This window comes from Bufo gargarizans, chromosome 2, assembly GCF_014858855.1.
Source record: "Bufo gargarizans isolate SCDJY-AF-19 chromosome 2, ASM1485885v1, whole genome shotgun sequence".
Taxonomy (NCBI): Eukaryota; Metazoa; Chordata; class Amphibia; order Anura; family Bufonidae; genus Bufo; species Bufo gargarizans.
The window spans coordinates 341,138,891-341,210,979 of record NC_058081.1 but is presented as its reverse complement, the minus strand read 5'-3'; the positions used below and the strand labels follow the sequence as shown (position 1 = coordinate 341,210,979).

At 41.5% G+C, this 72,089-nt stretch overlaps 1 protein-coding gene across 1 annotated transcript; it reads right to left on the bottom strand.

Moving 5' to 3' along the window:
• Positions 1–31,914: 31,914 nt before the first annotated feature.
• On the bottom strand, positions 31,915–63,270 carry LOC122925969 (homeobox protein EMX1-like). Its single transcript, XM_044277362.1, has 3 exons — positions 62,760–63,270; positions 33,347–33,531; positions 31,915–32,800 (listed from the first exon to the last, which is right to left on the bottom strand). Exons 1-3 carry the CDS (start codon positions 63,046–63,048, stop codon positions 32,633–32,635), a joined length of 642 nt encoding a protein of 213 aa, XP_044133297.1. The 5' UTR covers positions 63,049–63,270; the 3' UTR covers positions 31,915–32,632.
• Positions 63,271–72,089: the final 8,819 nt, after the last annotated feature.

The window sequence follows — 72,089 nt, the reverse complement described above, 5'->3', positions numbered from 1 at the left end:
TTGGGCCTATATATATGGCTCCAGGTAATCACTGTGTTGTTTGGTGATATGGTGTGTACCACACTCGACATGGACCAGAGGAAGCAAAGGAAAGAGCTGTCTCAAGAGATCAGAAAGAAAATTATAGACAAGCATGTTAAAGGTAAAGGCTATAAGACCATCTCCAAGCAACTAGATGTTCCTGTGAGTACAGTTGCACATATTATTCATAAGTTTAAGATCCATGGGACTGTAGCCAACCTCCCTGGACGTGGCCGCAGGAGGAAAATTGATGACAAATCTAAGAGACGGATAATCCGAATGGTAACAAAAGAGCCTAGAAAGACTTCTAAAGAGATTCAAGGTGAACTTCATGCTCAAGGAACATCAGTGTCAGATCGCACCATCCGTCGTTGTTTGAGCCAAAGTGGACTACATGGGAGACGACCAAGGAGGACACCATTGTTGAAAACGAATCATAAAAAAGCAAGACTGGAATATGCCAAACTACATGTTGACAAGCCACAAAGCTTCTGGGAGAATGTCCTGTGGACAGATGAGACAAAAATCGAAGTTTTTGCCAAGGCACATCAGCTGTATGTTCACAGACGAAAAAATGAAGCATATCAAGAAAAGAACACTGTCCCTACTGTGAAACATGGAGGAGGCTCTGTTATGTTCTGGGGCTGCTTTGCTGCGTCTGGCACAGGGTGTCTTGAATCTGTGCAGGGTACAATGAAATCTCAAGACTATCAAGGAATTCTAGAGAGAAATGTACTAGCCAGTGTCAGAAAGCTTGGTCTCAGTCGCAGGTCATGGGTCTTGCAACAGGACAATGACCCAAAACACACCGCTAAAAACACCCAAGAATGGCTAAGAGGAAAAAATTGGACTATTCTAAAGTGGCCTTCTATGAGCCCTGACCTCAATCCTATTGAGCATCTTTGGAAGGAGCTGAAACATGCAGTCTGGAAAAGGCACCCTTCAAACCGGACACAACTGGAGCAGTTTGCTCATGAGGAGTGGGCCAAAATACCTGCTGAGAGGTGCAGATGTCTCATTGACAGTTACAGGAAGCGTTTGATTGCAGTGATTGCCTCAAAAGGTTGCGCAACAAAATATTAAGTTAGGGGTACCATCATTTTTGTCCATGCCTGTTTCATGAGTTTATTTTTTTACATAATTCTGTTGAAGCATGGTTGAAAAACAATGTCTGACTTTCATTGGTTAACATTTATAGAATTTTAATTTATTATTACTTTTGTCAGATTAAAGTTATTTCTGTGACCATTGTGACTTTTTCTTTCATTGACCAAAGGGTACCAACAATTTTGTCCACGTCTGTATAAAGCTGAGTGTATGTATGTGTGTATGCCCGCTGAAGGAATCCGCACCGTCTCATTTGCAATCACGAAATTCGGCACACAGGTACATCAGGTGTCTGGGAAGGTTTTAGACCAGGTCTCCGCTCTCTAGCACTTATGTTTCCTGAGATACTCCCAAAAAATGCAAATATGGTACCATCACATGACCTATATTAGCCAATAGAAGCCTGCTGGTCTTTCTCTTTATAGCCCAACTGCCATACACACGGTCACATGTCCCTTATCAGCCAATAGAAGCTCGCAGGCCCTTAGTCTCCACATACAGTTTTACTCCAGGTTTCCATAACAACACAGCCATTTTTCTTCACTGCTGCAGGTCAGCTTTAAAGGGACAGGGCACTGTGGATGACACTGTGCAGGGAGTGCAGTGCTGTGGAGGTCACAGTTCAGGGGGCAGGTAGGGTGGCCATTCAGGCCACCCTCAAAAGACAGATTTAAAAACCCTGCCCACTAAGCCACGCCACCTGTCTGGTTAGGCCACACCCCTTCCCACTCCACCATCGGCGGGGATTGAAAAAATGAAGGTAAAAATCTACTTCTGTCAGCTGCAGAGGTGGGAGGGACGGTGACTTGCTCCCTTCAGCTCACGCTCAGCCAGCACAGTGCTGTTGTCTGAGAGTGAGCTGTTCAAAAGGACATCCCTGCGTCCATCCAGGCCCTGCACAGGACAGAGGACAGGGAGTCTGAAAGCCGAATGGTCTGGTCTAAAACCGGACCTCTGGCTATCCTAGGGGCAGGTTGCTGTGGTGGTCACAGTCAAGGGGACGGCCCGCTATGAAGGTCAGTATTAAGGGGCAGATTGCTGTAAAGGTCACTGTTAAGAGGGCGAGATGCTGTGGAAGTCACTGTTAAAGGGGCGGGCACTGTGGGGGTCTCTGTCAAGGGGGCAGGGACGGTGGAGGTCACAGTTAAGAGGACGGTCCACTATGGAGGTCAGTGCTAAGGGGCTGCGGTGTTGTGGAAGTCACATTTTAAGGGAACGGAGCTCTGTGGAGGTCACTGTTAAAGGGTAGGGGTTATTGTGGAAATGAATGTTAACAAGACGGGGTACTGTGGAGGTCACTAATAAAGGGGCGGCCGCTGTGGAGGTCACTGTTAAAGGGGAGGGCGCTGTGGATGTTACTTTTATAAGGGCAGGCTGCTGTGGAGGTCACTGTTAAAGGGGAGGGCGCTGTGGATGTTACTTTTATAAGGGCAGGCTGCTGTGGAGGTCACTGTTAAGGGATCAGGGCACAGTGGAACTCACTGTTAAGGGAGCAGGGTACTGTGGCAGTCACTGTTAAAGGGGCAGTTGCTGTGGAGGTTAAGAGGGCTGGGAATGGTGGAGGTAAGTTAAGGGGACTGTAACCTATGGTCCGTGTTAAGGGGTGTGTGCTGTGGAGGTCACTGTCAAGGGGTGGGGTGCTGTGGAACTCACTGTTAAAGGGGCAGGTTGCTTTAAAGGTCACAATTAAGGGGTGGGGGCTGTGGAGGTCACTGTTAAGGGGGCAGGGGGCTGTAGATGTCACTGTTATAGTGGATACTGTCTATATCTTTTAACAACACACAAACATTAAATAAAATAGATTACATATACCCGTGCAAAGCCAGGTACTTCAGCTAGTAGGTATATATTAGTAACAAATAAAGAAAGATACCTCATCACAATTACAATCTCTAGGGTACAATTTAATTGTAGTACCTGACTGCATTAAAGTGAATTGTAGGTTTCCTTGCCATTTTATATGTATATTAAAACAAAATGTATTTTAGGATAAATGGAGGGTTATATATTTAACCACCCATACGCCTTTTTACGGTGGTCACTAAGGGCCTTAGGCTGGGTCCCCTGTGCAGTCTGAGAGCCGCGTTCCTGCTCTAACTGGAGTGCTGATCCGGACTGTTTAGCGCTTTACATGCCACAGGCAATGGCGCCCACTGCATATAAATCAGTGACAGAGGGATCGCACTTCCTTTGTCTCCCATCGGCACCCAACAAATGCGATTGCGGGGTGCCAGTGTGTGTAAAGGCTGGCTGGGGTCTGCTATAAGCCCCAAGCCAGCATTGAGTGTTTTCCAGCAGGCTGTGCCAGTCTGGCAAAGCCTGCTGGTCAATATCAGTATAGCATTGACATTAAAATGTAATGCACTATAGGGATAGAGCATTGTATTTTAAAAGCAATCAAAATGTTTTTCTGTTATACTCCCCTTGTGGGACTATTAAGTGGTAAAAAAGTAAATAAACACATTTAGTACATAAACAAAAATTCCAGTAAAAATTTCCACTGAAAATACACTTTTCAATGAAAAAATGCAAAAAAAAATCTCCCCCATATGTTTGGTATCACCACGTCTGTAACAACTGGAACTACATATCATGTAAATTACCCCTAAAGTGTGACAGAATTGCAAATTTTTTCTTAGTTGCCACCGAAAAAACGTAATAACAAGCAATCAAGAAACGTAATTTACTCTAAACGATACCAATGTAAACTACAAGTCGTCAAGCAAAAATCAAGCCCTCATACAACTCCATAGAAAAAAATATATAATTATGGGTTTTAGGAAGCAGCATTACAAAAAGGTTTTATTACACAAAAGTAGTAAAAAAATATATATGTATTTGTATTACTGTAGTCGTACTGACGCTTGAGTTTTGTTGTTTGTGTTTAGTTTTCTCTTGATTTGAAACTGTAGTGTCTTGATTCCAGTTTAGATCTGCTCAGTTGGGTTTTCTCGTCTCTGGATCGTGGTGCCCACCTGCTGTTTGTGTCAGGGTCAGAAATGCCGATTAGGGTTTTCAACAAGGATCTTTAGTGAAGGACAGAGGTGTTTGGTGTCAGGGCCAGTGCTCAGGGATAGATCTAGGGAAAAATTCAGGAAAAGATAGAGTCTGGGTTAGTTATCGTCTGCTTGTTAAGTGGTCTAGTCACCATATCATCCTCATCATCTGCTCAAGTCAGTCATTGTTGAGTAGATTTTTCCATGTTTTCTTGTTACTTGGTACTGTTGTGATACGTGCCTCATAATGTCCATGCAACTGTTTGGTTGTTACACAGTTCCGTTCCTACTGTAAGCCCTGAAGGGGTAGCTGAGTTCTGGAAGACATTTTTAGCACCCAGGAAAGGCAACTACTATAGGTGAAGTCCAGTTCTGATGTTTAGTGTCCAGCCGACATCATTACCCATGACCCCCATTAGACACTGGTTGGACTTTTTTTGAGACCCATAGTTGCTACATGGTGCATGTGGGCCTGGAAACCAGTTACTTCGAAAGGGTTGCTCCAGCGACAGCGACAACCCCAAGCAGCTAATTACCATGGTACCCACTCCTGTCGATTCTGGCAAGCAGCCAGGTAATTTTAGTATGACATGGTAACCATTTAAATGAATGCTCAGCCATATAATACATGTTCTGCTCAAGTCTGCCAGAACAGTAGATACTTCTACAAAGCAGCTCTCTGTTCTGACTTAGCGCTCGTTCACACAAACGTTTTTTGCGTTCCGTATACGATCCATATACGGAACCATTCATTTTAATGAAGAAAAAGCGGAAGGTACTCCGTATGCATTCCGTTTCCGTATTTAAATTTTTCTGTTCCGTTCAAAGATAGAACATGTCCTATTATGGTCCGCAAATCATGTTCCGTGGCTCTATTCAAGACAATGGGTCCGCCAAAAAAACGGAACACAGACGGAATGTACTCCGTATGCCTTCTGTATACGTTTCATTTTTGTAGAACCATCTATTGAAAATTTTATGCCCAGCCCAATTTTTTCTATGCAATTACTGTATACTTGTATATGCCATACGGAACAGAAACACGGAACGGAAACACGACGGAAACAAAAAACAGAACAACGGATCTGTGAAAAACAGACCGCAAAACACTGAAAAATCATATGGTCGTGTGAAAAAGGCCTTAATTAGCTTTTGTTGTAGATCTGTGCTGGAGATTCAAAATTACTGAAATCTCTGATCTGCATTAAAAAGGTTCTGGTATTACAGTGGCCCATATTTACTGAAAAGTAGTGGGGGCCTAGCTTTATGGCAACCAGTCAGGTGTTAGTTCTCATTTCTGAAATGCATTGAGCAACTAAGACACTCGTACTAGGAGCTTTGAAATAGCAAGACCGTACTAGGAGCTTTCACTACATTCATATCAATAGATTGCCTGTGGTACAAACATGTTGATAGCACCAAAAATAGTCTTTGCAACGTAGTCCAATGTAAGAGGCAGACTACATAATAGTGTGCTAGTCTTTGTCCTATGTGGAAGTGACACCTTGCTGACTTGACCTGGCTTCACTCTCATAAAAAAATTAAAGAACAAGGTCACAACAAGACATACTGAAAGCAGCGCTGCCATGCAAGTTGGTGTGATTTTCAAATGGAGCAGCCACACTTTAGGGAGCAAACCTGCAAAACCATGTGGCCATTGTCCGGCATTAGGCTACATTCACACGAACGTATTTTGCTTCCGTGTCCGTTACGTATTCTTTGCGGATTGGATGAGCACCCATTCATTTCAATGGGTCCGCAAAAAATGCGGACGGCACACTCTGTCCACATCCGTATGTCCGTTCCGTAGTCCTGCAAAAAATATAGAGCATGTCCTATTCTTGTCCATTTTGCGGACAAGGATAGGCATTTTTACAATTGATCCGCAAAAAAACACGGATTTTGAGCCGCAAAAATAACATCATATATTTATTTTCTGGGTCAGTACAATTACAGTGATACCAAATACATATAGTTTTTTTTACATTTTACAACTTTTTTGCAATAAAACCACCTTTTTTTAAAGAAAAAAATGTTTTTGCATTGCCGCTTCCCAAGACCCATAACTTTTTTATTTTTCTTTATATGGAGATGTGTGAGGGCTTGATTTTTTGGGGACGACTTGTATTGTTCATTGGTATTTTGGCTTTTTGATCGCTTGTTATTAAGTTTTTTCAGTGGCAACTAAGAAAAAATGAGCAACTCTGTGTTTTTTTTTTTTTTACGGCATTCTACGACTATAACGGACAGCTTTTTGATTGCTTTTAAAATGCAATGCACTATTCCTATAGTGCATTGCATTTTAATGGCAATGCTATTCTGACATTGAACAGCAGGCTGTGACAGAGAGGCGCAGCCTGCTGGAAATTACTCAAGGCTGGTCTGGGGCCTACATCAGACCCCAAGCAGCCTTCACACACATCTGCACCTCGTAATCGCATTTGCGGGGTGCCGATAGGAGACAGAGGGAGTTTGCTCCCTCTGTCAGCACTTCACATGCAGCGGGTGCCATTGCTCGCGGCATGTAAAGTGTTCAACAGCCTGGATCGGCACTCCTGCCAGTCCGGGCTGTTAGAGCAGGGCCATTGCTCTCAACACTTATACTAGGCCCCTGTAAAAAAAGCAGCGGCCCAGGCTAAGGCCCCTTAGTGACCGCCGTAAAAAGGCGTATGAGTGGTCACTAAGGGGTTAAACATTAAATCAACTAACACTCAATGTTTGGCAACACATTTGAAAACTACAGCAACTTGCATAACATGACAGTGCAGCTTGATCTTTATGCCATTCTACTGTAAGGCCTTATTCACACGCCCCATTATGACATCAATGACAAGACAGTGTCCATTCAGGAAGATGTCCATGAAGGATCTTTGTTAGATCCACGTGTCCATTTTTTGCCTTCCATGTTATCCATATTCCACAGACACTGCTCAGCTGAAAATTAATTTCCAGGGCATTTCCTAGCAGCAATCCATGAAACATGGATGGTATCCATGTTGTGTCCATGTTTTTTTATGGACCCATATGCAGTACCCCAGACCTGGGGGTAACTGAAATTGCTGTTATTGTATTATGTAATGTATTTTCATGTGTTTATGCATTTATTCCAGCAGAGGAAGTCATGTTTGACAGGAACAGGGTTAACCACTATTTCTTCCCTCTTGGTAGGATTGGGCTGGTCCTACTTCCTGCCAGGACTGGGACTTCCAGTCTAGCTGTGTAGTGTCCCACTAGGTAGGGGTGGGCACTACACAAGGGTCAATTGGTGTGCGCGTTACTCCTACTCACAAGGAACAGAAATGTTATATTTAATTGTGCATTTAATGTATGTTCTAATGTGTTTTTATATGCAATGTACCCCTGTATGATGCAATAGCAGGCCTAGTTGGGTGTAGTTAGACATCCCAGACACTAGAGGGAGATAGGGAGCCCCTAGTATAAATGTCCAGGCCCAGACAGGGAGAGGGGAGTGCAGAGTCAGGAGTCTGAGAAGACAGAGGTTAGAAAGCCTGCTCCTGAAATGCAGCTTGATAGCCCTGGCTGCTAGCTATGACCAGGAGGCTAGTGAGGAGATCCAGCCTGCCTGAAGCCAAGAGAGCCTTAGTTAGCTCTGAAGTCACCCCAGTAGCAGGACACAACCTCCTGGGAGAAACCCACAGTCATCCACCTAACAAGTAAGGAAGATCCAGGGAAAGATAAGTAACCCTGATGGGCAGATGCAAATAGAAAGGAAAGCAAGGATTTAATTAATACCAGAGGAATATATAATTACCAAGGATTTAAGCCACCCTTTAGGCATCCGGGCCTTGGGATAGAAAGCCAGACAGGAGTTCTAGAAAGAACAGTGTACACTATTTCTGAGGAAAGGTACAACCTGCTGCTGAGTGCTTGTGAAGTTTACCCTCTGCGTATCTTGCATGAATATTACCTGCCATTGTGTGAATAAGCCTACTTGTGGAACTGTGATTTGAAAGACTGTGTTACCACATGCTGTACAAAGTTGGACTGTTCAGTAAAGTAACGTTTGGTTCACTATTCTACCTGTGTACCTCCATCATTCCAACTACCAACCGGTGTGCCACCGTCAAAGGCACTGGCGTCACGAATCCAACAGGGACCTTGCCCCAGGCACTCAAAATACCCGTAACATCCAGGGCACCTCATCCACCATCAGGCCTGGTCACTACATACAGAGTGTGCCCCAGAGGAACCGTGTCTACCTCTCCTTCACTGCCACGCGCCTGCCCAGGGTTCTCCAATACAGTGAGTAACCCTCAATTGCCCATAACCGTGACCTCACTTCGCTATACCCTGCAGGTCTGGCGTGTTGCAGCTGGAGCTGGAGAGAGGAGAGAACAGGAGAGTTCCTGTGTGGATATTGGGAGAGTGAGGAAGCACATGCAGAGCTTCCACTCCCAGGAACTGTATATGATACCCCTGTGGGGGAAACTCAAGAAGTAAAGAATTCTTCTCCTGAGAGAACAACTTAATCCTATCTTGAGAGACAAGACAGTAGAGTAATCACCAGAATACGGCTTTACATACACTGCTGCAAGGTGAACGACAACAGCTCAGACACCACCACCTACTCTAACTATTGCTAGGCCAGACTAAAATTAAGCCTGTAATGCTGTGAACACCTAAATCCACAAGTGCTTGCTAGTGCCAACCTACTGCTATCCAATCAGGCACTATACCTCCTCATCTTATGACAGAGAAACTGCACTGTGCATTTAATACTGCTGGATGTGTCACAAGATATATATTACACTAAGTAAAGAAAGACTATTATACGTTCACTTCCGACCTGATTTTTCAATCAACACATTCATTGCACCACTCCCCAAAGAGCAACGGCCTGAAGGAGTACACCGTGACACATCATCTCATTAGGGCCACTACCACTCCCATCCTCTGCACAGGCTCCTCAGGGGCTGAACGCACATAGACTATAATAGGCATGAGGCAGACTCGGACTGGCCTACAGGGGGATAGGTGAATACCCTGGTAGGCCCTGGGCCAATGTAGGACTCTAGTCCCCTACCCTCTGCACAACTGACTACACTGACTTACTACATACAGATGGGCAGCATACAATATCTTAGCTAGCCCATGTCCATATGTAAAACTGGCTAGATTATTTAACAAACTACGTAGTCTATTATTATGGATGCACTGGGTGGCTGAGATTACTTCTAGGCACAAAGACAGGCCAGCCAGTATCCTCCCTTACCAGGGGCCCCAATCATCATAAATCTGACTCCGTGTGCATTTAGTGTCCATATGTCCGCATGGCCGTTCCACAAAAAAATAGGATATGTCCTATTATTGTCCGCGTTATGGACAAGGATAGGACTGCTCTATTAAGGACCGGCCTTTCTGTTCTGCAAAATGCAGAATGCACACGGCCGGTACCCATGTTTCTTAGATCAGCAATTTGCGGACCGCAAAACATACAAAGATTGTGTGCATGAACCCTGAGTGTGTGAAAGTGGCCTTGGGCCACATGTACACGAGTGTGGGTGAAAGCACATAAGATCTGCACAAATTTCAGTGCGGATTTATGTGTGTTTCTGAACCATAGCCACACCAAAATCTTCATTTTCTAATTATGGATTTTGGTGCAGATTAGATGTGGTTTTGCTGCAGATCTTATCCTTCACTGGAAAAGGGTGAAGTCCGCAGCTAAAACTGCAAAAATCTGGTCAATTTCCGCACGGAAGCAATTTGCAAACTGTACATCAGATTTGTGTATTCTCGTACACTTTGCTGGTACTGTATTAGGCCTCATGCACACGACTGTATGCGGCTCGGATGTGGACCAAAACAATTTTTGTGTGCATGAGGCCTTTGTAGGCGAAACCTTGGGATCTAGTGATCACCAGTCAGTGTGGTTTAATATAAGAACAGTGAAAGAGTCCCACCACACAAAAACAAAAGTTTTAGATTTTAGAAAAACAGACTTTTCAAAAATGAAATTAGTCATAAATGAGTCCTTATCAGACTGGAACGGATTACATGGAGTCCAGGAGAAATGGGACTACTTAAAAGGTGCATTATTGAAGGCAACAGAAAATTGCATTAGGCTTGTCAGTAAAAGCAAAAAAAGGAAGAGACCACTGTGGTACTCAGCAGAAGTGGCCCAAATCATTAAAAATAAAAAGCTAGCATTTTGTAATTATAAAAAAACCCAGAGCAATGAAGATAAGGAAATCTACAAGATTAGGCAGAAAGAGGCCAAGCAAGTTATAAGAACTTCTAAAGCGCAGGCAGAAGAAAAACTAGCTCAGTCTATGAAAAAAGGGGATAAGACATTCTTCAGATATATAAATGATAAAAGGAAATTAAAACAAGGAATAACTAAATTAAAAACAAAGGACGGAAGGTATGTAGAAGAGAATAAAGGGCTAGCCGACTGCCTGAATGAATACTTCAGTTCAGTTTTTACAAAAGAAAAAGAAGGAGAAGGACCTCCACTAGAAAGGATGACTAATAAATCGTTTGATGCATGTGTCTTTACAGAGGAAGATGTTCTAAGTCAGCTGTCTAAAGTGAAGACAAATAAGTCACAGGGGCCTGATGAGATACACCCAAAATTATTAAAAGAGCTTAGTGGTGAGCTGGCAAAACCGTTAACAGATTTATTTAACCAATCATTAGTAACAGGAGTCGTCCCGGAAGATTGGAAATTGGCAAATGTCGTGTCCATTCACAAGAAAGGTAGTAGGGAGGAATCGAGCAACTATAGACCAGTGAGTCTGATTAATGGAAACCCTATTAAAGGATAGGATTGTGGAACATCTAAAATCCCATGGATTGCAAGATGAAAAACAACATGGGTTTACTTCAGGGAGATCATGTCAAACAAATCTTATAGATTTTTTTGACTGGGTGACTGAAATAATAGACGGTGGAGGTGCAGTAGACATCGCATATCTAGATTTTAGTAAGGCTTTTGACACTGTCCCACATAGAAGACTTATCAATAAACTGCAGTCATTGAGCATGGACTCCCATATTGTTGAGTGGATTAGGCAGTGGCTGAGTAACAGACAACAGAGGGTTGTAGTCAATGGAGAACATTCAAAACAAGGTCATCTTACCAGTGGGGTTCCACAGGGATCTGTACTGGGACCAATTTTGTTTAATATCTTCATAAGTGATATTGCAAAAGGCCTCGATGGTAAGGTTTGTCTTTTTGCTGATGACACAAAGATATGTAACAGGGTTGATGTTCCTGGAGGGAAACACCAAATGGAAAAGGATTTAGGAAAACTAGAAGAATGGTCAGAACTCTGGCAACTGAAATTTAATGTGGATAAGTGCAAGATAATGCACCTGGGGCGTAAAAACCCAAGGGCAGAATATAGAATATTTGACACAGTCCTGACCTCAGTATCTGAGGAAAGGGATTTAGGAGTAATTATTTCAGAAGACTTAAAGGTGGGAAGACAATGTAATAGAGCAGCACGAAATGCCAGCAGAATGCTTGGATGTATAGGGAGAGGTATAAGCAGTAGAAAGAGGGAGGTGCTTATGCCGCTGTACAGAACACTGGTGAGACCTCACTTGGAGTATTGTGCGCAGTACTGGAGGCCATATCTCCAGAAGGATATAGATACTCTAGAGAGAGTTCAGAGAAGAGCTACTAAACTAGTACATGGATTGCAGGATAAAACTTACCAGGAAAGGTTAAAAGACCTTAACATGTATAGCTTGGAAGAAAGAAGAGACAGAGGGGATATGATAGAAACTTTTAAATACATAAAGGGAATCAACTCGGTAAAGGAGGAGAGAATATTTAAAAGAAGAAAAACTACCACAGGAGGACACAGTTTTAAATTAGAGGGGGAAAGGTTTAAAAGTAATATCAGGAAGTATTACTTTACTGAGAGAGTAGTGGATGCATGGAATAGCCTTCCTGCACAAGTGGCAGCTGCAAATACAGTGAAGGAGTTTAAGCAGGCATGGGATAGGCATAAGGCCATCCTTCATATAAGATAGGGCCAGGGGCTATTCATAGTATTCAGTATATTGGGCAGACTAGATGGGCCAAATGGTTCTTATCTGCCGACACATTCTATGTTTCTATGTTTCTATGTTTATGCGGCAGTTTTCTGCACGTGGGTTCAGGGATTTATGTACGTTTTTTGCAGCATATCCGCACCAAAATCCACAATGTCTAACAGTTTTTTGGTGCGGATTATATGTGGTTTTGCCTCCGATCTCACCCTTCCCTTGAAAAGGGTGAAATCCACAGCTAAAACCACAAACATAATTGACAAGGTGCAGGTTTTGAAATCTGCAATGCAGGTCAATTTCCGCACGGAAAAATCTGCAAAGTGTACATAAGATTTGTGCAATCTCATACCCTTTGCTGGAACTGTATGCTGCGTTTTTTCTGCACAAGAATCCGCTGGGGCGAAAAATGCACATGTTTCGCAACATGTGCACGAGGTCCTAGTGTTTTTTTTTTTTTTTTTTTACTTTATGCATATTTTTCACAAAGTAATCCAGACCATCCAGAGTACAGCAGGACAATGGTTACATTATCAGGGTATTAATAAATCACGTCTTCTATTTTTGTAACTGGGTCTTGAAGACAAGTAACACTTTTTCACTTTCTCTGAGCAGACAAAGAGTTAACGCCGTTAAGGTGGACACAGTCCTCCCAAATGAATTAGCAGCAATTGGAGGAGCTTCCACCCCAAAGACAGATTGTTGAAATACTTGGTAATGTAGGAAGAGTCAGTCTTTGAAGTTAAGAAAAAAGGATATATGTATAATTTGTTTTCCCGAGGGGACGCAAGACTGCATTTTCCTCTTGTCAGCGAGCTGTGGACAGATTAAAACGAATTGTCACTCTGGACAGCCCGAGCAGGATTAGCAGACACCACCTTAGTGCAGTGAAGGGCTCGGGCATGTGTCATAACCAGACAAGTTACAGAGACATAAAAAAGAGAATAAAATTATTATATTGCTTCAGGTCAGCACAGACACATTTTTTACTTTCTGACTTTTTATGTTAAAAGCATTCTGGGGGAAGGGGTAATTGTCTCTGCTCTCAAGAACAAAGAGCAGGTCAGATTCTCTGAACTGAACCATCAAGTTTTCTCGGTGCGTAAAGACAAGATGAATGAAGAGAAAGTTCACACACTGTATTATCTGATAAAATGTCTTGCAGTGATACCACCAAGATAGCAAGGATGGTATAGATTTCCTGTGATAATCAGTAAAGGTAGGTTTACATGGACTGATGGAGAAGAGACGATTGTCGGGAAGGAAGCGTTTCTACCCGATAATTGTCTGCTCGTGAGTGGAGGTCATCTATCTTCATACAGATTCAGTAGGGGTCATTTACAGAGACTGGTTTTACGCCTTTTATGATGAGGCGCGCACCGCGTCATAAACTACTCTAGCCCCTGGAGTAGTTTTACACGTTCCTCGGGTGAACAGGGGTACCTTTACACAAGCAGAGTTTCGTGACAAGCATTCCTACTGTGGTTCATCCCCGACCACATTGTGATTAGATGCAATATGACAATGTAGTCTTCATGTCGCACAGCACATTAGCACTAGTGATAGGCCTCATTCATATTTCCATTTTTCACGGATGTGTGCTCTTGACATTATCCACAAACAGCACACGTACGCATTGATTTCAACGTGTTTGTTCACGCATCTAAGTTTTTATCATGGAGACTTGCACTACTTTGATCTCTGATGTGGACAAAACACACCCATTGAAGTCTATGGGTACGTGAAAAAGCATTGACACAACATGGATGTGTTTTACAGACAATTAGTAGGAGAGGCTCTGGAAAATCATTTTTAGCTGAGCAGTGTACGTGGAATATGGATGATACAAGGAGGAGACAATAACACATTTGTCAATTAAAGACGTCACTACGGAATCAAACCAAAGAACATAAAGTAGTGATCAATTGTTATATTAAAACATAACTTTTACTAATACATTAAAACAAGATAGGCCCTTGATCAATGAATCATACAAAATAATGAGACCAAAGGCAGCGGTAGTAAAGACCAAATGAGCATGGCGGTACACAAACCAAAAAATAAAAGGTAAAGGTAAAAGCAATCTATTGCCCGTGGCTAACATCATGCCCCGTATGTGAGGTCGAGGAGCTTTATCTAGTACTCCCTTCCCCATTTGTTTATGCACATAACGGACTATCATAGGGGTGTGTTATAACTGGTATCACCCGATCGCCCATTCTATACTTTTAAAATCCTAGTTAAACTTCCCCTGATGATTTTTCAAATATGAAACGTGCATGTAGGGAGCGGGACTAGATTAGAGCCAACCAGGGCCAGTATACAGGGAAAGGTTCCTGATGGGGTCGCCCTTTTAAGAACGAGTGCCCTGTGGGTAGGCTGCTCCTATTATTTAGCAATTAGGGTCAGCCAAGGATTATACCACAGGGTCACAATAGGGCTTACACTGACCCGGCCACCTTCAGCAGCCAATGGTCCGACTGGAGCAATACTACTCCGTTTTCATCAGGACACAGACTGCACCCTGGATTTTGACGACTAAGTGGTAGGACTACTGTTATCAATCCTATGTGCCGCCGTGCACCTTTACCTTATGATACAAGGAGGGGAAAAAACTGACACACGGATCCTTCATAGACATCGTCACGGATGAAACACAGACAGATTTTCCACGGATATCAAATGGACATGGAAATGTGAACGAGGCTAAAGGGTATATTCATACATGGTAGATTTTTGTGCAGACTTGCATACATTTCGGTGACTAAACTAAAATGACCTTTCATCTGAATTTTTTATTATTTTTTATGGCAAGCATATGGAGGAAAAATGAATAATTAACATTTCAGAGTTCTGGCTTAAAAAGTTGCAAAATAGGGAGTTTGGCCTGGTTTGCGACATTTTGTGTCTGGTCTCTTACCCCCCTTTTGTGCTTGCTTTGCTGGCGGTAGATGCGTCTAATTTATCAGCATGGCTTCATGAGGGATCGGTCATGGCAAACTAATTTAATCGGTTTCTATGAGGAGGTAAGTTGTAGACTTGACAGCGGCGAATCAATGGATGTCGTATATCTGGACTTCTCCAAAGCATTTGACACTGTACCACATAAATTAAACTGACATAGAAAAGGACCTAGAAATTTTAGCTAGGCAGGCACCTCCTAAACGGCTGATAACTCCGCCCTCCGTGCGCCTCTGCCCGCCCGTTTACTCCCCTCCCCTGTCCCTTTCCACTGCGGCTGTGCGGTACAAATCGTAGCGGGCGCATGCGCAATAGGTATTGCGATGCCCTGCCAGGAGCGGGCATCGCATTGCGCATGCGCCCGCTACGATTTGGACCGCACAGCCGCAGTGGAAAGGGACAGGGGAGGGGAGTAAACGGGCGGGCAGAGGCGCACGGAGGGCGGAGTTATCAGCCATTTAGGAGGTGCCTGCCTGGGGCTCCGAGGATTGAGAGACCGCCCTGGGCACTTGAGAGGGCTCAGAAGATAATCTTATAAGTTCGTTTTCTGCAAATTGAAAAGTCCGTTTTCTACCACAAAGGTACCGTTTTTATGTTCTGGCTGGATCACATAACCCTATTTTAACGGTCTAACATGCTAAAATGTGGTGACAGACTCCCTTTAATTGTGTAGAAGTAAGGTCCTGCAGCGACACACAGCATTATAAATCATTAAAATGCCATGCAATCCTATGAAACCAGCACAGTCCATAACATGAAATCACACACAGAGAAGGATTTCCACACAGGACATGTTTGTCTGAAAGAGGTCTTAGGTTTAAAGATGCACCAAATTTATCCAACATCATGCAATGTTTCATTGCTTGTCGTCATACAGCAGCACTGTTTCAGAGTAGCAGAGTGCTGTTTAGACACCACAATCTGCTGCCCAAATAATTTACCTGCCTGCAGTAACGACAGTTTCACCTGATGAACAAAAGTTTTGCTAGTTCATTAGGTGATCTTTGGCACCTTTAGACGAGCTTTCGCAAGAACGTTCGTTCCCAATAACCTGCCTAAATATCGGGCTGCGTAAATCCACCTTTATTTGTATACTGGGGTTGTTGTTGGGGGTTTTATATTGATGACTTATCCTCAGGATAGGTCATCAGCTTCCGATGGGCAGGGGTCCAACACCCAGCACCACTGGCAATCAGCTGTTTGAAGAGGAGGTGGCGTTTTATGCGAGCGCTGCTTCATTACACTGCCCGTCGTCTTGGAAGCAAGAGCAATTACAAGTACTAAATGGATCAATTACTTGTAATTATACTATACTACCACTGCAAGGGAGACGACGTGTAGTGTAATAAAGAGGAAGGGGCCCTCTTCAAGCGCTGATCAGTTATTGATGACTGTAAGGCCCCTTTCACACGAGCGAGTATTCCACGCGTGAGTTGAACGCATTGCACCCGCACTGAATCCTGACCCATTCATTTCTATGGGGCTGTTCACATGAGTGGTGATTTTCACGCATCACTTATGCGTTGCGTGAAAATCGCAGCATGCTCCTCTTTGTGCGTTGCGGTGCGATAATCCACGCAACGCAGGCCCAATAGAAGTGAATGGGGTTGCATGAAAATCAAGTGCGGATGCGGTGCGATTTTCACGCATGGGTTCTAGGTGACAGTCTATTCACTGTATTATTTTCCCTTATAACATGGTTATAGGGAAAATAATAGCATTCTGACTACAGAATGCATAGTATAATAGTGCTGGAAGGGTTAAAAAAATTAAAAAGTTAACTCACCTTATCCTCTTGTTCGCGTAGTTCGTTCCCGGTCTGTTCTTTGCTAGCTGTGGGCTTGGGCTAAAGGACCTTTGATGACGTCAGATCACATGCTCCATTACCACGGTGATGGACCATGTGATTGGAGCATGTGATCTGACGTCATCAAAGGTCCTTTAGCCCAAGCCCACAGCTAGCAAAGAACAGACCGGGAACGAACTACGCGAACAAGAGGATAAGGTGAGTTAACTTTTTTATTTTATTAACCCTTCCAGCACTATTATACTATGCATTCTGTAGTCAGAATGCTATTATTTTCCCTTATAACCATGTTATAAGGGAAAATAATACAATCTTCAGAACATCAATCCCAAGCCCGAACTTCTGTGAAGAAGTTCGGGTTTGGGTACCAAACATGCGCGATTTTTCTCACGCGCGTGCAAAACGCATGACAATGTTTTGCACTCGCGCGGGAAAATTGCGCATTTTCCCGCAACGCACCCGGCTCTTATCCGGGCAAAAAAACTGACGCCCGTGTGAAAGAGGCCTAAAAGGATGTGGGACTAAGGCCCCTTTCACACAGGCGAGTATTGCGCGCGGATGCGTGAGTTGAACGCATTGCACCCGCACTGAATCCCGACCCATTCATTTCTATGGGGCTGTTCACATGAGCGGTGATTTTCACGCATCACTTATGCGTTGCGTGAAAATCGCAGCATGCTCTATTTTGTGTGTTTTTCACGTAACACAGGCCCCATAGAAATGAATGGGGTGTCGTGAAAATCGCAAGCATCCGCAAGCAAGTGGAGATGCGGTGCAATTTTCACGCACGGTTGTTAGGAGACGATCGGGATGGAGACCTGATCATGATTATTTTCCCTTATAACATGGTTATAAGGGAAAATAATAGCATTCTGAATACAGAATGCATAGTAAAATAGCGCTGGAGGGGTTAAAAAAATAATAATAATAATTTAACTCACCTTAATCCACTTGATCGCGCAGCCCGGCATCTCTTCTGTCTGTCTTCTGTGCTGTGTGGAGGAACAGGACCTGTGGTGACGACACTCCGGTCATCACATGATCCATCACCATGGTAAAAGATCATGTGTTGGATCATGTGATGACCGGAGTGACGTCACCACAGGTCCTGTTCCTCCACACAGCAAAAATGAAGACAGAAGGAGATGCCGGCTTCGTGATCAAGTGGACTAAGGTGAGTTAAATTTTTATTTTTTATTTTTTAACACCTCCAGCGCTATTTTACTATGCATTCTGTATTCAGAATGCTATTATTTTCCCTTATAACCATGTTATAAGGGAAAATAATACAATCTACAGAACACCGATCCCAAGCCCGAACTTCTGTGAAGAAGTTCGGGTTTGGGTACCAAACATGCTTGATTTTTCTCACGCGCGTGCAAAACGCATTGCAATGTTTTTCACTCGCGCAGAAAAATTGCGCATGTTTCCGCAACGCACCCACACATTTTCCCGCAACGCCTGTCTGAAAGAGGCCTAACTCTGCCTCCCTATTAGCGCTCTGCTAACGTTTTCTCGGCATCGTTTAACTTTCTCAGGACCGCCGCATGCAGGACTGCGCACACAGGAGCACGCGTTCACAGGATCGGACGGTAAACCAGTGGATCTACAGCCTGCCAGCGGCTCATTGGCTGGCAGGCTGTAGATGCGATTTTTTTTTAACCCTTGAAAGGTATATCAGACGCTGTTTTGTTAACAGCGTCTAATATACCTGCTACCTGCTCCTCTGGTGGTCCCTTTTGCTTGGATCGACCACCAGAGGAGACAGGCAGCTCTGTAATAAGTAGCACCAAGCGCCACACTACACTACACCCCCCCGTCACTTATTAACCCCTTATTAACCCCTGATCACCCCGTGTCATTGATCACCCCCCTGTAAGGCTCCATTCAGATGTCCGTATGTGTTTTGCGGATCCGCGGATCCGCAAAACACAGACACTGCGGATCTGCAAAACACAGACACCGGCAATGTGCTTTCCACATTTTGCGGATCCGCACATTGCCAGAACTATATAGAAAATGCCTTTTCTTGTCCGCAATTGCGGACAAGAATAGGACATGTTCTATAGGCTCTACAAAAAACGCAGTGTTCGCCCGATCAGGCCTGATCTTGTGCGCACACTTGCGTTCAGTCCGCCCCACCGCAGTGACAGAATTTTTTTTTTCTGATCACTGCAAAAACACAGTAAAATCGCTGCGGTGCTATAAAGATCACTTTTGAGGGGCATGGTAAGTTTATAGAAGATTTTTTTGGGCACAGGTTAGCGGAAATGTATTTATTTATTTATTTATTTTTTCTCATATTCCACTAACTTGTGACAAAAAATAAAATCTCACATGAACTCACCATACCCCTCACGGAATCCAAATGCGTAAAAATTTTTAGACATTTATATTCCACACTTCTTCGCACGCTTTTTTTTTCTTACAAAATCATTTTCTGCTATCTTGTGCCAAAAAAAAAATATTCTAGGAACTCGCCATGCCCCTCACATAATACCTTGGGGTGTCTTCTTTCCAAAATGGGGTCACATGTGGGGTATTTATACTGCCCTGGTATTTTAGGGGCCCTAAAGCGTGAGAAGAAGTCTGGAATCCAAATGCCTAAAAATGCACTCCTAAAAGGTACTCATTGGAATTTGGGCCCCTTTGCGCACCTAGGCTGCAAAAAAGTGTCACACATGTGGTATCGCTGTACTCAGGAGAATTAGGGCAATGTGTTTTGTGGTGTATTTTTACATATACCCATACTTGGTGTGAGAAATATCTCTGTAAATGACAACTTTAATAAATTTTTTTACAAAGTTGTCAATTTACAGAGATATTTCTCTCACCCAGCATGGGTATATGTAAAAATACACCCCAAAACACATTGCCCTACTTCTCCTGAGCATGGCGATACCACATGTGTGACACTTTTTTGCAGCCTGGGTGCGTAAAGGGGCCAAAAGTCCAACGAGTACCTTTTAGGCTTTACAGGGTTGCTCACAATTTAGCCCCGCCCAAAATGCCAGAACAGTAAACACACCCCACAAATGACCCCATTTCGGAAAGTAGACACACCAAGGTATTTGATGAGGGGCATATAGAGTCCATGAAAGATTGAACTTTTTGTCCCAAGTTAGGCTCCTTTCACACTAGCGTTCGCTGGTCCGCTCGTGAGCTCCGTTTGAAGGAGCTCACGAGCGGACCCGAACGCCTCCGTCCAGCCCTGATGCAGTCTGAATGGAGCGGATCCGCTCAGACTGCATCAGTCTGGCGGCGTTCAGCCTCCGCTCCGCTCGCCTCCGCACGGACAGGCGGACAGCTGAACGCTGCTTGCAGCGTTCGGGTGTCCGCCTGGCCGTGCGGAGGCGAGCGGATCCGTTCAGACTTACAATATAAGTCAATGGGAACGGATCCGCTTGAAGATGTCACCCTGTGGCTCAATCTTCAAGCGGATCCGTCCCCCATTGACTTTACATTGAAAGTCTGAACGGATCCGCTCAGGCTGCTTTCACACTTAGATTTTTTTCTAAGTTATTAATGCAGACGGATCCGTACTGAACGGAGCCTCCGTCTGCATTAATATGATCGGATCCGTTCAGAACGGATCCGATCAAACGCTAGTGTGAAAGTAGCCTTAGCGGAAAGGGAGACTTTGTGAGAAAAAATAAAAAAAAACATTTCCGCTAACTTGTGCCAAAAAAAAAAAAACTTCTATGAACTCGCCATGCCCCTCACGGAATACCTTGGGGGTCTTCTTTCCAAAATGGGGTCACAATGCCCGGGCAGTATAAATACCCCACAAGTGACCCCATTTTGGAAAGAAGACACCCCAAGGTATTCCGTGAGGGGTATGGTGAGTTCATGTAAAATTTTATTTTTTGTCACAAGTTAGTGGAATATGAGACTTTGTAAGAAAAAAATTATAATAATTTTCCGCTAACTTGTGACAAAAAATAAAAACTTCCATGAACTCACTATACCCATCAGCGAATACCTTAGGGTGTCTACTTTCCGAAATGGGTTCATTTGTGGGGTGTTTCTACTGTCTGGGCATTGTAGAACCTCAGGAAACATGACAGGTGCTCAGAAAGTCAAAGTACGTAAATTCACATTTTTGCACCATAGTTTGTAAACGCTATAACTTTTGCCCAAACCAATAAATATACACTTATTGCATTTTTTTGTAGAACAATAAATTTAGAGAAAAATTTATATAGAAATGTAGTAGTAGTATAGAAATTTCGGTCAATTTCGAATAATATAAAAAAAAAGTAAAAATGTCAGCAGCAATGAAATACCACCAAATGAAAGCTCTATTAGTGAGAAGAAAAGGAGGCAAAATTCATTTGGGCGGTAAGTTGTATGATCGAGCAATAAACCGTGAAAGTAGTGTAGTGCAGAATTGTAAAACGTGGTCTGGTCATTAAGGGGGTTTAAGCTAGGGGGGCTGAAGTGGTTAACCATCAAGTTTAGCTCGGCTACATCTGTATATCTATACCAATATGCTGCTGATGATGATAATATATATTTATATAAATATATTTATATAAATATGAAGCTGCATCTACACACTATAACACACTATAAAATAACACACCCTCTAAATATTACTATACCCACACAAACACACACCAGCTGTCTCTCCCCCCACCTAGTACCAACCATCCCTACTGTAATATGGGGTAGAAAAAAATATGATCTGTCCTATTTTTTTCACTGACAACGGTTTGCGGACCCATTCAAGTCAATGGGTCCGTGAAAAAACACGGATGCACACAAGATTGTCGTCCGCATCAGTTTTTTTCCTATCATTTGCATGGCAAACTAAACTTAGATTTTTTTTATTTCCTTCATGTTTGGAGATCCTCCAAAAATAAAGGAAGTCACACGGAAACAAAAACTGACACGGATCACGGAACAACGGAACCCCTTTTTGCGGACCGCAAAAAAAAATACTGTCGTGTGCATGAGGCCTAAGGCCTCATGCACACGACCGTTGTGTGCATCCGTGGCCGTTGTGCCGTTTTCCGTTTTTTTTCGCGGACCCATTGACTTTCAATGGGTCTGTGGAAAAATCGGAAAATGCACCGTTTTGCAGCCGAGGCCGTGATCCGTGTATCCTGTCCGTCAAAAAAATATGACCTGTCCTATTTTTTTGACGGACAACGGTTCACGGACCCATTCAAGTCAATGGGTCCGTGAAAGAACACGGATGCACACAAGATTGGCATCCGTGTCCGTGATCCGTGGCCGTAGGTTGCTTTCATAGAGACGGATCCGAAGATCCGTCTGCATAAAAGCTTTTTCAGAACTAAGTTTTCACTTTGTGAAAACTCATATCCGACAGTATATTCTAACACAGAGGCGTTCCCATGGTGATGGGGACGCTTCTAGTTAGAATACACTACAAACTGTGTACAAGACTGCCCCCTGCTGCCTGGCAGCACCCGATCTCTTACAGGGGGCCGTGATCAGCACAATTAACCCCTTCAGGTGCGGCACCTGAAGGGGTTAATTGTACTATCATATCCCCCTGTAAGAGATCAGGGCTGCCAGGCAGCAGGGGGCAGACCCCCCCTCCCCAGTTTGAATATCATTGCTGGCCAGTGCGGCCCCCCCCCTCCCTCTATTGTAATAATAGCTTGGTGGCCAGTGTGCGGCCCCCCGCCCCCCCCTTCCTCCCTCTATTGTAATAAATCGTTGGTGGCACAGTGTGCGCCCCCCATCGGCCCCCCTCCCTATTATAGCATTACCAACATTGGTGGCCAGTGTGCGGCCTCCCATCTCCCCCCCCCCCCCCCGATCATTGGTGGCAGCGGAGTTCCGATCGGAGTCCCAGTTTAATCGCTGGGCCTCCGATCGGTAACCATGGCAACCAGGACGCTACTGCAGTCCTGGTTGCCATGGTTACTTAGCAATAGTACAATAGTAGAAGATTCATAGTTACCTGCTGGCTGCTGCGATGTTCGTGTCCGGCCGGGAGCTCCACCTACTGGTAAGTGACAGGTCTGTGCGGCACATTGCTAAATGAACTGTCACTTACCAGTAGGAGGAGCTCCCGGCCGGTCACAGACATCGCAGCAGCCAGCAGGTAAGTATGAATCTTCTACTATTGTACTATTGCTAAGTAACCATGGCAACCAGGGCTGCAGTAGCTTCCTGGTTGCCATGGTTACCGATCGGAGCCCCAGCGATTAAACTGGGACTCCGATCGGAACTCCGCTGCCACCAATGATCGGGGGGGGAGATGGGAGGCCGCACACTGGCCACCAATGTTGTTACTGCTATAGAGGGAGGGGGGGCCGATGGGGGGTGCACACTGTGCCACCAACGATTTATTACAATAGAGGGAGGGGCCGCACTGGCCACCAATGATATTCAAACTGGGGAGGGGGGGTCTGCCCCCTGCTGCCTGGCAGCCCTGATCTCTTACAGGGGGATATGATAATACAATTAACCCCTTCAGGTGCGGCACCTAAGGAGTTAATTGTGCTGATCACGGCCCCCTGTAAGAGATCGGGTGCTGCCAGGCAGCAGGGGGCAGTCATGTACACAGTTTGTAGTATATTCTAACTAGAAGCGTCCCCATCACCATGGGAACGCCTCTGTGTTAGAATATACTGTCGGAAATGAGTTTTCACGATGTAACTCATATCCGACAGTATATTCTAACATAGAGGCGTTCCTATGGTGATGGGGACGCTTCAAGTTAAAATATACCATCGGATTGGAGAAAACTCAGATCAGATGGTATAAAAGGGACTCCAGACTTTACACTGAAAGTCAATGGGGACGGATCCGTTTGAAATGGCACCATATTGTGTCAACATCAAACGGATCCGTCCCCATTGACTTGCATTGTAATTCAGGACGGATCCGCTTGGCTCCGCACGGCCAGGCGGACACCAAAACGACTTTTTTTTCATGTCCGTGGATCCTCCAAAAATCAAGGAAGACCCACGGACGAAAAAACGGTCACGGATCACGGACCTACAGACCCCGTTTTTGCGGACCGTGAAAAAAAACTGTTGTGTGCATGAGGCCTTAGGGAAAGGATTACTCAGCCAAGGATTATGCTCATTTTCCAGGGGTTGTTCATTGTCCCAGGGGATTGCTCATTGCCCAGGGGATGACTCTGTGCAGGGGCCGCTCACCTAAAATGCCAAGTGCTCCACTGTCGGGTAAGGCCTCGTGCACACGAACGTGTGCGCCCCGTGGCCATGCTGCAATGCACGAACACCCACCATGGGGCAGCCGCAGCGGATTGCTGACCAATTCACTTTAATGGGTCTGCGATCTGGCTGTTCCGCAAAAAGATAGGACATGTTCTATCTTTTTGCAGAACGGAAGTACGGGACGAAACCTCACAGAAGCACTTCAGTAGGGTTCTGTTCTGTGCTTCCGTTCTGCACCATTCCGCATCTCCAAATTTGCGGACCCATTGAAGTGAATGGGTCCGCATCCGTGATGCAAATGCGGTCCGTGATGCAAATGCGGTCCGCAGTGCGGCCACGGAGCGCACACGTTCATGTGCAATAAGCCTTATTTAAACCCAGTGGGGCACGCTCCCGAGCAGACTTGCATGCAGCCGTGCGAGCAATCCTGCAGGCAGTGCAAGTGGGCTAGCGTGGTGATTTGACATCACTGAGCCAGCCTGTTGGACGGCAGTCCCCAGCACGCAGAGGATCTTTTGATCTTCTGCATTTGAAGTGCCCGCAGCTGGAGACATTTGTCCAGTTGGCTGGGCTGCTCCCATCCCCAGCAGGGGGACAAATACAAAACCCCTGCGCCACTCCCTCCTTTTCAACTTTTTGCCAATTTCTTTCTTTCCCTGTGACATGAAAAGTGGGTGAGGGTTGGCATAAAGAACATGCCGCTACTCAATAGATTTACAGAAATTGGTGCAACTCTACTCTTATGCAACTTTAAATAAATTTGCTGCATCTTGTATCTTCAGATTAAGGCTGGCATTTGAATTGTCAATCTTAATAAATTTGCCCCTAAGTGTAGCATTTTTTTCCCATTTGTTCAGACTTATCTACACACAATGAGAGGGGATATAAACTTTATGCATGTCCAAAGAAGGACAACTGGTGAACTCGTCATCAAGGGTCACTGATGCCCATGCAATGCAATCTCATCTGGTCTGATCCCACAGAAGAGCTGCTGTACCGTACGCTGCTTGCTGTGGATGGGGCTGCACAGCTGCTCACCTGTCCATGCCAAAAACGCCTACAATTAAGGCCTCTTGCACACGAACGTATTTTCATTCCGTGTCTGTTCCGTTTTTTTTGTCGCGGCCGATATTGGGAACCATTTATTTCAATGGGTCCGCAAATAAAATGGAAGGTACTCCATGTGCATTCCGTTTCCGTATTTCCGTTACACCAAAAAAAGAAAATATCCTATTATTGTCTGCATTACGGACAAGGATAGGACAGTTTTATCAGGGGCCAGCTGTTCTGTTCCGCAAAATACGTAATGAACACGGATGTCATCTGTATTTTTTGTGGATCTGTTTTTTTACGGACCGCAAAATACATACGGTTGTGTGCAAGAGGCCTAACACATGAGCATCAGAACCATGGTGCAATGGAAGAAGGTGGCCTGGTCTGATGAATATTTTTTTTTTTTTTTTTTACATCATGTGAACAGCTGGGTGCATTGTTTACCCGGGGAAAAGATGGCACCAGGAGGCATTATAGGGAGTAGGCAAGCTGACTAAGGCAGTGTGATGCTGCGGGCAATGTTCTGCTGTCTCCCATGTGGATGTTACTTTGACATTTATCAAAACTAAATATTGTTGCAAGTACACCCTTTCGTTCCCACAGTATTCCCTAATGGCGGTGGACTCACAGAAGGATAATGCGTCCTGCCACCCTGACAAAATTGTTCAGGAATGATTTGAAAAAAAAGGTCAATAGATTTACAGAAATTGGTGCAACTCTACTCTTAAGCAACTCCTAATAAATTTGCTGCATCTTGTATCTTGGCCTCCAAATACCCCATATGTAATTTTTATTGAGCATCTCTGGAATGTACTGGCCCCACCTCACATTCCCAATTATTGCCCCAATCCTTAGTCTGTGTCATAGGGCCCATAACCTCTTAATCACATGATGTTCACTCTATGGATCCTCCCCTACTGCTGCGGTCAGCATGGCTCCAGATACCAGTGACAACCTACCAGGACCTTACAGAGACCCTCCCAGCCTGTCTAGCTGCTGTCCATGCTGCACACCGCGGTTACTGGTGGTCATAGTAATGTGACTTTGTAAATAGGTAAGGCATTGTCGGTTTACTACTGCTGTGAGGAGAAGATGTTTAGGCTGCTTTCACACAGAGTTTGATCAGAGCCTACATAGAAATAAGGTATAATGGAACAATTTGCACCTGTTCTGTGTTTCTGACCCACACCTGGTTTTGGCTCACAATCACTGATGGAAATCAGTGATGAAACACTGACCAAACATGGTGAAAGCGGCCTTATAGTAGATTAGTAGAAATGGAATAACAGTGCGACAGCAGTATTGTTCTCTTGACAGGCCCACAGAAGGGCATTGCACTGATCAGTGTGGTGTGTGATTCTCTAATTAAAGGGAATCTGTCACCAGTTTTATGATGTCCTAACTAAGGGCAACATAAACTAGTGACAGGTCTCCTTAGCAAAAGGCTGGGTCACTTTCTTTAATTGACCCAGTGGTTTGGCTAAAATCTTGTATTGACCAGCTCAGCACATGCCGAATGAGTCCCCATATTCATGAGTTTGCGGCTCTCACCCCTACCTGCTACTGATTCATATGGGAAAAAAACTGTCAGAGGCAGGTGGGCAGGGAGAGCTGTGAGTTCATGACTATGAGGACTCATTGGCCTCCGCTGCAGCTGTTAGAACCTAGCAGCAGAAAACTGATGACAGATTCCCTTTAAGTCACTCATCTCCCTTTCCTTTCTGGCTGCAATGAACAGTCTGAGAGAGAAAATCAAGCAAGGCTGTTTGCTGTGCTAAAAGTCAAAAGAAAGGAGTTACTAAAAAAATTATAACCAGAAAATATCCCCCCCTTTTTGAAGAAATACATAGAATTTTCACATATAAGCTGTTAGTATGTGAGACAGAATGTGATGGTAGTGTCCCTCTAATACAGGTCTCAGTTAATATGGCATTGTGTAGATACATGGGCAGATTATTGTTAAGATGATCGCTAACGAGCGTTCATATGAAGACTTGTTAGCGACCATCTGGCAATGTAATACTGCTGCCGATTACCCAATGAACAAGCAAACGGGATCATTTAACATGTTAAAAAATCCTGGTTTGCCGGTGACAGATCGTGTTGCGTAATTGGCGCTCTGCTTTTTGGCAAACAATGAGACAGTATAGGGACAAGCGATGCATTAGCGATTGCTCATCCCTATACTGAAGAGGAGATCGCTGCATGTAATAGCAGCAGTCTTCTATAGTGAGAAGGCGATTGACGGGAGGGAATGCTGATCTCCCAACAATTGCCTTCTCTATCTGCTGTGTCATAGGACCCTTAAAAAGGTGTGCCAGGAGCTCGATATTGATATCCTCAGGATAGGTCTATTGCGGTCAGGGTCCAGCCCAGCACCTCTGCCGATAAGATAATGTTGACCTATACTGGGGATAGGTTATCAATATTCTACTCCCAGACAACCCAATTTAAAACCCATTCAGAACACAATTATTGAGTACAATTTTTTTTATTCCCAATAATTTAGATGTAGCAAACATCTCTTCTGTATGGGGACAAGTGATTGCTACTGTGATTACTTGTCCCTATTCTGATTTTTTTCTTGATAGGAGATCCTTGTTCACACAGAAGCTATGTTGCCCAGAAATGATGAATTTGGTGTCCACCAACGCTTTCACCCAATGGACGAGCATTCGCTCATTCATGAAGTGATCAGTGGCAACTTTACACTGGGCAATTATCGGGAAGGAGCGTTCCTAGTAAATTGCCTCTGGTTCAGTTTGTGTTAAGGGGCCTCTAAGTTATCCTAGTCCAGAAACCTAGAAGTTGTTTTAAATAAAGAGGACCTTTTATCACTCGGTGTCCCTGACTGCTCCTCACACCAACTGCGTTCATATCATTCTGAGGGCTTTTTTGGTACAGATGCATGAGGAATCAGCTAAAATGAGGCCTTGAGCTCTCAATATTACTTGTATGAGTCTCTGTTCACATGTGCATTGTGGATTTCATATATAACAGAAACCTCGACCCATATTTGTATACTTCACACAAGGGATACCGTTGAGTTCGACACTGGTGTCTGTCTTTTTGGCTGGAACAATAGTTCTATTTTTCCCATCAAATATGATAGAATTTTCTCTAGAGGCTTTGACACAGGGTGAGTTGCAAGTTTAGCCAATAGGTGACAATATATGTAACATATTGACCTACAAAATCACCTCAAACCACAGTAAATAACATGGGTCCCTCCCAAATATACTGCAAACTACCTAAACAAATTCCCAATACCGGGAAAAGAGGAAAAATTAACCACTTTATATATATAAAAAAATAAAAATAATCAACATTTTATTAATCAGCTCTGTAACATATATTTTAAAACCACAGTATGCATAATCACCAATGAATAGTGAGAAAATCATCACCTCATAATAGCAAAATAACATCCTACTAATATAGACTGCAGACCCCACAAAAGGATAGTACATCATAATCCAAAGATAAGGGAAGAAACAGATGAAGAGGGAATAAAATGGCCACAAGTCAAAGTTTTGGAACTATGATGAGGACTCAGAAAAGTATTAATAACGTGAGAACAGAGACCCCATATACGGTATATATGATATACTGTGTCAGCACTAGACCCTTTCTAAAATTCATCATGTGTCTACCGTGCTAAGAGATCACTAAGTAGCAAACAATTAAGCATAGAAATAGTGCATCATTATAATGACCAGCACCACACAATACACAAAGAGTACTGCTGTCAGAAGGTGACAAGCCCATTTCAAAAAGCCGTCACCTACCCTTGGAAATGTTTTGAGGGGCTTTTGGCCTAGTAGTCTAGCACACCTCAACACACGTTTCACTTCGATAAGCTGTCAGAAGGTGATGTATTTTATGTAGGGTTTAGTGCTGACACAATTGATGTGGTTAGTATACTATTGTATTGATCTGGGGTCGGTGTTGACCCGTTATTAATATTTTTCTGATTCCTCATAGTGTCTGCACGTTGACGTGTGGTACAGTGGCCATTTCCCTCTCTCTTCATCCGTTCCCACCCTTATCTTTGGATTATGATGTACTATCTGTTTAGGAGGGTGTGTGGTGTATATCAGGAGTATGTTATTTCAGTATTATTAGGTGGGAATTTCTAACTTAGTTCGTTGGTAGTTACCGGTATGTATACTGCGGTTTGAAAATATATGGTACAGAGCTGAATAATAACATTTTGATATTTTTTATAAGTGGGTCATTTTTACTTTTTTCCCTGTATTGGGATTTTGTGTAGGTTTTTTGCAAGGAAAGGTGCTAAAACAATAGTAGATGTTATATTCACCAGTTCAAACCCCTTCTTCTCTAGCACCGCTGCTGCAATCCCCCTGGCCAGCTTTATTTACAAGACTGCATGTGAGCACTGCAGCTAATCACTGTGTCATGGTGGGGAGTGGGGAAAAACCCCACCATACAATGTCAGGTATAAAGGAGAAGCAGCTAGGCCAGGACGTCGGAATCAGAGAGCAGGTCACCTCCTAAAGCGTCCCTAATCCTCACCCTAACTCCCCACCGTATGAGCGGACCTGGATGGTAGGACGGCTCATACCAGGATACCTTTGGCCTTGAGTCGCCCTGATAATCCCTCATATAGGAGCAGGGGAGAGACGACCTGTTCTTTCCAGCATAATCAGCGTCAGTGCAAGGGAGTCTCCCCAGAACTGCTGCCAGCCCCTGGAGCAACACACAGAAACCAGGGAGCCAGCCACCAAACAGCACGGAGAGACCGCACTGAACGCTGCGTCCACCTCATACCCAGTTCACACAAGGTCGCTGCAAGCAAGTATTCCCCAACCAGCAAACAGCCAGTAAACCGAAGGAATGCAGCAAACACACAACACCAGCAACAGAACCACTGAGAAATGGACGAGGAGACACGCAAACACAAGTGACGGTTCACACCTACTGCAACCACTGTCCCAGAGAACCGCACTGTTAACAGCGTCTCAACTTTCACCCTCCCTCCGGGGGAAAGCATACGCGCCAGAAAATGGCAGGCGACACATGCTGGGCCCTCTTCCGAAGGGCCAAGCAAGGAGCCTAGCTGCTTCTCCTTTATACCTGACATTAAATGGTGGGGGGTTTTCCCCACTCCCCACCGTGACAGTATGTTCCATAAGGTGGCCCTCAAGGACTGGGCAGAACACCCAGGCAAGGAGCAAAGCTCTAACACTAAGCAAGGCTGTAGTACCACTGCCCTGAAAAGGGGAAGTGCACGTCCAAACCACAAACTAGACGTTGCCCCTGGCAACCAGTCTGCACGGCAACTGCATCACGGTCAAACAACAATATGACCATGACACACTGGCCTTGGCAGTCTTGTGCCATATACTGCCGAGACAAGTGATTAGCTGCAGAGGTCATGTATGGTATATGGGATGTCAGAACATGATATCATAGCTGCAGAGCTGGGAAAGAGCAGAACGGTGGCACTGGAGCAAAGGGGGCTTAACTTCCTTTATAACTTCTAGCACCTTCTCTGCCTTTTTCCATATTTTAAGCTTGGACAACCCCTTTAATATTGCCCCTACCTGACACTTCCCCATGGCTGCAGTTCAGGGCTGTACAAAGGCCACATTCTAGGCCAGGAAAGACATTGTGGTATAAATTATACAGATACAGAGATGCTTGGTGACCACCATGGAGACCCAGGGGTGAGCTCCAACAACACAGGGAGAAACCTCCAGTCAGATGAGGGGGGGAGTAAAAAAAGAGTGTCCTCCTCACTATTGGCATAGATTGGTGAGGACGGCAGCCAGTTAATTTGTAGGAACCAATCATTTCATGAAAAATCTGAGGGTTTATAGTCAAGACCAATGAATAAACACCAAGCTGTTGACCAATAGGAGAAGCACTATTACATAAAGTGACCAGGCAGAGGTTGCAGCTTATAGGAACACTGTGCCCTTTGTTTTTACAATTGTATATATCTAATGCAATGTCTGTGTGGATGAGGAGCAGTGATACCACATAGTCTACTGGCTTATAGGTCTTTCATGCCTCAAGGGCAGGGAAACTATTACAATAATAGTAAAAAACGTATACTGATCATTAAGAACTCCCTCTTTCCAGTGTTGTCCTTCCGCCTTCTCTGATGAGCTATGTTTTCCAGATTGCTGCAGCCACAAACCTGTATATAGCATGTGATTACTGCAGCCAATCCCTGGCCTCAGCTGTCTTGTGCTGTATACCCCTGAGGCCAGTGATCGGCTGCAGCAGTCATGTGTGGTATGCAGCAGTAAGGAGGATCAAAGCAGCAGCAATGGAATACAGGGGTTTGGGGCGATATGTAGAAGATATTTTTTAAAAATGTTAATGGCTTCCCTGCTTTTTTATTACCCGGGCAACCCCTTTAACTTAGTTGCAATTATGAAAACAGTAGGATTTTAAGATTTTTAAAACATAGTGCCATGAAAAATACCGTAAACAACATTACAAAAAATTCTTAGAAATTATGTTTAACATAAAAACTTAGGGGGTCATTTATCAAACTGGTGTAAAGTAGAACTGGCTTAGTTGCCCATAGCAACCAATCAGATTCCACCTTTCTTTGGAAAATGAAAGGTGGAATCTGATTGGTTGCTATGGACAATTAAGCCAGTTCTACTTTACACCAGTTTGATAAATTAACCCATTCATTTAAATAATAGGTCATTTTCTGATGACTCATTCCCTTTAAAGTTCCTACTGCTATGGATGGAATCTAGTAACATGGATGTAGGTTTGAAATTTTATTAATTTCCATGAAAAGGAGACATGTTGTCACACTTGATAGATAAAAAAGTGCAATTATTGTTTTGACCATGGCTACTAAAATTCACCTTGTAAGCCAAGAACAGACTAACAGCTATAGGGGAAATATGCATTGTAAGGGTGAGGAGATCACGTACTGCTAAAACTGAGAATAGTACAAGTGAGAGAGGTTTCTAACTACAATGTAACCAAACATTTGCTTTTTTAGGCATTGTATTTTAATAGATATTTAGAATGCATTCCTGAGGGATATGTACACGCCTTAATAAATAAACTTGGTAAAACCGTCACATGTTTAATATGAATTTGTCCCCTTATATGGCCACTTCTTCCATGTTTAAATATATATTTACATTTGCTCTATCCAGTACACAATAGGGTTTCCTGAGGTAAAAGTTTTGTCTTATTGCTATACTCTCCTAACACTTCTCAGTCGTGTCCATCTGGTTCAGCTTTCATGGATTGTAAGTGTAGACATATCACTGGATTTCTGCACTGTGGTTACTTTTTTTGGATAGTTTTAGGACAAAAATGATTGGCCAGAAATTCCAGGCAAAATACGTGAAATTACAGACTTTGACCCAAGTGCATTGTCCAGAGTCCATACTACAGGCAGATTCTGGCAGAGGCTGTCTCCTGCAGATGACACCTGATCATGTGACATGATAGTCCGTCTTCATGTGACATACGGTATGCAGTTTATTACACGAGGGATGTCAGTCATCTGATGTGACATCAATGTCCTTGGGACTGCCCTGACATGTTGCCACTCTCCATCTGTTGATATGCTGGCTGCTTTTTCTTTTCTGTTGAGATTCTGGACATTCCTCCTCTAATTTCTGACGTTTGTGTTTTGTCCTCCTATTCTGAAACCACACTTTTACCTATAGAAAGACAAATGGGTTAAAGTCAAAATGTGAATTTGTAGAGGTTGGCATCACAGATGTTAGGCTAATTTCAAACTAGTGCTAAAATCTTCCAAGAAGATACCTATCCTTGTTGGAACCCATTGACTATAATGGGATACGGTGGGGATCTGGCCTGTTTCTGACAGTAGTGCCAGCATTCAGCCAGACAAAAATACTGCTTTCTTATAGTCAATGGGGCCTGGTGGTTCTCCAGCTCTTTCCAACTATGCTGGATATGATCAACTGCAGCAGGCTGTTCCTCCTCCGGAACAGCCTTCCGGAACATTTTACCGCTACTGTCAAACTAACCTAACACGTAACGTAATAAACTTCATGATTGTGAAAGGGAAGCCATTTTAGGTATCATTTTTATGATGTGACAAATATATATATATATATATATATATATATATTCTATCTTAAAAACTATTGCATTTTAGTCTATAATTTCTACATACTGTATACTCTGCATGTGCACAATCCTTGTGTGTCCCATAACATTTTTTGTATTTCATGCTATACCTGGGTCTCTGTGAGGCACAAGCTGTTTGCAAGTTGCTTCCTTTCTGTTCCTACTACGTAGTGGTTCTTCTCAAAGGCTCCTTCAAGTCGCAGAAGTTGTGATGGAGAGAAAGCAGTCCGTATTCTTTTAGGTTTTCGTGAAAAAGGTCCCTGTAGTAAATAGTTTTCTGGGGTATTTTCCTCACCTTTAAGAAAATAAAGAAAAGTTATATGATTACCGTATCTATATGTAGAGTGAGAATGATATTGATTGTGTACATTTCAATGTATATACAGGTGAAACTCGAAAAATGAGAATATCGTGCAAAGTTCATTTATTTCAGTAATACAACTTAAAAGGTGAAACTAACATATGAGAGAGACTCATTACATGCAAAGCAAGATCTTTCAATCCTTTATTTGTTATAATGTGGATGATTATGGCTTACAGCTTATGAAACCCCAAAGTCACAATCTGAGGTCCCCTTTGCTCCGGGGGTATGGATTAATTAGCTGACTAGAGTGCGACACTTTGAGCCTAGAATATTGAACCTTTTCACAAAATTCTAATTTTAAGCTGCATTAATGCAATTCTTTTTCATTTGCATTACTGAAATAAATGGACTTTTGCACGATATTCAAATTTTTCCAGTTTCACTTGTATCTGACATTAACGGGATTGTCCAATTAAAGGACAGGAGACGATTTCAAAACGTATTTTAATATTTATTTTTTATTTTTCTTTATTAATGTAGCTGTATGATGGCTTAATTTTTGAAGGACCAGTTGAATTTTTCAGTGGCACCATTTTGGAGTACATATAATTTATTGATTAACTTTTGGGAAGAAATACTAAAAAAAAACCTCACAATTTCACAATTCCAGCAAGTCTTTCTGCATTTTTTTTCGTTGTCTACCAAGTGAGTTGGTACAAATATACTAGTTTAGTCTATTTTACATCCTAGAACTTCTGCACAATAAAAATACAAAATGGAAAAATGTAATTTTTATGTTGCTGCCATAACTTTTTTTCCTGTCAACATAACCATATAAGATTTAGTTTTTTTTGCAAAATGAGTTGTATTATTTATTGGTACTATTTTGGGATATATATAATCTTTTATTTAGTTCTGATAATTTATTGGGAAGGGGGGTGCAAAAATTTATTTATTTTTTAATATTTTTTATGTCATGCATCATGTGTCTAATATAATATAAGTTATCTTTATTCTACAGGTCATTTCAATTGCAATATGTATTTTTTATGATGAACTATTTGAAAAATTATTATAATGAAAAAGGGGGTTATTTTTTTATGGAGATTTTTTGTTTTTATATAAAAATGCCTTGGAATACTTAGTATTACATTTTACACTGGCTTAATAGGCAGATACTGATGTCCTGGGGTCCTTTATTAGAACCCCTGCTACCATGGTAAACCACTATTGACCCGGGATGGTGTTGGGGAGGGGAAGAGATGAGCTGACAGAAGTAGGACCCTCCTTCTGTCCAACACCTTACATTCTATAATTGTTATTGATTATAACATCTAAGGGATTAAACTGGTGGGAACAGAATTGCGACAGGATCCCTGGTCCTGCTACTGAATACATTGCACCGTGACAGTGCGATCAGAGCACTCTAATGGTACAAAGTAGGTTTTCTGGGCCTGAAAACTAATGCAAAAATACATCACTTTACATCAGTTTGTATTACTTCATTTAAAATATGTTTGAAGACTTAGTGTCCTGAAAATATTGAAAAATAGATGCAAACATTTTATGCATTTAATTGATCAGTTCAGATCATTGATTGACCTTCATCAAGGATTGCTCCTCATTGCAGTTTAATTCAATATTTCATTTTAAGAATTTGTAAATAAAAAAATTTGTATCACTTCATAGTTATGGGAAATTAATAAATAAATCTAACAATTTATATTGCTATTTTAATATTATTTCAGTTTTGTTAAATTACGGTACAACCAGGTTTATTTGTTGTTAACGTTAACATAGCTGTATATATTAATGCAAAATCAAATATAAATTATTTTAATTTATACAGTGGAATTAGGGTGCGGCCACACTTTCAGGTTTCCTGATGCAGCTTTGGAAGCCAAAAACCAAGTATGAATTCAAATAAGAGAAGTCATATCTGTCCTTAAGGCCTCTTTCACATAACCATATGTATTTTTCTGTATTTTGTGGTCCATTTTTCACAGATCCGTTGTTCCTTTTTTGTTTCCGTTGTGTTTCCGTTTCTGTTCCATTTCCGTTAAGCATTTCCGCAAAAAAATCTCTGTATGGTTTCCGCAAAAAACGGATCGCAAATGGAAAGATAAAATTTGTAATCATTACTGTAATATACTGTAATGTTTGCAAACAGTAAACACATGGGCAAAGTGGATATGGATCCGCAAAATACGGATGACATACGGATGTGTTCCATATGCATTCCGTATTTTGTGCAGACCCATTGACTTGAATGGAGTGATGGAACGTTATTTGCGGACAATAATAGGACAAGTTCTATCTTTTAGCGGAACGGATATATGGAAATAAGGAAACAGAATGCACACAGAGTACATTCCGTATTTTTTTTGCAGAACCATTGAAAAGAATGGTTCCGCATACGGACCGCAAATGGAAACCGCAAAAAAAAACGGAACAGAAATGGAAAAAAAATAAGTTTGTGTGAAAGAGGCCTAATACTTTCTCTTATTTCATGATCTACTTGTAATGTTGGCTTTTGAAGCTACATTCAGAAATCTGACCGTGTGGCTGTACCCTTAGGCCCCTTTCACACGAGCGAGTTTTCCGCGTGGGTGCAATGCTTAACGTGAACGCATAACACCCGCACTGAATCCTGACCTATTCCTTTTTAATGGGTCTGTGTACATGAGCGTTTTTTTCACGCATCAGTTCTGCGTTGCGTGAAAAACACAGCATGTTGAATATTCTGCGTTTTTCACACAGACCATAGAAGTGATTGGGGCTTCAGTGAAAAATGCATTGCATCCGGAAGCAAGTGCAGGTGCGATGTGTTTTTCACTGATGGTTGCTAGGAGATGTTGTTTGTAAACTTTCAGTTTTTCATCACGCGCGTGAAAAATGCATCAAAACGCATTGCACCCACGAGGAAAAAACTGAACAATTGAACGCAATTGCAGACAAAACTGGCTGAACGTACTTGCAAAATGGTGCAAGTTTTACTGAATGCACTCTGAACGCATCTGGACCTAATCCGTCACGCTCGTCCGAAAGTGGCCTTAGTAAATTCAAAAATGAGGAGGAGTCATTATCTGGACTTTCTTTCCATTTATACTCCACTCCTGATTTTGGCTTTAAAATCTGCATCAGGAAACCTGACCATATGACCGTACCTTAGTTTTCTCCTTTTTCCTTACTTAAGGATGCCTTCCCAAAATAAAAGAAATGGAAACACAACGGAAACAAAAAACGAAACAGCGAATCCGTTAAAAATGGACTGCAAAATACTGAAAAAGTCGTGTGCAGGAGGCCTTAAAGTAACACACGAACATGTAATAAAATTCCCTGTTAGGGTGCTTTCACACATGGCAGAATTTTATGCCACAGACAAACCCACTGCAAAATTCTAAAATCCTACATGTGGGGGAGCGGAGCTTGAGTGTCAGCAAGTCCGGATGCACTTCCTCTCAGCTATGACCAGCACTATCTTTAAATCACGATTTACTAGAGAAAACAGACTGAAAAAATCCTGGTCACCGGACAACCTCAGGATTTACCCAATACCAAAATTACCGAGGTATGAGAACTTTAAAAACTGCAGCCTAGTGCAGGGTCGGAAGCCGCAGCCTAAATTTGCAGCCGCCGTGGGCGGACATTAAGGCCTCCACATTGGCTTTACACTGAATTTTTCTATAAAATAACAACTTATAACCGCCCAAAAAGACTATAATTGATATCTGGAGCCCCTCTAGTTACATCTAACAACACATTTATTAGACTGGGTGACTCTCGGAAACTGCGGCCTAGATCGCGCCCTAAAGCAGCAGACTATATACAAGGTCGCTGATTGATGACAACTGAAACCATAACCTCCGCATTACGATCTACTATATACAATGCCTCAGCTTTCACTCAGGAGATATGCCTGAGTTACTAATACACATGGCTACATAAAAAAAAAAGGTAAACCTGAGCCATCACTAAACCTTTAACTTCAGTCCTGCCAACAACTCCCAAATCAACTCCTATTCCGTCCACAACAGTGGTAGATAGGCAGGAGAAGAATGAGAAGGCAAACTAGAGCTTCTTCACTAAAACAACCAAAAGAGTCCAACTCTAACAACATTGAAGAAAATATCAGATCTTCACCACCACATATAACATCCCAGCATTCCCCAAGATCCCCTGAATCTACAGATAGTACAGAGATGATGCAGCACTCTACTAGGAACTATACTCACCTATTCTGCTCTGAGACAGATCCTACAAGAAAGAAAACCACCATGCCTCGTATGTCCAAATCATCTATTCTCTCTACAACATCGAGGGAGGACAAAACATATATAACCAGATCTCCACCACAACCAAATAGACAAGCTGGTCACATTTCGAAAACTTTCTAGCCCAGCCAAACAAAAACAAAAACTTCAAACTCTAGATGAAGAGGACCAACTTGAAAATCCCTCTGCTGAAGATTCCTAACCTGATATTTACAATAATGCCTTTGCAGACTTCCAAACTACAGATAAAGAAATGTCAGTGCAAACAATTAAAGACATGTTGGAGGCATTTAGAGAAACTTTGAACAATGACTTAAAAAAAAACATGGCCCCCCTCCAGTCTTCAATACAACAGGTGGAGGAGTCTCTCATACTGAAACCAAAATGGTCTCTTTGGCAACCTCCCACAATGAACTAGTTGATGCCCACAACTCATTAGAAGAGAAAGTGGAGACCCTAAGAGGCAAGGGGGTAGATCTGGAAGACCGCAGCCGCAGAAACAATATTCAATTCAGAGGCATTCCGGAAACCATCACTAATGCAGCATTGCACTAATATATAAAGGACCTGATGAGCATCCTGATCCCAGATATACAGGACTTTGAGCTGGCCATTGATATGGCTCATAGAGTCCCAAAACCTAAAAATATCTCTGCAGAACTCCCTCGAGACACTGTAGCAAGATTTACATTCTTCCATATTAAAAGAAAAGATAGTGTCGGCAATGAGGAAAACACAGCACTTACCTGCCCTGTATGCTGGAATTAAACTCCTCACGACCTTTCCGTGATCACTCTCCAAGAAACACGCAAGTACGCTACCTTTACTCAGGAACTGAGAAACCATAACATCCCATACAGATGGGGATTCCCTGTCAAAATCCTGCTTACACATCAAGGAACTTCTCTTATGGTGTCCTCCCCTGAAGCAGGCATGGATCTCCTGAAGAAATAGAATCTTGGTGTGATACCACCCTCCACACAAAAACAAGGCCCTCCTTCTAAACTTGTGAAGGAATGGACCTGAAGGACTCTATTCTATGTCTTCTCTTGCTTGCCCATTCCTTGAGTGAGTATTCATGGGCTCAGATTAAATTACTGTTTGAATGCTTATGTTGAATTTCTCTCATGTGGGCCACTAAGTATACACTTAGACCCCACTACCAGTTTGGTTCTCAACTCAGAATCTAAAAGAGTACTTATACCACATACACGATGGTAGAGTCTCTCTCTAAAAGTTTTACTTGTAGTTTTAATGTTGTCTTACTGTCTATGGTCATATATTGTGCTATTTCATACTCCTTTGTGATAAGGTCACTAGTATACCACATTAATGCGGACTGGGCTCAATCTCTTACCATGTTTGATTTTATCCACTTGTTTTTGAACATGCCTTTTATTTCCATAGAACTATCTCTAAAAGTTTGGAGGGATACCAAATGCCTGATCCTTATAATATCTATACAACATGACATCTTACGCTTGATCCATCACAATGTGAATTAACATGTTTAGTATGAATGTCAAAGGCCTCAACTCTCCATTCAAGCCTAGCTTAATGTGGAGGGAAATCAAATCTCAAGGAGCAGAGATTGCTTTCTTACAAGAAACTCATATCTCACATAATAACCTCCCTAAGATCCAAAATTCAAACTTCCCTACTATAATTTACTCCACCTGCCCCTGTAAGAAGAGAGGAATATTGATTGCATTTAATAAACCATAGTGCTGTCTATACATGACAAATGGATAGATGAAGGCAGAAGATTCATTATTGTAGTTTGCACTATAAATAACACTCTCTGCACCTTGGCAAACGTGTATTTTCTCCAATCCAGAAAGATCTTTTTATTCCAGAAAATAATTAAGAAAATTTAAAAAAATGAAAAGAGGCTCTCTAATCATAACACCACATAAAGGAGACTTTAACACCACTTTAGATAACACACTAGACACTACAGCCGCTTCTAGATCAACAGAGATGTCTTTCTCCAGAATAGTAAATTCACACAACTTCAACATGCACCTTCAACATGCATCTGAGAGAGACTACACATACTTCTCTCCTCCCCATAAAACCTATTCTAGAATAGATTATTTCCTCATGGGAAAATACATTATAGACAAAGCCAAAAAATCCACTATTGGAAATATCCTCTGGTCTGACCATGGTCCCATAACACTGACAATTGACGAAAGATACTCATCTCATTCAGACTATATTTGGAAAGCAAATGCACATCTCATATCTAACAATAAATATGCTACTAAAATTGAGACAGACCTGAAAGAATATTTTAAACTAAATGACACCCCAGACATTGGCCCATTTACACTATGGAACGCTCATAAAGCATATATTAGAGGTACTTTTATACGATTAGGCTCCTCAATTAAAAAAGCTAGATCCCTGGAAATAGACACTACTATACAAAAAATTAAAGATTTGGAAGTCAAACATAAACAATCTATATCCTTAGAAATCTCCGAACAACTCAATAAAAAAAGACTACACCTAAGTAATCTGCTCCTGCAAAAACACGAAAAAATATATACGACAGTCCAAAATAAGCTACTATTCACTTGGCAATAAAGCATCTTGCCTTCTAGCTAATAGATTAAAATCTCAAGCTAATAAAGCGAAAATAGCTTATATAGAACACCCCATATCCAAACAAAAAAAGTTGCCCCTAGAGATATTGCAATTACATTCAAAGAATACTATAAGTGTCTCTATAACCTAGAGGCAGACCCTGCAACTAATCCTGTCTCCCAGGATAACATTTATGTCTTCTTGAAGAAAGTAGAACTGCCCTTTCTTTCCGCAGAACAGTTAGACAAATTACATTTTCCTATATCAGATACAGAAATAACTAAAGCAATTATGACTGCCCCATTAAACAAATCACCCGGACCTGGTGGTTTGATAAACGAATATTATATGAAATTTGCATATATCTTACAACCACATCTGAAAAAAATCTTCCATAAGACAATAGAGGTGGGGAACTTCCCCAACGAAATGCTACAAGCAACCATTGTTACGAGACCAATTTCTCTCCTTTAATTATTAATTAATAAGATCTGTGGTTTTGAAAAAAATAATAGCATATCAAAAATGTACCTTTCCTAAGTTTACCCTATTGTGGAAAGCATGGATTGATAGCCCATATTACACTGGATAAAAAGACAACCCTAAAAATGTATGGTCAGCAAAGACAGGACTAACGAATATATGTTTGTTGTTGGTATTAGTTTCTCTTTCTCTTTTTGAAGCGGAACTCTGCTTATCCTTGTTCTCCCTTCCCTTTTCTTGCCATTATGTTGCGCGATGGTAGTATTAAACGGATTATACTGTTTTATATGGAACATGAGAATCTGTGAACTAGAGAGGGCACTTTTTGGGATTCAGTTCTTTCATATCTGTAATAAAGTATAGATTCACCTCTTATCTTCATTCCCAAACTGTGCTGTCACATATAAACGACCTTGAGTACATGGACTGTACAATGCGTATTCTTATGGACTAATAAATATAGATAACTTCAGTTAAGGTGCAAGATCTACTGTTGATCTATATACTGGTATACACCTACCGTTATTCTTATGTAATACCTATGTACTAACCATTGCTATTATGTACTGTTTTACCTGATTTTACCGGTTTTAAACTCAAAATAAAATAAAAATTATTGTCTCTCAAAAATCCTACATGTGGAGTTGGATGCAGCACTGGAAACTTCACTAAAGAAACCGTCACCACGAACAAAGAAATAGCCTTCACTTTGACAGAGGTCTTCTGGTGGTAAAATACTTAAAAGCTTGTCATTTGTCAGGAGCTAATGTGCAGAAGGCCAAATGGCAACCAATTAAGAACTGGTCTGCAAAGTATTCAAATAACCCTCAGGTGTTCAGCAACTGGCCTTCAAAGCTTCCCTCCCAGCTACATGAATTATGTCAACCACAAGAAGGAAAACTTAATTGTACAGTTTTCATATGATTGAGAGGAGTAAAGTATGTAATGCATATGGCACACAGTTTATTACTTCTGTTATGTATTTGTTTTATATTTTTGTCACCAGTAAAAGTTTGCAATCTACAGAAATGAGCATAAAGCAATAACGGAAATACTACTCCACAAATGCGTGAAGCACACACACAATGTGCTGTATCATGGAAAAAAAATACTAATTCTGTTGTTTTATTCACTGCCAAATGTAGTCTATTAAATGTCTCATCAATGGGTACATGTTTTGTTGGCCATAAATTGTCAGGTCGAATGGCCAGGAAAAATAAATCAGGTGATGTGGAAGACAGCAAATCTTTTTTCTCATAGAAATGGAAGATGGGTGATCAGTATGCTTGAGCATAGATGGTCAATGGAATTCATATAAAGGGTTTACCAGTACTCAGCTATTACAGTAATATAGGTCAATTAAGATAAGTTAAGTGGGGGCTGACACCCAGCACCCCACTGATCAGCTGTTCAGGGAATCCACCGGTGCAAGAAACTATACAGTGGATGGAGCAGGAAGCAGAAGACTCACCTGTGTTGTTTCTGGCACCAGTGTATGTGTGTGATGTATACATACAAATAACTACTGGAACCATTTGTTCTCAAGACAAAACAATGCCAATACAAAAAGTACTATATCCTATACTACTATACTATAGATCGATCATATTTTGCCACGTAAAAAAAAATGATGTACATAAATGTATAAAGGTCCTTATTCAAGGACTGATATATCAGGCAATTATGGGGAACAAACCAGATGTTCTTGATAATTTCCTTAAGGGAGTATTAGACACCCTGATCATGTAGACGATTGTCAGTAGGGAAGTGTTCCCTCCCGGCAATCTCCTTCTCGCTTGCTGAGGAGACCGCTGCTATTACATGCATCTATCTCCTCAGCAACATGGGGAGAAATGATCGCTAATGCCATCGCTCGTTCCCATACTGTCTAGTGGTTTGCTGGTGGCAGATCGTAATTAGACACCATGATCATTCTCAAAGATCTGGATTGCCCGATAAACGAGCTTGTTCATCATGCAGTCAATGGCAGTATTAGGCCTCATGCACACGACCGTTGTTGTGTTCCGTTGTTCCGTGAACCGTTTCCATTTTTGTTTCCGTGTGTCTTCCTTTAATTTTGGAGGATCACCAGACATGAAGGAAAGTAAAAAAAGTCTAAGTCAAGTTTGCCATGCAAATGATAGGAAAAAAACGGACATGGACGTGCGGACACGGATGAAAATCTTGTGTGTCTCCGTGTTTTTTCACTGACCCATTGACTTGAATAGGTCTGTGAACCGTTTTCCGTGAAAAAAAATAGGACAGTTTATATTTTTTGGACGGACTGGAACCACGGATCACGGACGCGGATGACAAACGGTGCATTAGCCGAGTTCTCAACGGACCCATTGAAAGTCAATGGGTCCGCAGAAAATCACGAAAAACGGAACAACGGACACGGAATGAAACAACGGTCGTGTGCATGAGGCCTTAAACTGCAAGATGATCATCCGGCAGAAAATCTGCCCGTCTTTATGAACCCTTTATCGTCACTGCAGACGAGGGCAATATTTACATGCAGCAATCACCTTCGCTGTGTAGGGGACAAACAATTGATACAGTGACCACTTGTCCCCATAAAAAATCATTGATCCTGGGTACAAAGGGACAATGATTTTTGGTGCCAGCAGAAGAACAAGATCACCTGATAAACAAGCATCTCTTGGTTCTTCGGGTGATTACTACGGATGATCAGTACCTTTTACACAGGGCAATTATCGCGAATGATTGTTTCTACAAACATCCTTCCCAGATAATTGCCCTGATTATCGGTCCATGTAAAAGGACTTTAACTGTAGCTAATTTTAACTGACTTGTGTGTCATGAAATATAGGTGGAGCAATGTATTCCATCTACATGTGTCTTATACGTGCAGAAGTAATAGACATAGACAGGTAGAAATAGCTAATTAGATATAGCTCTGCTTATTGCTATAGATAGATTTAGCAGTCAGGTACAACAGTCAGGTATAGAAAATTTCTCAGACTTCTTCTGGCCATAACATTGACGTATAAATTCTGTAACTACGGCAGAGAAGATAAGCCTACACTATAATAACGTTAAATATGCTTATTATCCTATCATTTGAACTATTAACATTATAAGCAGAGATGAGCGAATTTCATATTTTGAAATTCGTTCACTGTTAAAAGGTGAATTACGTTATGGATTTCGTTACCACGGACCATAATGCAATTCTATGACGGAATGTATAACGGAATGCCTTTAGAGAATGCTGAATAATGGAAAGGGAACTGATCCGTTTTGCCTCTAAAGGCATTCCATTATGCATTCCGTCATAGAATTGTGTTATGGTCCGTGGTAACGGAATCCATAACGCAATTCACCTTTTACTAGTAAACAAAGCGTGAACGAATTTCATAATCTGAAATTCGCTCATCTCGAATTATGTCATAATGAGATTAAATGAGATTTCCAGAATATTATGCACACGGTGCGGAAATTTCCAGCGTATAAATTGACCTGTGGTGTGGATTTTGAAATCCCCAGGATATCCATTGTTTTCTTAGCGTGTCCATTGTTTGTGCCTATTCACACAATCGTATCTGTTTTGCTCTCAGCAAAAATGCAGACCCACAAATTTAAAGTGTCTAAATACAGTAGCATCATGGGAAACAAACTATTGAAAATAAGAAATCCTGGCATTGACTAGCTTGGCATGGAAGGTACTGAAATACACATATGTGTGAACTACAGCGTAAGCAAAAAAGCTGACCCCATACATTTGAACTAAGGGCAGGTTCACATCACCGTTATGGATTCCGTTTTTGTTTTCCATTATAACATGGTTATAATGGAAAATAACGAAGCATTCCATTTTGATCCTTCATAATACAAGTCTATGGCAGCATAACGGATCCGTTCTGATTTCCATTATGCAGGAGTCCAGTCCTGCATAACGGAAACCAGGACGGATCCGTTATGATGCCCATAGACTTGTATTATGGCGGAATGCAAAACAGAAGCCTTAAAAAAGGCATTCCATTTTGCTTTCTGTCATAATAGAAGTCTATGGGAATCTATAGACTTCATCCGTCTGGTTTCCGTATGTTTTGCCGTGTTGCATAACGGGAACCAGACGGATCTGTTATGATTCCCATAGACTTCTATGAAGACGGATAAAAACGGAATGCCTCTTAAAGGCTTCCGTTTTGACTTCCGTCTTATGGATTCCGTTATTTTCCGTTATAACCATGTTATAACTGAAAACAAAAACGGAATCCATAACGGTGATGTGAACCTGCCCTAATATGAATATGTTGGAATATTTATAAGATACATACCCTGAGGGAACCGAATCCCAAAATTCTGAAAGCCTCCCGTAAGAGAAGCAGTCTTCTCCTATTCCATTTTCTCATGGCCTGGACATATAAGGCCTCCTTCACATGAGTGAGTTTTCCACGTGGGTGCAATGCACGAAGTGGACGGATAGCACCCGCACTGAATTCTGACCCATTCATTTCAATGGGTCTCTGTACATGAGCATTGTTTTTCACGCATCATTTCTGCGTCACGGGAGAATCACAGCATGTTCTATATTCTGCGTTTTTCTCACAGCCCTTGCCCCATAGGAGTAAATAGGACTTCAGTGAAAAACGCATTGCATCCGGAAAAAACTGAAACACTGAACGCAAATGCAGACAAAACTGACTGAACTTGCTTGCGAAATGGTGCAGGTTTCACTGAAAGCCCCCTGACACAATCCATATCGTTCATGTGAAAGAGGCCTAATGAGCTAATTTTCCTCTTGTGACAGTTCACAGTGCCGCACCAGAAAGATTTTTATGTTCCGGATTGGCAATGCAATTCAGATGTTCCATGATCCAGATTTTTAGGCTACATTCACATGACTGTATGTGTTTTGTGGTCCGCAAAAAATATAGATAATGTCCTTTTGGCATCCGTATTACATCAGTTTTTTTGCATATCCATTGTAACAATGCCTATCCTTGTATGCAAAAGGGACAAGAATAGGACATGTTCTATATTTTTTGTGGGGGTACGGAACAGACATACGGATGCGGAAAGCACACAGTGTGCTGTCCGCATTTTTTGCGGACCCATTGAAAAGAATGGGTCCTTATCCAATCTGCAAAAAAAACATAATGGACACGGAAACAAATATATTCGTGTGCATTTAGCCTAAGGGCTCATGCACACGACCGTATGTATTTTGTAGTCCGCAAAAAACAGGTCCGCAAAAAATACGGATGATGTCCGTGTGCATTCTGTATTTTGCAGGACGGAAATACGGACATACAGAAACGGAATGCACTCAGAGTAACCTTTTTTTTGTGGACCTTTTGAAATGAATGGTTTCGTATACCGTCCGAAAAAAAAAAGGAACGGACATGGAAAGAAAATACGTTCGTGTGCATGAGCCCTAAGGCTGTGGGTATGAATCTTAGAACTGCTTTAACATATTTATATTATTATTACTGTATCTTATATTTATATTAGGCCTCATGCACACGGCCATTGTGCGGACCCCAATGCACGGGCAATGTCTGTGCGGCGCCCGGGACGGATCGAGACCCATTCAATTTTAATGGGTCCGTGATCCGTCCGCACCGCAAAAAAATAGAACATGTTCTATTTTTTGGCGGTGCGGAGGCACGAACAGGAATTCCACAGAAGCACTCCGTAGTGCCTCCATGGGGGTTCCGTGCCTCTGTTCCGCACCGCAGCTCTGGATTGTGGACCCATTCCAGTGAATGGGTCCGCATACGTGATGCGGGGAGCACACGGGCACAAGTCTTTTGCTTATGCCATAGTTCGCACATATGTGCATTTCAGTACCCTCCATGTCAAGCTGGTCTTCAGCTCCATGCCAGGATTTATTTTCAGTAGCTTGTTTCTTATGTTGCTAGTGTATTTAAAGATGTTATTGTTTACTTCATTATTTGTCCATTTTCATATTGTTCATTAATGACCTGAAACGCGTAAGCGATAAGATTTTATCTTTGTATGTGTTCCAATATTGAATAAAGACTTTATGGATTTTATGGAGTAATACTTCCTGGTCAAATTTTGTGACATTTGGTGTGAAAAGAAGATCACGATATCATATTAGAACACATTTATGTCTCATTTATGATGTGCGACATTTTAAAAAGTTTCTACTCCAGGCAACCCCCTCTGGTGTACTTCTACAGGCGTCCAGCGCATTGCACTTGCACTAAACATAATAAGGCTACTTTCACACTAGCGTTCGTCGGTCCGCTCATGAGCTCCGTTTGAAGGAGCTCACGAGCGGACCCGAACGCCTCCGTCCAGCCCTGATGCAGACTGACTGCATCAGTCTGGCGGTGTTCAGCCTCCGCTCCGCTCGCCTCCGCACGGCCAGGCGGACAGCTGAACGCTGCTTGCAGCGTTCAGCTGTCCGCCTGGCCGCGCGGAGGCGAGCAGATCCGTTCAGACTTACAATGTAAGTCAATGGGAACGGATCCGCTTGAAGATGACACCATATGGCTCAATCTTCAAGCGGATCCGTCCCCCATTGACTTTACATTGAAAGTCTGAACGGATCCGCTCAGGCATCTTGCGTACTTAGAAATTTTTCTAAGTTATTAATGCAGACGGATCCGTACTGAACGGAGCCTCCGTCTGCATTAATATGATCGGATCCGTTCAGAACGGATCCGCTCGAACGCTAGTGTGAAAGTAGCCTAATACTGTGCGTCAAATTTGGCACAACCTTACAAAACAAAGACAGACTTAAAACTGACACCAAAACCACAGCAAGTGATAAATCCCCCCCATAGACTTTACTTTTCTAGTTACGTCTGGCCCTGAGGTACTTTGTAGCGTGCAAGTTACACAGTATAATAACATTTAGACACAAATATTATACGAAAGATCAATATTGTGTTAAACCTGCATCCTGAAAGTAGATTTAATTCACTATAGTCTGGGAGCTGACATGTCCTGTGATCCAATGTGTACACATAACGATCGCCAATAACTCTTCTTTATGCCTTTCATTAATTATTCTTTCTGCACCTAACAAGCATCAGGTTAAACTTCCAGGCAAGGAGGTCATGCTCATTTTTAGGAATTTTGTCTTTGATGTATAATATTTTTATTACTTGTGGATAATTATTTTGCTTTTTGACATGAGGTAATTATTGTTGCGATCTTTCATAATTATTCAGATCCAAACTTGTCAATGGGGACAAAACGTAACTGAACAGAACGGAGTGCTCCAAAATACATTCCATTCCGTTCCGTCCTCATACGGGAGAGCAAACGGCAGCATGCTACGGTTTGCTTTCCGTCTTGGGATGAAGAGCAAGACGGATCCGTCATGACCCACCATGTAAGTCAATGGGGACAGATCTTTTTTCTCTGACACAATCTGACACAATAGAAAACGGATCCGTCCCTCATTGACTGAAAGTGGAGTTCATGACGAATCTGTCTTGGCTATGTTAAAGATAATACAACCAGATCTGTTCATAACCAGCAAAAACACTGGCGTGAAATTCGCATAAGCAATATTTAGGCAAAAAAAAAATCTATATATCCAAATTTCCCTGTTTCTCTTCTGGCCCTTTGTTTACCTGCAATAAAAACAATCTCTGCCCCTCCCCCTGCTCTGCAAAGGGAGTGAATAGAAGTGCCCTGAGTGACATGTCTGCCTGCTGGGAGACTCTGCAGCATGTTTTATGTGTAGGACTACAAGTCCCAGCTGTACAATGACACTGCTGTTCCCCCTACCTGTTCTTGTGCAATGCTTTGCAGAACTCCTCCAGTCTGTCAGCTCTGTTTATGCAGGATGAGGAGGGAAGATCCTGTGTCTCTTCACTGCCTGCAGCTACTCAGGAAAGGCTCCAGCCCTCTCTGCTCCTGAAGAGGTTAAAGTTTCCTGAAGAATCCAGTGACAGAGCAGACGGCAGTGCAGGGGCTTTGGCCAGCACAGTGACCTCTGGTGTACAGACACATGTCTGCTCTCTCAGGCTTGTGCACAAAACATCATCAGAGCAAGGAGAGACGCTGACATCACAAGTCATGTGACCCTCAGTGAAATCTGAGAAAGCAGCAACTGCAGATAAAGTAAGTGCATGGTAAAGCCTTTACATTTGATTCATTAGAAACATACAAAGGACAAATAAATAACTCGGACAACCCCTTTAACTGCTTTATGAACACAGCCTTTAGATCAGGCATCGCAAAATGTGGGCACAGATTAATTTTCTAGAGTAGGGCGATGTGACAATTGGGAAACAACAATATGGAGTAAATATGTCAGTAAATGATGGTCATATGATTAAAAATGTGTAGTTTTTCTTCCTTCACCATATTTTTTTTAAAATAAACTTAAAAAAAAAATACTATTTAGGCCTAGGCATAGGATTTTGGACAAAAAGCAGCAAATTGCATCAAAAGGGCATAAAGAACCTGCTCTGTTAGGATAATAAAATAACGTTTTGCATCTATTACTATAAATCATAAGCATAACATGAGGCTAGATTTACGGTAAAGTTTTGCCACTATGTTCCTAGTACAAGTAGGCAGGGCTAACTCAAGTGGGCAGGCAGGGCCTGAAATACCACAGTGCAGCACAAACTACTGCCTTAGCAGAACCAAATACCACAGTGCAGCACAAACTACTGCCTTAGCAGAACCAAATACCACAGTGCAGCACAAACTACTGCCTTAGCAGAACCAAATACCACAGTGCAGCACAAACTACTGCCTTAGCAGAACCAAATACCACAGTGCAGCACAAACTACTGCCGCCCTCACCACCGTATTCAACTCTTTAACCATCCTGGGGACATTCATACAGTTGAATTCAGGAGGGCTCCTGCGGACACTGGCCAGGTGTATACGTAACTGATGCTCCTAGCATTAATGCTGAGACCATCAAATTGTTATGTACCTGTCCGGCAGCAAGGAGGAGGGACAGGCGGCAACCTGAGCATCAGCCCACCAGGAAATTTCCCTTGTAGGGTTTATGGCCAATCTACCCCTGAAAGTTCAATTTTGGCATGGCATCCATGTCACGAACATACTGAAAAGAATAACTGACTATAGCTTTCAATACAACTGTATAAATGGCAAATGTGTGCAATTATATAGTGATATAACTGCATATGTCTGGGGCATAAGTCCGGACTGTGTGAAATGGTTATCAAATGGCCAAACATAAGGAGTGTGAAGAGAACCTGGTCCTGGAGTAGCCCTCCAGTTCAAGAAGAGGACAGCAGACACAACATTTACATGGTGCCCTCTTTTTCATCTTTTTGCAGATCCACCCATTCCTGGGCCCCTAGCCCTACCTGATGTACACTGTGAATTGGTAGTCCAAGAAACGTATGTGAGCAGAGCTGGCAATCTGAGAGCAGCACTGGACAGGCAGGAAGTTTTTTGGACTATCCGATGAACAGTGTTGACAGCCACCTCAGATGACAGAAGAGTAGCTTGGGAATTGGCAGATCTTTAGCCGAAAAGAGAAAAAGGAGAACACTATGTAAATTCAGATGTATTGTATTAGGTCTCATGCACACGACCTTTGTGTGTTTTGCGGTCTGCAAATCGTGGATCCGCAAAACATGAATGGAGGCCGTGTGCGTTCGCAGAGCGGCATGGACAGCCTTTAATATAACTGCCTATTGTCCGCAAAGCGTGGACAAGTATAGGACAGGTTATATTTTTTTTGCGGACCACGGAACAGAGCAATGGATGCGGACAGCACACGGAGTGCTGTCCGCATCTTTTGCAGCACCGTTGAAGTGAATGGGTCTGCATCCGAGCCGCCAAAACTGCGGCTCGGATGCGGACCAAAACAACGGCCGTGTGCATAAGGCCTTAGTGAGCTGTTTTTCTTAAACATAACTGAATACTATGTTGTATCTATTTTCTCCTAGCTTTGATAACATTGGGGCAGATTTATGAAAATCATCAAAAAAATATTTGTTGTCCATAGCAACCAATCAGAACACTGCTTTCATTTTTGAACAGCAAAATAGGAGATGAAACTTGTGATGTGATTGGTTGCTATGCATAATAAAGACAGTTTATGTCTTAGACAGTTTTGATAAATGAGGCCCATACAGTCCAGTCACATGCTAGTGCTTCGGTTACCTTCAGTGCTCAAGTTAATTTTCAGTCCTGAAGAATATATGAGTAATGGAGGCACGTAACAATTACTTTGCACTGCACTAAAAACAGCCCACCTCAGTTGAAATTGGCATAGAGTACTCAGTGGCACGCCTATCAATCTGTCCCACTGTTTCTCCAGAGAGTCCAGTCTCAAGAGTTTTACAGAGCTTAAAGGGGTTGTTTTCTCAAGTACTCTAGCTACCGTTTTTTTTTTTTTTATTTGCCTAATTTGCAGTTTTCTCTTATCCCCCATGCTTGAATCCTACTTCCTGGTTTGTCAGGTGACTGCTGTCCTGTCAGGCCTTAGGGCAGTGAGATGTGTTCTGACATTAGCAGGACATGTGACACTAACCAGTTCATTTTCACTCCACATATTGGAAATGTTCTGTGTAACTGGATTTATAACAGACACAGCTTGTGCAAAACTCATTTGTTAGAGAAAAATTCCTCCTTATGTCTATCTGTCTATTATCCATATGCCTGTCTGTCGATCCATACATCCATGTATCAATAACTGACATGTAACTAAGGCCTCATGCACACGACAGTTTTGTTTTTTGCGGTCCGCAAATTGCTGATCCGCAAAACATGGAAACCGCCTGTGTGCCTTCCGAAATTTGCGGAACGGAACAGGCGACCCATTGTAGAAAAACGGACAAGAATATAACATGCTATATTTTTTTGTGCGGGGCCGCGAAACGGAGCAACGGATGCGGGCAGCACACGAAGTGTGCAAGCATCCTCGTATTCCGGTAAAGCAGTGGTGATTGTGGCAGCAGCATCTGGTATGGTGGACTGAGTCTGATACTACAGACCCAGATATTCTGTTACATCAGGTAATTATTAACCCCTATAGTTACTGACATAAAGACCCCAGAAAGTGTAGTAAGTGTGGCTGCCATTTTATCATGGTATAGCTGCGTAGCCGCCAACAAACGTGCGGGGAGGAGACTCGAGCTCGCGCACACGTGGTGTTCGGCCGAACAGCACGATGTGCTGAGCATCGCAGTGCTCGAGTCAAAATGGTGTTCGGCCCAACACTATGATGACCCTTTAATACAATACACACATCTCACTCCACCGCACAGGTAATCAAGACTGACTATGAGAGCACTAGTCGTGATAAATCTCCCCTATGGGCGCAAATGGTTACAATGGTAATTATCTCCATTTTTTACTTTAGATATCTCTGCTATGAAACTGTCCATCAAAAGAACACATAGCGGGAAGGTATGGTGTAAACAAAAGTATTTTACGTTTTGAAAAGTGTCTAGAAAAAGAAGCTAAACAGGGTTATAAATTGCAGAAAATTTTCTAAAAATTGAGCTGGTACCCTTAGGGTACTTTCACACTTGCGGCAGAAGATTCCATAAGGCAGTTTCGACGCAAACAGATGCATTTGTGAGATGGATTCGGATTCGGATCCGTCTCACAAATGCATTGCAATACCGGATCCGTCTTTCCGGTTGTCATCCGGAAAAACTGATCCGGTATTTATTTTTTTCTCATTTTTAAAGGTCTGCACATTAATGCATCTCAATGGAAAATAATGCCAGATCCAGCATTCCGGCAAGTGTTGCGGATTTTTGGCCGGAGAGAAAACTGCTGCATGCTGCGGTATTTTCTCCGGCCAAAAAACGTAAGAGGGACTGAACTGATGCATCCTGAACGGATTGCTCTCCATTCAGAATGCATTAGGATAAAACTGATCCGTTTTTTTCCGGTATTGAGCCCCTATGACGGAACTCAATACCGGAAAACAAAAACGCTAATGTGAAAGTAGCCTTACACTTCAATGTTGTATAGACTGTATTATCAGGCAGCTGCTGTTAATGTGGAGGAGGATTGAGCTGTACCTTTAAAAACAGCCAGTAATCATAGGGTTAAAGCTTTACAGATTTATGAAACTGTTTTAAGGAAACACTAGCGCACATTTACTAATCCAGTCTAAAATTAGACAGTGTAAACCTAGGGGGTAATGTATCAGTTATGCAGCACCAGAATTTTGGAGTGATTTAGGCTGTTTTATTTTTGAGGTGGTTGTGCCATGCCCAAAAATTGCATTTACTTAGGCCTCTTGCACACGACCGTATGTATTTTGCGGTCCGCAAAAAATACGGATGACATCTGTGTGCATTCTGTATTTTGCGGAACAGAACAGCTGGCCCCTAATAGAACAGTCCTATCCTTGTCTGTAATGCGGACAATAATAGGACATGTTTAATTTTTTTCCAGAACAAAAATATGGAAATGAAATGCACACGGAGTACCTCCGTGTGCATTCCATTTTCGTATTTCCGTTCTGCAAAAAAGTAGTGCATGTCCTATTATTGTCCGCAAATCACTGTCCGAGGCCCCATTCAAGTCAATGGATCCGCCAAAAAATACGGAACGCACACGGAACACATCCATATGTTATCCGTATTTCATCCGTATTTTGAGGATCCATACTGTAGAAATGCTATGCCCAGCCCATATTGCTCATGTGTTTGGTGATTAATAAGTTACTGTTTCCGTTTCCAATCCGCAAAAAACGGATCGCATACGGAAACCATACGGATATGTTTTGTGGAATAACAGAATGGAAGAGGACTTAAATCAGAGAAAGAAAAACCTCAGATACGGAACAACGGATCTGTGAAAAACGGACCGCAAAACAACAACGGTCGTGTGCATGAGCCCTGAGGGTCAGACAGATGTTTTGTGGGCAGGACTTAATTTTGAACAAGATTTATCATTTCAACTTTTTGACAGAAAAAGTCGCAAGTCACCTAAAAAAATGAGCAACAAAGACTGTTTCATAAATCTGACCCATTTGAACTTTTCGGACATAGCCTGGGAATCTGGTTACGTGACTCAAGTACCGGGTTCTCCCTCTGGGTAGTGATATATCTAGGCAGTAAAATAAGTCATGATGCGAATGGTAGTTGAAAGCGTCATATAAATGCTACGTCTGTTCCTGTGCTGATCATGCTGTTCGGTAAACAGTTAGTGGATTAGCACATACCTCTACCCACAATGCATCATGTGGCCCCGTAGAACAAACCTGAGTCACATGGTGTCATGGATACTTTTCAAACACAATGAAAACACTTCTCAACTCATCGAGCCGTACATTGACCACTTAAACCCTGAGGGGAGTGCGCACTTACTAGCGTCTTATCATTTTATGGTTAAATGAACAGGATTGGACATGCCAGCATGCCACTATAGTACATCATAAACTGCTGCTGTAACCTCACACCGCTCTCCTGAGCAATAACACACCACCGAATTATTAGGGCGGCCATATTCTAGATAGAAAGGGTTATTCCATTACCATTTTCAGAATATATTGTAGAATTGTCCAAATCAAATGTAACAGTCTCTCTGTACTAGGACGGTTTTAGGGGCAGGAAACCTGGACAATTACCAGGGTAGGACATGTAAACCATGAACCCCTTCTATATGGCAGAAATATTTTTACACTAAAATGGCACTGAATTAAAGTTGTTTATGGGCATTATATGGTAGTTTCATTTGGATACTGTATTATCTGATCACTGAATGGCCGTATCGTGTGGGCATTGTATACAAGTAATATTTGGCACTGTATGGCAGTTTCTAGTTATACAAAATGTAGGTAAAAATGATATATGTGTAGAATAAAACATATTTTGAAAATGAAGAGGTCATAGTCAGAAGAGAGATCCTACTTTGCTTCTAGACCACCGTCCCTTCTTTTATAAGACCAGCCCTGTCTCTCAAACCTAGAAGGTAGTCTAAGGCCTCTTTCACACGAACGTAAGGGCTCCGTGCCCGTGCTGCGGTTCGCAATGCATGCGCACCGACCGTGGGGGAGCCGAATGACGCTTTGTATTTAATTCATGTCATGTGTATTACGTACACTATACAAAATATTCAAAGTTTTAAACATCATGAGCACAGCTGTGTCCATATATTAGTCCACAAATAGGTCAACAAATGACCTGTGGCATCATTTCTTATATATCCAATGGAAATTCGTAAAAGAAAAACTCTTGTTTGGTGATTTTGCTTTTCTACTATTTCCATTACTTTCTATCTTTTAATCTGTTCATGGAAACTGATTAAAAATTTAAATTTTTCAGGCTTTGGGGAACTCACTGTTTTAACACTGAAAAAAAAAAATCTGAATATCAAATATATAGTTTAGATTATTGATTCAATTGTAAAAGTCATTGTTTAAGCACTAAGGCACCATGACGTTTTTAGATTTTGATTACCGGTACTTGTTAGTCACATACTCTACAGTACAGAATATCAGCGCAGTCATTATAGCTAAAACTCCACGTTCATGATACCAGGTAACGTGATATCCATGTTCTACAAGGCAAAATCTCATTCATTGCTGCAGATATTTACTGCAAGAGAGATCTTTTGTAGAAGTGTCGACTTTTCATAGATTTAATTTGTGGATGTATGATATATTTTTTAATCTGATGGCCCACATAATCCGTATGTGCATGTGTACTTTCACCTGTATTGTAGAATCCGCTGCTATCCTTGCACCCACAGGTTATATCATCAGTAATGACTATATTTATAGTAAATACAAAATCTGTATACTAAAACTAGTTCCGTATATAGTTAGCTGGTAAATCAGAAGCCACAGTTATACTCGGAAGGTTAGAAAAATTATAAGGCTTCCTTAATGTTTTAGTGACAATTTTTGAGGCTGCTAATAACAAAAAATAATTCATTCATTTTTTTTCACAAGCCGTTTTTGACTTTTGGGCGTTTTCCTAAGACATTCATTTTTCTCTATGGAGAAGTACACCATACCTAGCATGGTACAATTTAAATAAAACAAAATGGACCGCCAAAGACACACCACAAGGGAATTGAAAAAAATGCATGGTGTACTGACTATACCTAGCATGGTACAATTTAAATAAAACAAAATGGGCCCCCGAAGACGCACCACAAGGGAATAAATAAAAAATGCATAGTGTACTGACTATAATAATTTCTGCAAACTTACAGCTCACATCGGGAGGTGTGTTTATGCACAAAAAGTAATCAAAATGCCACCCAAAAAACTATGAGGGAAATTTGTCATGAGGGTAGGAACTGAAATAAGCTTTGTTTTAATCTTCATTGGCGTACTATGCACCAAATTTATCAAATGTTGGACTTTGATAAATTTTGTGCATCTTTAACTAAACCTAACACTTTTATCTAGAAATGCTATCCCAGTATTTTTACACCGATCCCTTACTGGAGGTAGTTTTCAACTTTTAATTTTGCAATCTCTTAGAAAAAAAAGGTGCAATGATAAGTCTGGAGTGAAGCTCATTAACATAGCTAACCACGCCCACTTTCCTACCCACTTTTCAAAACTGCATCGAGGCATCTATAAATGCAAAAAGTCACAAAGGTTTACGAAAACAAGCCTAAAAAGTCCAAAAGACCTATTTTCTTTGACTTTTTAAAGTCAGAATACTGCAGCGCCAGGACGTGATAAATTCCACCCATTGTGTGAAAGCAGCCTTGGTCGTAATTTGGTAAATAGATCCTTTTATTTATTTTTTTAACAAGGTCGTTTCAGAAATTGCTTAAAGTTCCTAATGGAGGTGGGATATAAACTGCTTAAACATCTTACACATTAAATTATAAAAGACTCTGAAAACATAAAACTACGGACGTCTTATGTTACTTCGGAGATTTACAGATGGTTTGGGCTCAGACATATTTGAAATACATTACTGTACATGGATCCCTTCTGAGATCTCAATGTTAAATGACAAAGAGGCTATAAAATATTGGAATCTCGATGCCTGTCGAATGGCATGAAATTCTTTATCTCTATGATGTGAAGGTTTTCATGGCTATCCTTTTTACCCATCTCATCGGATGATTATTTTTATATAGCACCACCAAATTCTGGGGCTCTCTACGCTGTAAAATATATACAGATAATACAATGATAAGACATAATACACAATACATGTCATCAGGGCAAAAAGTGAACACTGTGCAAACCAGATATATATTCCACCAATTCAATAACGCACAGACTAATGTCGATAGGATCTTACAGTGACCCAAGTCTGGTGCATTAGAAGCGTGGGGGAATGGATTTTATAGGCGTAATAATGCCTAAAATGCAACTGCATTATGGATGCCCATACAAATGTTAAGGCCTCATAAACATGATCATGTCCGTATTGGATCTGCCAACCACAGATCCACAAAATACGGATACCTTCCGTGTGTACTCTTGCATTTTTGTTCACTCCTATGACTAGAAATGACCATTCTTGTCTGTAATATGGACAGGAATAGGACATCTATTGTACGGATGGCCGATGGATGACATCCTTGTGCTGTCCGTTTTGTTTTTGTGGGTCCATAGAAATGAATAGGCCCGTGTGCAATCCACAAGAAACAAGGATAGCAAAATACGGTCGCGTCTATCAAGGATAATAGGGGGGAAAAAGATGGTTGTAGAGAAATATGGAATAATTGGTTTACAGACTGGGAGAGGAGAAAATAAATAAATAAATAAATAAAAATAAAATAGCAATAAAATAATGTTTTTGATTACTGCATTTTTTTTATATTGGTCTGTGTTTAAAAAATGTTAAATAAAATATTTTGAAACATAAAAAATACGGTCGCGTGCGTGAAGCCTAACTTAAAAAAATCCCACGGCAATGCAGTTTTTTTCAGCCAAGGCGGAAGTAGATTCAGCAGGAAGGAGTATATGTCCTTCCTTTAGATTTTGCATTCCTTCTGAATCCTCGCCTGACTTTGGCCCAAATAACTGGGTCAAAAACGCCAGTGTTTTTCTGATAAATGTGTGTGTTAATAGACAGAACAGTATAGGTAACATAATAAAACATTATTGGCAATCGCTCCTGGCCAAAAGGCCAAATGTGATATTGAAAGACTATAAGAAGTGCCTAAAATAGTAATAGGCTAATAGTGCCATCTCTTTTCATTCAATATAAAATACCTACTCTGATGGGCTACAATGGGGATTGCAATATGTTAATTGTATTCCATAGCAAGTGATGTCACAACAAGCTTCTGTGATTTCACAAGGTACGGCTTCTAACAATATGATCAATTCTTCTCACACATAATTATGCTTACAGGATGATCCTGATCTTCTGTAATTACATGGAATTAACATGCAAACAGTTGATGACACTTTGCTGGTCCTACCCTCAGAGCGAAAGTAATCATATTATTGTAATGAATCATTCATTCCCTTCTTCATCCACATACATTTTATTTCTGGATTGGTTCTGCTCATAGCACGAAGCAACTGTTTACTATGCCGCCATATTTTAGGTTATTTCTCTACTATTATGCAGTGCATGTGTATATGAACCCAGGGGCGTAGATAAAGGCTCATGGGCCCTGGTCTAAAGGTTCAGCTTGGGCCCCCCCTTCCCTCAGTGTTTTGTGGCTAGGGAAGCACATAGCCTTCATGCTGCCTGCGGCAAAAATGTAAACAGTAGACCGACCCCCCCCCATGCCAAATTCTTGACCCAAGCCCTTCCCGCTAGCCAGAGCTATAACTTGACCAGCATGCACTTTCTATAATACTAGTGTCTTCTTATGTGGCACAAGGGTCTTTGGGCCCCCTCAGGCTCCTGGGCCCGGTAGCGACTGCTACCTCTGCACCCCCTATAGCTATGCCCCTGTATGAACCGATTTGTGACTTTGATGGAATCGTTCAGTAGATGTCTAGCCACTTGGACATTACCCCTCCGTAGAGGCCTTTCACGTATATACAGCAATATGGTTCAGTTTTCCTCTGATGTAGTGCCGAAATAGGGAGGGAAACTGAAGCCAGAACTGACCCCATAGTTTTCTACCTGATCATTGATATTATCCATTGCTTTTGATGCCAAATGTAAGATAGTGACAGACTGTATCTGGGCTCTCAGTCTATGAATGCCGGACTGGTGCACAAACTGCCTATATCTCAGAAAGTTCCGGCTGCTGCGATAAAATAACCGCCCAGACAAGTGGTTTATGTGAGCCCAGCCTACACCTCTATTGACTTTGGCTATACCTATACATATATATTTTGCTAAACAGGAAAAGGCTCAGTGCAGATATCTGGGGCTAAGTTGTATCCATACAAATCAGGGCTCATGCACACAAACGTATTTTCTTTCCGTGTCCTCTCCTCTCTTTTGTGGACCGTATGAGGAACCATTCATTTCAATAGGTCCGCAAAAAAAAAAACAGAAGTTACTCCGTGTGCATTCTGTTTCCGTATGTCTATATGTCCGTTCTGCAAAAAATAGAACATGTCCTATTATTGTCCGCATTACGGACAAGGATAGGACTGTTCTATTAGGGGCCAGCTCTTCCGTTCTGCAAAATACAGAATGCACACAGATGTCATCCGTATTTTTTGCGTATCCGTGTTTTTGGAAACGGCAAAATACATATGGTCGTGTGCATGACCCCTCAAAAATCTCGGTTTTGCCTATTTAATTGAAATAGGCAAAATTCGCAAATTATTCACCCAAAATCCATACTGTATAATGCATGTGGGAGGTCTGAAAATATGGTTTCTATTGCACCATATAATGGGATTTTGCAATGAAATTGAACAAGCGTGTAATCTAGCCCCTAGGCCTGTGAATGGCTAACCTCCGGCACTCCAGCTGTGGTAAAACTACCACTGCCAAGATGCACACTTGCTTGGCTGTTCTCAGAACTCCATAGAAATGAATGGAGCATGCTGGGAGTCGTAGTTTCACCCACAGCTGGAGTGCCAGAGGTTAGCCGTCACAGCCCTAGGGCCTTATATAACCACAGGTCCCCATGTTCTGTCCACTTACCCTTTACTCTAATCATCTACATTGGGGTTACCTACAGAGGGACATGTTACACAAGCAGCCATGATAGATGATATGGAGCACAGCTTGGATTTGGAATGACGAGTCATGAGATATGAAAAGTCTGATGAATAGATATAATGGCCCATTGTGAAATGGCCTAATAGTCTTAATAAAGTGTCAGTCATAATCGCAGCGCTTATACGGGTTTCAATGCCCTGTGATCAGGGAGCTGGTGATAATGGGAGGGGTCACGCATGAAACTCTGTGTTATGAGAGGGTCTACGTAAGGCTAGAAATGGTAGCATTACACATTATTAAAACACCATATTCAACCCTTTTACTTATTTTTCTTGAAAGCGTTCAGGGTTTTCCTGTTGGAGGCTCAGTTTCCAATGTATAAAATAGAAAGTGAAACTCTGACATTTTTCAGATATCATGAATTATTAAACACTTACTAATTAAAATTAGATCTTTCCTGTTCTAATTTTTCCCAAATCATAAAGAATTTTCTTAAATCAATCTCAAATTTTATATCCAACTTATGGTTTTTATGAAAAAGTCCCAATGAGCCTGAGGCAGGAAAACTGCAGCAGTATTTCCTACACTAATAATATAAAAATATTAATATCACCGGTAGACTGGTTAACTTTTGTCAGAGACGGTGACAACCGATCAAAGATTAAGGCATCCGATTAAAAAAAAAAAATGTTTCTATTTTGCATCAGATACACCAGCCACGGGGAGAACATACAAACTCCATGTAGATGTTGTCCTTGGTCAGATTCCAACCTAGGACCCCAGTGAGTGCTACAAGGCACCAGTGCTAACCCCTGAGCCACCGTGCTGCGTATATATATATGTTACTGCACATAGTTCTTTGCTCTTAATTTGATAGATATTAGATAGATAGATAGATAGATAGATAGATAGATAGATAGATAGATATGAGATAGATAGATAGATAGATAGATATGAGATAGATAGATAGATAGATAGATAGATAGATAGATAGATATGAGATAGATAGATAGATAGATAGATAGATAGATAGATAGATAGACAGATAGATAGGAGATGAATAGATATGAGATGGATAGATAGATATGAGATGGATAGATAGATATGAGAGAGATAGATAGATAGATAGATAGATAGATAGATAGATAGATAGATAGATAGATATGAGATAGATAGATAGATAGATAGATATGAGATAGATAGATAGATAGATAGATAGATAGATAGATAGATATGAGATAGATAGATAGATAGATAGATAGATAGATAGATAGGAGATGAATAGATATGAGATGGATAGATAGATATGAGATGGATAGATAGATATGAGATGGATAGATAGAACTATAAAATATGAAGAATGGAATGTTCTAGATTCAGAGTTAACTATTTTCTTGCATACAGTATGTGAGACAGAATATAAAGAAACAATGTTACCACATTGGTCATAGAAAGAGACAATTTTATAGAATGAAGTGAACTTGGACTGCCCAGTGTATGAGGTTAGATCATAACCATTTCTTTTGATAGATATTCATAAAACTTATTATTATTATTATATATTACTAAAATATTTATATTTCAACAGAGTTTGACAAATCCATAAAGTGAGATGAGTAAACTATTGATTAACTGAGCACATACATTTCCTACATTCATATGGGTGACAACCAGCGTTCATTATCTGTGATCTCAACACTAAAATCTATCTATTATCTATCTATCTACCAGTATCTATGGCATATCTATCTATCTATTATCTATCTACATATCTATTATCTATCTTTCTATTATCTATTTATCTACCAGTATCTATGGCATATCTATCTATTATCTAGCTACATATCTATTATCTATCTTTCTATTATCTATTTATCTACCAGTATCTATGGCATATCTATCTATTATCTAGCTACATATCTATTATCTATCTTTCTATTATCTATTTATCTACCAGTATCTATGGCATATCTATCTATTATCTATCTACATATCTATTATCTATCTTTCTATTATCTATTTATCTACCAGTATCTATGGCATATCTATCTATCTATTATCTATCTACATATCTATTATCTATCTATCTTTCTATTATCTATCTATCTATCCCTTGTAACTTTTATTTTATCTATTATCTATTTATCTATCTCATATCTATCTACCAGTATCTATGGCATATCTATCTATCCCTTGTAACTTTTATTTGATCTATTATCTATCTATCCATCCATGTATGTCTCAAATTGTGCTTTGTATCAACATGTGTAAATCTATGGTCAGTTTAATATGGCCTGGAAATGGCTCCTGTTTGACTAGGAATTTATTTAATGTAGAAGAAAATACAAATGCTCCTGTTCTCCCAGTCCATAAGGTTTAGTAATTCTGGTAGAACCAAAGGTCCCAGCATTCTTTTCTGGCCCAGGCTCCTACACATAGCTTCTAAAGGCATAGCCAGTGCCACCAATCATAGCACAGACACATAATAAATCAATGATGAAAATAAATACAAATATCACAAGGTTGTAAGTGTAGAAATATCTACCGCTCCCAGGGTGCAGAGACTTTGTCTACATCGGTCACCTATACCGTCGTGCTGTCACCTGCTATTGTATGCAGAGGTCCATGGAGTCAGTGGACAGGGGGCACTAGCTGCTGCTTGTACGGGATGTGAATTCACATCATAGTTTCAGGTGGAGATTGACTGCACTATACATGAAGTGAAGAACATGTTCCTCTACAGACAGAGAAGAGAACCTCCATGAATCCTGCTACATGGTGTATTGCCTTGGAGTGCCTGTACCCCAGAGAATGGTCTTTTGACATTACTCTACATCAGAACTTTCTCATCTAGAACACTGCTCCGTATCTACAGCTGTGCAGCAGCACTCACCAGGCAGCCGGTGCCGCAGGATCCAAGGGCAGAAGCTGAGGGGGTCCCTGTGCAGGATGCGGTGCTGGTGGATCCCCAAGCCGTGTCCATAAGGGTTGACAGGCGGCTCCGGGAAGACCAGATCTGGGGCCCCAAGGAGGCGGATCCCGGGCCGGAGCGGGCCAGGAGGAAGCCCGTGTCCTGCTTCTGGGTACTTTAGGGCAGTGGGTCTGAGAGGTTCCTCTGGACTTCGGTCTGGACCCACTAAAGCTTCAATGGAGAAGCCTTTCCTGGCCGGAGGTAGGAACATGGTGCTGCCCCTGGGGCAGGTTACAAGGGGCAGGCAGAGACGGGCATTACCCAGTGCCAGTAGAAGTAGAATCCTGGGCCAGTTCCTAGAGCGTACCAGCTCTCATCAGTTCTCCCAATATCCTGGATGTGAGGTCTACTCTGCTCCTGACGTCCTCCAGGATCTAGAACATCTTCTGGACAACTGTGTGCTGCAGCCAGGTATGGGTCTAGCATCAGGGACTGCTAGAAGAAGAAGGCAGGGAGAGGGATGTGCACGGATCTCACTTATCTCCTCCTCTGTATCTGCCCTCAGCCCCAGTCACACCCATGGAACAGGAGCTGGGAGGTGCCACCAACACATGTCACCCATGCTGGAAATCTACCACCTGCTACAGGTGCTGGGCACTCATCATATGCCTCCACAGTATTATTCCTAGCAGCACTGGGGCATCACAATAGCCATACAGTCACATAATGCTGGATCCATATCAGGTTTTATATGATACATTAGTGAATATAAATGTAATATTCCAATGTCCGAGGCTTTATGTGTAACACAGACAACGAATTATATATTTCAGGTAAATTACACTAAAAAGAAACCTGAGATTAAGAGCTCCGCTAACCATGTGACAAAAGAAAATCATCGAAAATATTATAAATATTATAAAATGATAGATACTAGCTAGATAAATATAGTGTTTACTGTTTACAAGTTTGTAACAAGATATATATATAAAACTTTTTTGAAATGCTATATATATATTAATGTATAACTATATATATATATCGTTTTCTTTATTGTTCAGTTATGTCATCATTAGTGTGACTATGGTTAGTGAATGATCAGCTCAGAAAATTTAGAAATTAAGAGCAGAAGATGAGTAGACTCTTCCTATGGAAGCGAAATTTACATAGAAGAAAAAAAGGAAACTCTGACTTTCCAAAAATATAAATATTAGCCTAAAGCTCCACCAGTCATCATCATATATATTACAGCACACATATCGTCCCTGGGCACCTCTTTATAGCATGTGCTTAGCGACATTTTACAGCTATTGTCTGCGACTGTTTGCAGCTACAAAGCAGGGTTATGTTCTTCGGTATCTGTATGTCTGATATAAGGCTGGGAGAATTGTAGGGATCCTGATGAAACGTCGCTGTCATGAACCAAGTGAAGGTCGCAATGTAGTTTCTGAATGGGCTGCTTACATTATATTTACTGTTTTACTAATTGGTCTGTGGTTAGATGACATCAATGGAAGAAAGCTGCTGAGAAGTTGGAAAGCCTTGCCTAATGAGTCAACCATCTCCCCTTCACCCAGTGTGTCCTAGTGTGGCTTCTTCTAGAGTCCTAAGATTTTCAAATGTTACAATAAATAGGTTTTTAAAACACATCATATGATTTATTTGATCACAGCCAAACCTTCTGGATCAATAAAAGATCTATTTTTTTGTTGCAAAAGTCAAAATGAAAAACAGCTGCAATTACAGCTGATCTATCTATCTATCTCATATTTATTCTTTCTATCTATCTATCCATCTATCTCATATCTATTCTTCCTATCTATTTATCTATCTATCTCATATCTATCTATCTCATATCTATCTATCTATCTATCTATCTTTCCCATATCTATCTATCTAATATCTATCTCTCTATCTATCTCATATCTATCTACCTATCTATCTCATATCTATCATTTATCTCATATCTACCCATCTATCTATCTCCTATCTATCTCATATCTATCATTTATCTCATATCTATCTATCTATCCCATATCTTATCTATCTATATATCTCATATCTATCTATCTATCTATATATCTCATATCTATCTATCTGTCTATTTATCTATCCCATATCTATCTATATATCTCATATCTATCTATCTGTCTATCTATCTCATATCTATCTATCTATCTCATATCTATCTATATATCTCATATCTATCTATCTGTCTATCTCTCTCATATCTATCAATCGCATATTTATTTATCTATCTATCTATCTATCTAAAAAGAAAAAAAATCCACGCACTTCCAAGGAGTAAATAAAATAAAATGTGTTTTAATCACCAGACAGGGACGTTACAGTCCTATTACTGGGACTTTTCTCAAGCAGTAAGTCCCAGTAAGAGGACTGAAATGTCGCTGTTTCTCTATCTACCTGTGTATCTATCTATCTATCTTTCTATCCCATAGAATCACATCTATTCATTCCATAATTATTATATCTATCTCTATCCATCTCTATGTCAATCAATCAATCCCAAATATTTCTATCTATCTATCTTCTATCTATCTATCTCATATCTATCTATCTGCTAGGAAATGGCTCCTGTTTGGCTTTGGACTTATTCACTGTTCAGGAAATTAAAAAAGCAAATGCCTATGTTAACCCAGTCCACCATATTTTTTTATTTTTTTTAATAAGCCAAATGTTCTGGATCTTTTGTAGAACCACAGATTCCAGAATACTTTGCAAACCAAAGCTGACTTGGAGATGGACCAAGTTTCGGGATGCACAAAAACTTACCATCTTCTGTGAATCATTTATAGTCTGTCTTGCCACCAGTCATAGTACACACAAACTGGAAAGTCACTAGTTTGTAAGCATAACTATATTGCCATGACATGTATGTGAACCACTTCACATCCATAATAACACAGTTTGTGAACCTAAAGGGCTCAGCTTATATCACATATGTACCTGAATGTATCTGGAGGTTATCAGCACTGAGGATGTGTGAGATCCAGTAGTCATTATCGGGACAGGCATTTTTCCTGTCAATCATCCCATAGAGGAACACTAGGGCAAGGCTCTCCCCAGCCTGGGGTGCATGGCTGCAGATGGCAGTAAACTGTGCATCAGTATCAGTGCCATTATGCCACTTATTTAGCCCAGTGTTATTGAAAACCATTGTGTTTGGTATAAACAAAATTATTCCCAGACAAAAGACATTTTCATGCACATATTTATTTACATTACAGGGGTGACCTTCCTGCCACCAGTTTACAGAATGTTTTCTGGAGAAAAGTGGCAATGACACCAGCCAGTATGACCCAGCTTTGTTCATAGAGCGTCTATCCATGCTATGCTACTCCTTCAGAGCATACCCCTCAATCTTCACACATCCATGGCAAATGAAGGTGAACAGACTTTACAGACCTGTGGAGGGCTGCTTTAGACACACTATTTTTAAAACATTTTAAAACATCAAAAAAAAAATGTTTTAATGACATTTTTGGTGGCATTTTAATTTTGCATCTTTTTGTACGTATGTTATCTGTGGCATTTTTAGTAAGTCCAATAGAGAACACATCATAAAAAAGCCATACCCAGGGAATGTTGTGCTTTGAGTGAAACACCACTGACCACCCAAAATGCTAAATAAATGCAAAAAAAATAAAAATTAAAATGCTGTGTAAGAAGACATTTCAGTAATTTACTCTAGACTTTAAAATTATAGTGGTCCCTCAAGTTACAATATTAACCCCTTAAGGACCCTGGGATTTTCCTATTTTTTTTTTTACACTGTACACTATGTGGTAAAATTGACCTGTTATCTTCATTCTCCAGGTCGGTACGGTTCCAACGATACCACACTTGTATAATTTTTCTTGCGTTTTAATGCTGAAAAAAAAATTAAAACCTTTGAGGATTTTTTTTTTTTCATAACCATATTCTGACCCCTATAACTTTGTTGTAGCTATGTGTACGGGGCTGTGTGAGGACGATCTGTTCTTTTCAGTGATACCAATTTTAAGTGAGCGCGACTTTTTGATCACTTTTTATTAAAAAATAATTGGGTAGTTGAAGTGCCCAAAAAAGGCAAATTGGCTTTTTTTTTTTCCTGCTACGCCATTTGCCATATGCCATTAATATTGTTATATTTTAATAGTATGGGCATATTCGCACGCGGCAATGCCCATGATGTTAATTTTTTTTATTGGTTAAGTATTTTTATATTTATTTTAAGGAAAGGGGGGTGATTTGAATATTTGTAAAAACTTTTTTTTTTACTTACCTTGCGTGACAATAACTGGCAATCATTTGATTGCCCATAGTATTCAGTGATGGCTATATAGCCATCATTGAAGACTTCACTTGCACTTGCGTTTTTCTTTTCCGGCATTGAGTTCCGTCCTAGGGGCTCAATACTGGAAAAGAACTGATCAGTTTTATCCTAATACATTCTGAATGGAGAGCATTCCGTTCAGGATGCATCAGGATGTCTTCAGTTCAGAGATAAAACCGCAGCATGCTACGGTTTTATCTCTGACCAAAAAAACGGAACACTTGCCAAAATGACGGATCCGGCATTAATGTCCATTGAAATGTATTAATGGCGGATCCATCCAAAAGAGTTCCGTCGTTTGATGGATCTGGCTTTTCAGTCTGCGCCAACAATAAATAAATATAAGCAGCTCCTATGTACTTATACATAGGAGCTGTAGTACATAGGTGATGCTAGGAGTAGTAGTCCTGTTGACTACTACTCCTAGCATTCACTATGTACTTGTACCACCTGCGGGCCCCATGTACTGTTGCATAGGGACTGCAGGTGGTTCAAGTACATAGTGGATGATAGGGGTAGTAGTCCTGTATACTACCACTCCTAGCATCCACTATGTACTTGTACCACCTGCAGGCCCTATGTACTGTTTCATAGGGGCTGCAGGTGGTTCAAGTACATAGTGGATGATAGGGGTAGTAGTCCTGTTTACTACCACTCCTAGCATCCACTATGTACTTGTACCACCTGCGGGCCCTACGTAATGTTGCATAGGGACTGCAGGTGGTTCAAGTACATAATGGATGATAGGGGTAGTAGTCCTGTTTACTACCACTCCTAGCATCCACTATGTACTTATACCACCTGCGGGCCCTATGTACTTTTGCATAGGGACTGCAGGTGGTTCAAGTACATAGTGGATGATAGGAGTAGTAGTCTAAAAACATGAATAACACGCCTATTATTTTTTTTCTAATGTAGGCCAAAAAAAAAAGTTCTGAGCCAGAACACCCTGCCCGACTGCCCTGCCCACAAGCCTGCTTGCCAGCCTGTTATAAAGGCTGCATGCAACCAAGCTTGCCCGCAAAATAAAGCTTCAGCCTGTACGTACGCAAGACAGCCTGACTGCCACATTTTTATATAGGGGTATTTTATACTGGCACATTATGGGGGCACTATGGGGACATTATCTCAACTGGGGGTATTAAAAGGGGGTATTTTTTGCACTGGCACATTATAAGGAGAATTATTACTACTGGGGGTCTATGGGGAACATGATTACTAGTATGGGCACTATGGGAGCATTATTACTTCTGGGGCACAGTGCGGACATGTTGGAGGCACTGTAGGAGAACTACTACTACCATGTGTGCTCTAGCAGATAATTATTCCTATTGGTGGGACTTTTGGAAGCACTATTACTGTGGGGGCACCTTGGCACATGATCAGCTTACCACAATTATTTTTTTATGTTTACACTATTAGTGTCAGGGGCACTATTAGCTGGGCGCAGTTATTTTAGGGCACTGTGTGCCAATAATTATTGAAGGGCACTATCTGCATGGTACTACTATCAGTGGGTTCATCTGTTTGTATTGGGGAGCACAGCGGCACAGTATTGGGGGTGGTAGGATGATTTGTCCAGAAGATGGGAGGATGATGGAAAAGTAGTAAACTGTTGTTTGTCAAACTGCAGAGACGAGAAATGGCTGGAAAATTGGCAAAATACTATATATTTGTGTCAGAAGGTGTGCTTTTTAAATTTTTTGAATAATGATACAGCCTTTTTATTTGATCCTTTTGTGCTGATTCGTTTTCCCCCCTCTATATTAAGGGACACTATAGTCACCAGAACCACAACAGCTAAACGCAGTAGTTCTGGTGTCTATAGCATGTCTCTGCAAGCTTTTTAATGTAAACACTGCCTTGTACATTACTGCCAAGGAGCACCTCTAGTGGCCACTCATCATTATTGAAGTTTACTACTCTACGAGGCATGTGGAATTTTTGTGTGTGTGTTGTGGTGGAGGGCATGATTGCATGCTAGGGTGTGGGAAGGCGGGATCCAGGGGGCCCAAGTTAATTCTTGCCCAGGGTCCAATCAATATTAAAGACGGCCCTGTCTGAAGGTAGGCAAGGCTCAATCCTGTAACTGCATCTCATCTACTAAGTTCCCTGCTTTATATCTTAATTAGAGACAAATGGAGAAGGACAGAACAGAGGTCGCAACTGATGTCCACCACAGAGGAGCAGCTTTTTGGTAGGACGGACTGGCCATAGACCCTACATGGAAATGTCCTGGTGTGCCGATGCCCAGGGGGCCACCCAAGTCCTCCTCTAAGTACATAGCGATCTGATGCTCTCAGCATTAAAGAGGACCTGGCCCTGGATCCGCCTATAACATGGGGCCACTTTAAGTTCACAGTCCACCCCTGCTTTTGTGCTGCACTGTGGTATTTGGTTCTGCTGGGATGGCATTTTGCACTATGGTATTGCTGACCTGTCTACTTGTGTTACTCTGCCTTTTAATTAGCAGGAGACTGCACAAGGGTTAATCGGCTTCTGAGACCATATAGAAAGATGGGTTTTTGAAATCTGTTCACTTTGTGAACTCGGTGCTGCATGGTGGCTGTTGTTGTTTTTGTGATGCTGTGCCAGTGGGCTGGTGGGACCACTGGAGGCTTAACCTGATGGTCACAATGTGGAAGTGCTACAAATTAGAGTAGGGACCCACTCGATGGGGGGTCACTTTGATGGGGTGAGTGAGTCTATGCATTTTCATCAGAACGTGTACTAAATGCCTCATGGACACATTTAAAAATGATGCTGAGAAACAATAGATTGGTGCATGGCATGTGGATGTGTAATCCATGTCTTTTTCTCCACAGTCTAGTATGGATAGACCATTATTTTATGGTATTATAATGACAGGTATTTTGCGTGATACAATATTTGCTTTCCTTGTATACTGTGTGTCATGTGACTAGTGCCACTGGTTGTGAGCTTGTAGGGGAGCAAGACTTGTTCCACATGATGCTATATGCGGAGAGAGCTACAGTATATCATTTAGGTGTATTGATCCGTAGCTGTGTGCTTTCTGAGACCTATTTTTATCTGTGCCTGGAGTGTATTATATCATGTGTATATACCCAGAGCAAACATACACCATGGGCTCCACATTACAGATGAGAATGTACCTTTTTAAAACAAAATGGTGTCACTAAGGGCTTCATCCAACAATAGGGCCACGTTATAATCACAAGACAGAATCAAAGTCTCTGCTGCTAGTAATGGGTCTTCTTTAAATTTTAATTCATAGACTTATTATAACCAAGCACTGAATGTTTTAGGCCTCGTTCACATTTCTGTGTCAGTGTAAGGTCCTTTAAAAAAAAAAAGCGTTTGTAAGGTCCATAAAAAAAAAAAAAAAAAGCGTTCATGTTTCATCTGTGAAGATATATAACCGATTGAAGGAGTGAGATAAATAAAATACACTTTAGTTCAAAGAAATATAGACTACAATAGTCCAAAAATAACACAATTTATTTGAAAATCACAAAAAAGACACATGATCAGCACTGGTCACAAATAGAACAATACACACAGGTTACAATACACATTAAAAACCAAGGGGACCGATGGTGAGCTGCCGATATGTATATCTAACAATAAAGTGCAAGTGCATAACTATACCCAATTGGTCATCAATTGATGGACATATAGTATCTATAAGCTATAGCTCTTAGATACCACAATAATATCCACATGCATATATATCAAAATTTGCCACAAAGTTGGTGTGAGATATACACCAAATTTGTCAGAACTAGGGCAGTAACGATGATCGAAATTAAATTCAGCACATGATGGAAAAAATACTGACCAATTGATTTGAGTATATCGTGTAGCAACACCACCGGTCCACTCCGCGTTTTGGAACAGAAACGTTCCTTCCTCAGTGGTAACCAATGGTGCTTATTTGTTTGGTGCCACTATTGTTAGCACCATTTGTTACCACTGAGGAAGAAACATTTCTGTTTCGAAACGCATCTGGTACACACGGCCTGTGAGGAATACAAGTCGCACAGCAATAATTCAAAATAATCCACACAAGGAGACCTAAGGTGGTTTTGGCGTTCCTTTAACACAAGGGCACATGCGCAAGAAGTTCAATGAAGCCAGCATACTGAGAAGCATACAGCCAACACGAGCCAGCAATACGAACACAGCACTGTGGGTCTCATGAGCAATAAACCACCATCAACATAGAATGAGCTAACATATGATAAGTGAGACATAGTGGGACATTCTAGGCATAGCTCGTGAGTACTATAAGTCCCAGTCCGAGCACAGAAGCGCTAGACTATTGAACAATTATTCACAACGGGACATGTCATAATCCAATAGTACTATAAGCCCCAGCATAAGTGCAGGAGCGCTATACTGTGGATATCAAGACATCTACAATTTACAATTAAGCGCGCATTAGATATATTGATATAAGAAACTATAAGGATCACAAGGCCATATTTTGAGGTTTTATGCGAGAGCTCCGCATTTTAATACCTAAAGGGACTGCAAATGTGTTTCGAATAATTTTAAAATGGGATCAGGAGAGGATAATAAACTGAATATAGATAGAATAAATTAAATGTACCTGTCATGTGAGGATCTTATGGTAGTAAGCTACGGGACAGCATTGAATTTATTTCACCCCACCAAGTATGTTAATCTAGAGCAGGCATGCTCAACCTGCGGCCCTCCAGCTGTTGTAAAACTACAACTTCCACAATGCCCTGCTGTAGGCTGATAGCTGTAGGCTGTTCGGGCAGCCTGGGAGTTGTAGTTTTGCAACAGCTGGAGGGCCGCAGGTTAAGCATACCTGATCTAGAGCATTAATGATGTTTCCTATTCTACAATGTAAGGTGAACTATAATGATCCTGAATATTGGTCTACGGTGAGCTATGATGTTTAGAAACGTTATAGTATCCTGCTAATATCCTGTTGGTCCTAATCCACCCATACACCCCCTAGGGAT

What these genes read in the sequence shown, in the direction of transcription:
- LOC122925969 (XM_044277362.1), bottom strand. Translation starts at nt 63,048, where the DNA reads ATGTTCCTACCTCCGGCCAGGAAAGGCTTCTCCATTGAAGCTTTAGTG. An exon ending in CCTGCGGCACCGGCTGCCTG is followed by an intron (nt 33,532 to 62,759) that starts GTGAGTGCTGCT and finishes ATTTTCTTAAAG; the next exon opens with GTGAGGAAAATACCCCAGAA. An exon ending in TGTGCCTCACAGAGACCCAG is followed by an intron (nt 32,801 to 33,346) that starts GTATAGCATGAA and finishes GTCTTTCTATAG; the next exon opens with GTAAAAGTGTGGTTTCAGAA.